This window comes from Ixodes scapularis, unplaced genomic scaffold, assembly GCF_016920785.2.
Source record: "Ixodes scapularis isolate PalLabHiFi unplaced genomic scaffold, ASM1692078v2 PGA_scaffold6__148_contigs__length_123643588, whole genome shotgun sequence".
NCBI classification, from domain to species: domain Eukaryota; kingdom Metazoa; phylum Arthropoda; class Arachnida; order Ixodida; family Ixodidae; genus Ixodes; species Ixodes scapularis.
In genome coordinates, this window is record NW_024609881.1 from 112,250,992 (window position 1) to 112,321,805 (window position 70,814).

General features: G+C 46.6%; 4 protein-coding genes across 4 annotated transcripts in view; 3 read left to right on the top strand and 1 right to left on the bottom strand.

The window, feature by feature from the left end:
• Positions 1-3,549: 3,549 nt before the first annotated feature.
• Positions 3,550-24,865, top strand: LOC121045832. Its single transcript, XM_040499166.2, has 5 exons — positions 3,550-3,602; positions 5,954-6,059; positions 21,528-21,695; positions 23,352-23,453; positions 24,791-24,865. Exons 1-5 carry the CDS (start codon positions 3,550-3,552, stop codon positions 24,863-24,865), a joined length of 504 nt encoding a protein of 167 aa, XP_040355100.2.
• Positions 24,866-27,627: 2,762 nt separating this feature from the next.
• Positions 27,628-32,571, top strand: LOC8029517 (glutathione S-transferase 1-like). Its single transcript, XM_029978184.3, has 5 exons — positions 27,628-27,768; positions 28,977-29,035; positions 29,966-30,107; positions 32,003-32,167; positions 32,440-32,571. The coding sequence occupies exons 1-5, from the start codon at positions 27,628-27,630 to the stop codon at positions 32,569-32,571; spliced, it is 639 nt and encodes a 212-aa protein (XP_029834044.1).
• A 4,598-nt stretch (positions 32,572-37,169) lies between these two features.
• On the top strand, positions 37,170-48,131 carry LOC115318470 (fatty-acid amide hydrolase 2-A). Its single transcript, XM_029978183.3, has 7 exons — positions 37,170-37,237; positions 37,325-37,528; positions 38,341-38,560; positions 39,876-40,085; positions 40,538-40,657; positions 41,454-41,608; positions 47,446-48,131. The coding sequence occupies exons 2-7, from the start codon at positions 37,358-37,360 to the stop codon at positions 48,037-48,039; spliced, it is 1,470 nt and encodes a 489-aa protein (XP_029834043.3). The 5' UTR covers positions 37,170-37,237; positions 37,325-37,357; the 3' UTR covers positions 48,040-48,131.
• Positions 48,132-58,948: 10,817 nt separating this feature from the next.
• Positions 58,949-70,814, bottom strand: part of LOC8031639 (CDP-diacylglycerol--glycerol-3-phosphate 3-phosphatidyltransferase, mitochondrial) — a 12,557-nt gene continuing 691 nt past the window's right edge. Inside the window, exons 3-9 of the mRNA XM_042286097.1 lie at positions 68,282-68,359; positions 66,740-67,050; positions 64,501-64,682; positions 61,446-61,741; positions 60,390-60,609; positions 59,925-60,007; positions 58,949-59,138 (exon numbers count right to left, since the gene is read on the bottom strand). Of these exons, the coding sequence (XP_042142031.1) occupies positions 59,019-59,138; positions 59,925-60,007; positions 60,390-60,609; positions 61,446-61,741; positions 64,501-64,682; positions 66,740-67,050; positions 68,282-68,359 (1,290 nt within the window). The 3' untranslated portion in view covers positions 58,949-59,018. The remainder of the gene's footprint in view (positions 59,139-59,924; positions 60,008-60,389; positions 60,610-61,445; positions 61,742-64,500; positions 64,683-66,739; positions 67,051-68,281; positions 68,360-70,814) is intronic.

Consider the following 70,814-nt stretch of genomic DNA (forward strand, 5'->3'; position numbering starts at 1 on the left):
AACCATAGAAGTTCATAAAGGTCAACAAAAATGAAGCCTTATTTTTCGTTATGATGCTGCTAATAAAATGCTCAAGTGTCCTCCTGCCCCCCCCCCCCTCCCCCCCCCCCCCCCCCCCCGATCTACTCCCGGAAGATTGAAATCGCCGTATGTCTGTACTCTGTACTTTAGGAAATTGATTTGGTTGCTGAAAGACTCGAGATGCTCCGTCCCCCCCAGATGCCCCCCCCCCCCCCCCAATCAAAAGCTCCTTCTCGCTTTTGATTGGGGGGACAAAGTGCTGACTCTTGGTTGTTAATCAGCATCAGGGGCTGCTGTCCTCGAGTCGATGTTTGTACTGAGCATGCACGTGTGTCCTTCGCTCGCGAACTCATCAACGAGTCTGGCTGTCTGATCAACTTCTAGCTCGGCTTCTTTAGTTCGGCTGTTCTGAACATGCAATACCGAACAAAATGTCAAGTCCCCCAAATCGCGGCAAGGAATATTACCAACTTATTGCGGAATGTGTCATGAGCCGAGCCTGCCGTCAAACTTAAGCACAGCAGGTGCCTTGTCCATAATAAGTGAGTTCCGTCTGTTCCTAAAATATTTCAGCACGCCTTATCTTGCATATCTCGAATTGGTTTTGAGAGTCAACTTTAATTGCAGCAGCTAAGGCGGCTCTTGAAAATCATAAAGATCACAGAAAAATGCGACTTTCAGAGAAGTGATCACAAATAGAGCACTTCTTTCTGACTTTTTAATCTTAAATCACCAGCTTGCAAATCTTCTCAAGTATCATCGAATGTAATTAATTTACTTTTTCAAAGTATTTGTACTCTACTCAAGAGACTTCGTACTAAAAGTGACTTGAATACTATTCTAAGTACACATTAAAATGGGTATTTAGTATCTTATCTTAAATGCTTTTGTTGAGTATTTGGCACAATAATGGTTACGATGTAACCGGTTCGCAGAGGTGGTAAAATAGTCTTGTAGTCATCGGCAGATGCAGGGACAGAGAACCCGCTGACAGGCGTGGCCGTTATCGCAGCTCCCACGGAGCTCATGATTACACGACCGTCGCGCTCGGCTGCCGGAAGTGGAATCCTCGGCCACCGATCCCCCGAAGTCTCTGTGGGGAATCGGTGGCCAAGCGGGAGATTGAACAGTCACGCCCCTAGCGGTACGTTTGAGCTGTGGGGACAACGAACCAAATTTTCTCGTTTGTTTTTGATCAGAGATATCGAAGATGACGACCAAAGCGCGGGTCAGAGCGAAGCGCTCGTGCCCAGATCGTGCTAGGCTAGCTTCAATAGACCGATCTCACTAAGCGTTCGACGCATGCGTGACGCCGCCATAACTTTAGTTCACAGGAGGCAGCCCGCAGTGCACCAGAGGGCTCGGACCGTCAGTGCTCTACACGCGCAGAGCTCCAGCGAGGTTGTCGCACGTGCAGAAAGACTGAAGTTCCCTGGATGCATTGCGGCAGCGGTGGCGTAGTCAAACTGGCTGGTGAGATTGGTCTATTTCATCGTTATGCTGTGTTAATAAACACCCGGTTGCCAGTGTACCCCGCTGTGGGAAAAACAAGCCCAATAAAGCGCCCCCTACAGTTCTAGTTCCTGGCCAATAGCACACACCAGCTCGGAGCACGTAGGGCGAAAGCTCGCGCTAACCCAGCGATCCTGGTTTCAATAGACCGATCTCGCCAAGCGTTCGGCGCAAGCGCGAGGCAGCCATAGCTGTTCACAGGAGGCAATCGGCAGTGCGCGCAGAGCTCCAGCGAGGTCGTCCCACGCGCATAGAGACTGAAGTTCCCTCGATGCATTGCGGCAGCGGTGGCGTAGTCAAACTGGCTGGTGAAATTGGTCTATAGACCAATATTACCGGCCTGTTTCGTTACGCCGCCGCTGCCGTATGATGTACCGCAGGAAAGGCTACAGGCGCGAGCTCCTTGCTCTACCTAGGGTACAACTCGTCGGCACATGCTCTCGTGCATAAAGGCAGCCGCCGACGCTATGAGCTCGCGCTTCTAGCCTTCGCTGCGGTACAACATAAGGTGAAATACACTAGTGCCACTAAACAAGCTACGCTTCAGAGTAACGACACTTATACCCGTGCCACACGGGCAACTCGAATGCCCTTTACATCGAATGACATTTCAACGATCGGCCAATCAGCGCGCGACACTCCTAGCGCGGGGCGTTCCACGCGCGACAGATCGCGAGGCGATTCGTCGATCACACGAATGTCATTCGTTGTAAATGGAATTCGAGCCGCCTGTGTGGCACGGGTATTAGTCATCTTGTGGATCTGGATCTGTTGCCTATTCCCTTCTTAACGGGCGGAAACTACAGTACGGACTATCTCCGTATATGTCCTAGCCATATTAATTGCCATTACTAAGCACAATTTGTCATTTGTACTCAGTAATGACAAATTCCCGCTCCCCCGCAGGATTTCCTTAAGATCATGGTTGCCAGTTATCTGAAATCACACGAAACGCTTTTCCGTCCTCGGCAAATGTTTAAACAGTTCGCGACAAAGCAAATTAATATTACATGCGCTTCCTAACACCGAATCTAATGCTGCGGAAGTCGCACTTTTGAATCATGACAATCGGCAGTTGCGTCTGCTCTCCACAAGCACCAAAATGGCGACGCCCACAACAATATCGGGAAATAGGGTTTCGATACTCAAGCGAAGCTCATTTAGTGGCTCTAGTGGAAACTGTAGTCTTTCTGCACGCGCGACAACACCGCTGTGGGTCGTCACGAGTAGAGCACGAGACGAACCAAGCTGTCTCTTGCACAGCCGCTCATTGGTGAACTACAGTTATGGTCGGATATTCACTGGCGGCCATATCTGCGTGCGCGGCTACTGAGCGCGTACTGAAGGCGAGCTTCCGCAGTTCTTTTGCAACGTGCATTCCGCACCATTAAGATTGCCGGTCTTACAGGCTATTAATGTGAACTCGTTCTGAGCATGCGCACTAAACATCGCCTTCAAAGATGGCATCAAGTCAATATTCCCTATTGGTTCAATCGCCATCCCTGCCCGTTTTTATCTGGATGAGCATTGTACCGGCGTGCGGTCGTGTATCATTTCTGCCTGATGCGCGTGCAGTGCAACCGCTAGCCCTAGCCCCCCCCCCCCCCCAGCTAGCGGTTGTACTGCACTGGCTGCATTTACCATCCACAGCTGAGACACCAGACGTCCATAGGGGTTGACTGACTTCCGGCTATATGAACATACACATGACACAGTTACAATCAACTGACTTTCAAGCCAGCACCAACATTGTCACGCAGCCCACTTTTTCCGATCATTTCTAAATATACTGCCTACCAAAATAAGGCATAGGATTAATTGTTTTTTGGTATTCCCATGTTCAGTTTTGCGGCTGCTAAAGCCTCACGCGCATTACAATGACTCGAAAACGGAACATTCAGCTGGCCATATCCAGTAAAAGAAGAAAAGAAAGAAGTAGAAAAGAAAGAAGAAGAAAAGGAGTTCTGCTCTCGACGTGACCGGGACAAGCAGAGCGACAACACGCGAGGAGACAAAATGACGTGTCACAATAACACCTGCGACCTCCGGGGCCATCTTCAGTTCTCAATGTAAGCTCTCGATCCACACGTCCCTCCAGGTCTATGCAGCTAGAGCAGATTGTTCAATGTGCCTCCGAAAGAACTTGCATCGGATGTCGGAGTCACGATAATAAAAGGCGTCCACAGTGAATCACGGCGGTGTAAAATGATCCTGAAAACTCGGCGCCTGCATATGGAACGCTTAATATGTCACCGAATGTTCATTTATGTGATGGATTTTTCCTGAAGAAATTTCAAGCCGTAGCTTTCTTCCTGTAAAAAATAAAACAAACAAAGGTTGTCCCTGGCACCAATCGGCTGCAGGGAGCAGAAAAGAGAGCGCGTCGTCTGCTCGGTGCGCCTATTGTAAGATGGCGGCACAATTAAGTTATAACCATCGCTAAGTCGGTCGTCTGCAAACTTATTCGCAGTTGGGCCTGGCAAATCTGTTATTCTCATTTTTCTCAGAAAATTTCAAGGATACACCTTGAAATTTGACCAGGCAAAATCCGCCGCCTAAATACACATTCCGTGAAAGTTGGAGCTCTATATATGCAGGCCTAAAACTTTCCGGCTCGTTTTACAGCGCCAGGCTCAATGTGAACACACTATACACCAGCCATGGACATAATTAGTGTGACTCAGGACAGTCGCTGCGTGTGCCAAAGGCTAATGACTCCAATCAGCTCGCCCACGCCAGCTCTTATTTCAGTGACGTAGAGCACGACCAAAAGTATGGTTGACTTTTCACGATTGACCCGAAGAGCTCTACTTCACTTCCTTAAATACATGACCCGAGAGGATCTGGAATGAAAACATATGTTCGCGATCTGTTACTTAACGAGCAACCATAACCGGTTGGAAACGAAAGCATCGTGTCTGAGCTCGTGGTTGCGCATGCGCGCATTCCCAATTACCTTAAACCGGTGATTTCGGAAAGAAAGATAATTTCCCTTTTGTGGACAGAAATAATTGTGCAGTCAGAACGTGAACTCTGGCGGTGTTGCTGCTGAACACGCGATGGCTACAAGCTCCCAACAGGCTTATTACGCATACCACTGAGCTGGTCGTTTGCAACTGGTGATGAGTGGTCAGAATTACAATGACTAAGGCAAATCATGGACGTAACGTCAAAAATATAGAAACGATAAGGGGGCGCCACCGAAAAATCTCGCCGCAATTACTTTCTCAGGAGTCCTACGCAGCGTTGATGGCGGCGGAAGAGCGCGAGCGCGTGGATTTTGCGTGGACCCTTAGCACGTGCAATTGCGTAAGTGCTCGTGCGAACAGCGCTTCAAACTTGGAGGGCTGTGATCTCCTGGCAGACCCTATGGACGAACTTTATCCAACTTGTCAGATAGGTCGTATACAATACTTTACTATAAAAGCGAATAGTTTATCTATATTAAGCCCAAATAACCGAATGAAGACCCATTCCTTTTCAAAACAATACATATCGTAGATCACGTAGATCACAATTTGAGCAATTCCGACCAGTTAGTCAACAAAACAACGTACACGGTACTTAAAAAAAAAATTACTTGGGTGTTGGTGACTTATAGGATGACACCACAATGGGCAATGGTAACATCCAGAGGTTATAAAATATTATTTTGTAACTTAAATATTGTTTTTAAGAACTCTCGGAAAGTTTCAAACCTTAAAATACGTTTAAAGCATGAACTAACGTGGACAGAACTACAAGCACGCGTTCTGCTAAACAATACCACTCGCACTAATCTTCGCTCCCTATGGGTGGTTTGTGAACGACACCGGAAACTTCCCTCTTCCTCCCAGCGTCCTCAAAATAGACTGCAGCGACGACAGCCGAGGCTTTGCTGCGCACAATCACGCTGCAGGCTGACCGTGGCGTCCTGTGACGTCACGGTTTCATTTGACGTCATGCATCGTGTGCCGTGACATCACGATGTCACGTCAAGGTGTCAGGTGACGTTCCAGAGTGACGTGACACGCGGTGTCTCGTGAAATGCTGACTTTAGAAAATAAACCTTTCCCCTATATTTGGCGGTAAGATTTTTCCCATACCTTTAGTGAGAACTTTCTAAGCCACGACGACCCTACAGGAAGCATACCCTGGTTATTCGCTCCGAAATCTCGCCAATAACGAACGGCGCAGAAGTTCATTGATCGGGAGTTTTCGCAGACCGGTTTCCCACCTCCGCTACGTTCTGCGGAATAAAGACGCCCCTATTGCGCATGCGCGGCCCCAGTCTCGCCTGCAGAGTCCCGGATATTGCAGCGGGTTGGCGCAGAACGTTGCGGGACAACGGAAACGATCTACCAAAACTCCCTACTGAATTGGAGATAGCGACCGCGTAGCGACTCACGTGTTTTTGTTTTTGTTTTTGTTTTTAATCCAGACTTGGGACAGGCCGCCAGCCTGCTATCGACGACGCCTACCATCAGCTGGGCCTCACCACCGTATACATTCTCTCGATCAACGGGTTCCTCAACATACTCGAAGTGGTCAGTATATGCACGTAGTGACGTCACGAGAGTAGCTGTGCTGCCGCTATCAGCAACGTATATAAGACGTACTATCACGAATATGAGTGTGAACACCGCCCTGCGTGGATGGATGGATGGATGGATGGATGAATACGGCTGAGCCCTTTGGATCGGGCGGTAGCTTACGCCACCTAGCCATTTTGTTTTACCATTTAAGCTTAGAATATTTAAATGTAAAATCTATATTCCCTCCGCAGTGAAACCCCCTTGCCATCAGTGAATAAGAAAATACCTAGTTTTCTCTCGATTTCTGCCACCATTCACTTAATCTTTGTTTGGTAATCTCTACAGTCTTGAAATCCACTCTCCCTTCACTGTCTCTAAAACCCAATGACTTTATTAAATCTATGTTGTCTTCGGTAGGCATAGGGTGAAGCCCTTTACAGTAGAGTATCAAGTGCTCAGCCGTCTCGTCCTCCTCTCCACAAGCAGTGCACACTGTATCAATTTCCTGGTACTTCACTCTGTATGTTCTGGTTCGCAGAACACCCGTCCTCGCCTCAAACAGCAATGAGCTTCCCCTAGAATTGTCATAAATGCTTTCTTTGGCAATAACTCTTTTGTTTAATCTATAGCTTTCCAGAGCCGTCTTTGTCTGCATTCCCTCTAGCCACCAATCTCTTTCTGTGGCCTCAACTTTCTTCTTAACTGAGACTTGCTCTTCCGTATCCAACCCCAAGAATCCGGGACATGCCGCCGCTCGCAACTTACGCCATCTCTCGGCAGTCACGTCAGCGCCCCAGCGTAACTCAATGGGCAAAAAAGTTTTATTTTTGTAATTCAGTTAAAACTCAACAAATTTAATTGCACTCGGGGGGTCATAATATTGATCTAATAGCCCACTTATTTGAAGGATTTCAGTGCCTCACGACCATTACATTTCCTTCCCGAGTCAACAAACCGAATCCCATAGACTCCCATTGAAAACGAGGCCGTGACATTCAGCTCCCAGGAAGAAAAGCTTATCGCCACAGGAGCTTGAAGTCAAATGCGATCGCTTTATTAATCTTAGCTTTAATTGATTCCAGGAGAGCATTTTGAAATTCACTCTCAATTTTGAGTTATCTAGGTCTAAAGCTCTCTAATAACCGAGGGCTGGCAATAGCGGTAAAACATGGTTGGGTCAGCAGAGATCTCACGCCCAAAATATTTCGCAAATCTTTACTATTTTAACGAATGAAATATATATTTCTGATGATTGCACCATGGTTTTTCGACGGACAAATGAATTCATTTTAGCGCCATACATGTCGATAGCAATTATGGACCAATAAGAGATTTTGCGGTTCCTGTACCATGCCCAAATCCTAGTAAAAAAATCGACGACTTTACACAATTTCTGACTCACACACTTCTGGGAGCTCTAGGTGCTTCCTCTGTACTTTTCGGGTGGTGTGGGGGGGGGGGGGGGGGGTTCCGTTGGCCGCCCACCAAGAAGAACCGCACTTGCCCATGATCGGCAAAAAGTTGGCTGTCAGCTTGGACAATTGGACAACTGTGAGGCTTAAATGCGATATCATTTCCCGCGTGGAGACCTGGCGGAAAGGAACCCCCCCCCCCCCCCCCCCCCCCGCCCCGCGCGTTATGTTCCCGTGACTCCACGAACCGTGTTCTTATGACCCCACGGATCATGGTCACATGACCTTGTGGCCTCCATTGGCCCACTCTTTCACTGTGGTTACGTGGTTAATGTGGCGCAACGGACGATGGCCACGTGACCCCCGTAAATAATCCTCACGTGACCATGTCACCAACAATGGTGCAATATTTCTCATACGGGCGCTGTGCTTTTTATCCTTTGGTAGGAGCGCGCTTTACTTGTGCTACGGCACCATTCTTTTTTCAAGGTATTTCTTTGTATTCTCGTTGTGAGCACGTGCTGTCGGCATCGGGTACTACGAAATATGCCATCACCCCGATTAAAGCTGAGATGAAGGCACCCTAGTTCGCATTTATAATCTCAAGGAAGCTTCTTGCTTGTTAAAAGGCAAAGCAGTAGGCAAAAAGTGCGAGTTAGGCTACTTGTCGTCTTTTTGCCGACTAAATTATACAGTGCTTTTTTCATAAGGTCAAGAAATTAGAGGAAATTGCATGAGGAGGTAAAAATTCCACGTGGAATGAAGCTGGGCATGTCTACTATCATTTTCCGGCAAAAAATTTTTAATATTCATAAATATTATTTTTCTGCAATTTTGTATATCTCGCCCCTTTCACAAAAAAATCGCATCTGTCGCTCTGAGAACTATGCCAGAACATTTTCCCGCCCAGTTGCCCCTGGCTGAGGAAGCCACAAAAATTGATAGGAGATTTAATTTACATCTTTCACGTATCTCGGTATGTCTAGTATCATATTCCAGGAGGGTAGTTTGATAATAGTAATAATTATTTTTTAGTTTTTTTTTATCTGACCACTTGCACAAAAAAGCGCGTCTCATCGCTGTGGAGACCAAGTCCCAACGTCTTTTTTGGCAGTTCCGCCCGGCTCAGGAAGCCACAAAAATCGCTTTAGAATATCGAATTTTCGTTTAGAATGTAGCTGGGTATGTCTAATATCATATTCGAGGTGAGCATTTCGATATTTATAAGAATTATTTTTCTGTATTTTTCTAAATTCTCGTCCCTGGCACCGAAAACCGCGTCGTTTCGCTCTGGAGACTAAGTCCCAACGTTTTTTTTGGCAGTTCCGCCCGGCTCAGGAAGCCACAAAAATCGCTTTAGAATATCGAAATTTCTTTTAGAATGTAGCTGGGTATGTCTAATATCATATTCGAGGTGAGCATTTTGATATTTATAATAATTATTTTTCTGTATTTTTCTAAATTCTCGTCCCTGGCACCGAAAACCGCGTCGTTTCGCTCTGGAGACTAAGTCCCAACGTTTATTTTGGCAGTTCCGCCCGGCTCAGGAAGCCACAAAAATCGCTTTCGAATATCGAAATTTCTTTTAGAATTTAGCTGGGTATGTCTAATATTATATTCGAGGAGAGCATTTTGATATTTATAATAATTATTTTTCTGTATTTTTCTAAATTCTCGTCCCTGGCACCGAAAGCCGCGTCTTTCCGCTCTGGAGACTAAGTCCCAACGTTTTTTTTGGCAGTTCCGCCCGGCTCAGGAAGCCACAAAAATCGCTTTAGAATATCGAATTTTCGTTTAGAATGTAGCTGGGTATGTCTAATATCATATTCGAGGAGAGCATTTTGATATTTATAATAATTATTTTTCTGTATTTTTCTAAATTCTCGTCCCTGGCACCGAACGCCGCGTCTTTTCGCTCTAGAGACTAAGTCCCAACGTTTATTTTGGCAGTTCCGCCCGGCTCAGGAAGCCACAAAAATCGCTTTCGAATATCGAAATTTCTTTTAGAATTTAGCTGGGTATGTCTAATATCATATTCGAGGAGAGCATTTTGATATTTATAATAATTATTTTTCTGTATTTTTCTAAATTCTCGTCCCTGGCACCGAACGCCGCGTCTTTTCGCTCTAGAGACTAAGTCCCAACGTTTTTTTTGGCAGTTCCGCCCGGCTCAGGAAGCCACAAAAATCGCTTTCGAATATCGAAATTTCTTTTAGAATTTAGCTGGGTATGTCTAATATCATATTCGAGGAGAGCATTTTGATATTTATAATAATTATTTTTCTGTATTTTTCTAAATTCTCGTCCCTGGCACCGAACGCCGCGTCTTTTCGCTCTAGAGACTAAGTCCCAACGTTTATTTTGGCAGTTCCGCCCGGCTCAGGAAGCCACAAAAATCGCTTTCGAATATCGAAATTTCTTTTAGAATTTAGCTGGGTATGTCTAATATTATATTCGAGGAGAGCATTTTGATATTTATAATAATTATTTTTCTGTATTTTTCTAAATTCTCGTCCCTGGCACCGAAAGCCGCGTCTTTCCGCTCTGGAGACTAAGTCCCAACGTTTTTTTTGGCAGTTCCGCCCGGCTCAGGAAGCCACAAAAATCGCTTTAGAATATCGAATTTTCGTTTAGAATGTAGCTGGGTATGTCTAATATCATATTCGAGGAGAGCATTTTGATATTTATAATAATTATTTTTCTGTATTTTTCTAAATTCTCGTCCCTGGCACCGAACGCCGCGTCTTTCCGCTCTAGAGACTAAGTCCCAACGTTTTTTTTGGCAGTTCCGCCCGGCTCAGGAAGCCACAAAAATCGCTTTAGAATATCGAATTTTCGTTTAGAATGTAGCTGGGTATGTCTAATATCATATTCGAGGAGAGCATTTTGATATTTATAATAATTATTTTTCTGTATTTTTCTAAATTCTCGTCCCTGGCACCGAACGCCGCGTCTTTTCGCTCTAGAGACTAAGTCCCAACGTTTTTTTTGGCAGTTCCGCCCGGCTCAGGAAGCCACAAAAATCGCTTTAGAATATCGAATTTTCGTTTAGAATGTAGCTGGGTATGTCTAATATCATATTCGAGGAGAGCATTTTGATATTTATAATAATTATTTTTCTGTATTTTTCTAAATTCTCGTCCCTGGCACCGAACGCCGCGTCTTTCCGCTCTGGAGACTAAGTCCCAACGTTTTTTTTGGCAGTTCCGCCCGGCTCAGGAAGCCACAAAAATCGCTTTAGAATATCGAATTTTCGTTTAGAATGTAGCTGGGTATGTCTAATATCATATTCGAGGAGAGCATTTTGATATTTATAATAATTATTTTTCTGTATTTTTCTAAATTCTCGTCCCTGGCACCGAAAGCCGCGTCTTTCCGCTCTGGAGACTAAGTCCCAACGTTTTTTTTGGCAGTTCCGCCCGGCTCAGGAAGCCACAAAAATCGCTTTCGAATATCGAAATTTCTTTTAGAATTTAGCTGGGTATGTCTAATATCATATTCGAGGAGAGCATTTCGATATTTATAAGAATTATTTTTCTGTATGTTTCTAAATTCTCGCCCCTACACCGAAAACCGCGTCTTTTCGCTCTGGAGACTAAGTCTCAACATTTTTTTTGGCAGTTCCGCCCGGCTCAGGAAGCCACAAAAATCGCTTTAGAATATCGAATTTTCTTTTAGAATTTAGCTGGGTATGTCTAATATCATATTCGAGGAGAGCATTTCGATATTTATAAGAATTATTTTTCTGTATGTTTCTAAATTCTCGCCCCTACACCGAAAACCGCGTCTTTTCGCTCTGGAGACTAAGTCCCAACGTTTTTTTTGGCAGTTCCGCCCGGCTCAGGAAGCCACAAAAATCGCTTTAGAATATCGAGTTTTCGTTTAGAATGTAGCTGGGTATGTCTAATATCATATTCAAGGAGAGCATTTCGATATTTATAAGAATTATTTTTCTGTATTTTTCTAAATTCTCGCCCCTACACCGAAAACCGCGTCTTTTCGCTCTGGAGACTAAGTCCCAACGTTTTTTTTGGCAGTTCCGCCCGGCTCAGGAAGCCACAAAAATCGCTTTAGAATATCGAGTTTTCTTTTAGAATGTAGCTGGGTATGTCTAATATCATATTCAAGGAGAGCATTTCGATATTTATAAGAATTATTTTTCTGTATTTTTCTAAATTCTCGCCCCTACACCGAAAACCGCGTCTTTTCGCTCTGGAGACTAAGTCCCAACGTTTTTTTTGGCAGTTCCGCCCGGCTCAGGAAGCCACAAAAATCGCTTTAGAATATCGAATTTTCTTTTAGAATTTAGCTGGGTATGTCTAATATCATATTCAAGGAGAGCATTTTGATATTTATAATAATTATTTTTCTGTATTTTTCTAAATTCTCGCCCCTACACCGAAAACCGCGTCTTTTCGCTCTGGAGACTAAGTCCCAACGTTTTTTTTGGCAGTTCCGCCCGGCTCAGGAAGCCACAAAAATCGCTTTAGAATATCGAGTTTTCGTTTAGAATGTAGCTGGGTATGTCTAATATCATATTCAAGGAGAGCATTTCGATATTTATAAGAATTATTTTTCTGTATTTTTCTAAATTCTCGCCCCTACACCGAAAACCGCGTCTTTTCGCTCTGGAGACTAAGTCCCAACGTTTTTTTTGGCAGTTCCGCCCGGCTCAGGAAGCCACAAAAATCGCTTTAGAATATCGAGTTTTCTTTTAGAATGTAGCTGGGTATGTCTAATATCATATTCAAGGAGAGCATTTCGATATTTATAAGAATTATTTTTCTGTATTTTTCTAAATTCTCGCCCCTACACCGAAAACCGCGTCTTTTCGCTCTGGAGACTAAGTCCCAACGTTTTTTTTGGCAGTTCCGCCCGGCTCAGGAAGCCACAAAAATCGCTTTAGAATATCGAGTTTTCTTTTAGAATGTAGCTGGGTATGTCTAATATCATATTCAAGGAGAGCATTTCGATATTTATAAGAATTATTTTTCTGTATTTTTCTAAATTCTCGCCCCTACACCGAAAACCGCGTCTTTTCGCTCTGGAGACTAAGTCCCAACGTTTTTTTTGGCAGTTCCGCCCGGCTCAGGAAGCCACAAAAATCGCTTTAGAATATCGAATTTTCTTTTAGAATTTAGCTGGGTATGTCTAATATCATATTCAAGGAGAGCATTTTGATATTTATAATAATTATTTTTCTGTATTTTTCTAAATTCTCGCCCCTACACCGAAAACCGCGTCTTTTCGCTCTGGAGACTAAGTCCCAACGTTTTTTTTTTTGGCAGTTCCGCCCGGCTCAGGAAGCCACAAAAATCGCTTTAGAATATCGAAATTTCTTTTAGAATGTAGCTGGGTATGTCTAATATCATATTCGAGGAGAGCATTTTGATATTTATAATAATAATTTTTCTGTATTTTTCTCAATTCCCGTCCCCGGCACCGAAAACCGCGTCTTTTCGCTCCGGAGATTTAAGCCCGAATGTCCCTGGGGCAGCTGCGCCTGGTTCAGGAAAGCACAAAATTGCCTGAGGAGGTACAGCCTCCACTATGGATACATGACGCTAGTCTGGGAGAGTATTTTTATATGTCATCTAATGCTGTTTTAGTGAGCTCTTAATTATTTCGCTCATTATAAATCTGACTATCTAGGGTGAACTAACTGCATGAGCTAAAGTAGTTCCATGCCAAATTATGCAATTTTCAGTATCTCTTATTACACAAGGCCCGGGAAATTCGACTCCCATCAAAAATCCCGGGCCCTCAGGCAATGATAGACTTCAGGACACTCGGGAGTTCGCACACATTGTTTTTCTAAGGTTCCACCAAGATTCAGACATTAATATGGACATCTTATTTTATCTATATGAGTTTTTTTTTTTGCATTCGGTGGTGGCTGTGTATCACAATGCCGAATCAATTATCTGTAGAAGGTGAGGAAGAACCCGGGTGGGGAGATGATGTTTCATGTTTTACAAAGTAAAGACTGTGTCACAGGATTGACTGATATATCCACCAGACGACTATACATATGCCGCCAAATGAGCTAGTCCAGACCCCATCGAAGAACCGACGGAGTGCGACATTTCTGATGTCGCGCTGCGCCCTAGGCCGCACACCCGCGCTAAGTGCGTGTACAGTCACTCGCAATATGAAGGACCCATTCGCCGATGCAATTTATGGGGCGGCGCTTATTCCACTCTGGCCAGGCGCACTTTATTTTGAGCGACAAGAAAGATAAAAGTTTATTTCATTCTCTTACGTCAAGAAATATGGTCCAGGCATAGGCAAATCCAAAACAGCCTCAAACTGCCTGGTCAAATGGGTCCTTCATATTGCGGGAGACTGTACATCCAGCTACAAGAACTGTAAGGAGGGAAAGTACGCGAGCGAGCTGGCTAGGAAACATCATTGAAAGAAAACCTGAGACTAGGACAACGCGATAGCGCAAGGCCGGGTCGTCAGCGCAGGGGTGGAGGAGGGCGGAAGGGCAGGGGAGGCGGAGGAAGGAAGGGAAGGGGGGGGGGGGGGGGTGGGAGTTGGGGGAATGGAGGGCTTGGAGGGGGTGGATGAGGGGAGGGGAGCTGGGGCGGGGGCCCTCCCACGGGGTCACGCCGCCGCCGACTGCTACTAAGGGAGGGCAAGGGGTGGAGGGCAGGGGAAAAGAGTGGATGTCAGATAGGAGTAGTGGAGGCGGGGATGGGAGGTGTGGGGGGTAAGGGGAGGGGGATCCCATTCAACACCCGGGTAACGTGACCCGAGCGTTCAGGGAAGGGGAGGGGCCCGCCCACGAGGTAAGCCGGACGCCGTGACCCAGGTAACTCGACACGGGTCACGTGGCCTACGAAGTCACGCCGGACACCGACTACTTCTACGCCGGCTTTTCCGCAGAACGGGAGCCTTAAGCTATCGCGTGAAATAATTCCCAGTCTCAGGTTTTCTTACAAGAACTTGCCTAGACCGATGATACTTCAGTCATTCTACCGCCCAAGCACTAGTATGCTGTGTTTTTTTTTTCGTAGTGCACTTGCGTGGGCTTTTCTCCTGGCTTATGCGCTTGTCGTATATGCCTTTTCTTTTTTTTGCTGGTAACCTACGGAACAAAACAAGTTTCCATCGATCTGTGATAATCCATAATGAAGGGTATACACTTTTCCGACTCTTCGGACAAAGACGAAAACTGCCGAATCACTGGGCTGTGGACGCGAATGCGACGTACACCCGTCGTTGATATAAATCTGAAGGCCGGACCGCCGACTGCTCCGTACACATCAGCGCCATGATGCTGCGGCCCGTGGCGGCTTGCGCACCTTATCGCGCGCTACGTCGAGATTCAGCATGTGAATCAGCTCAGCTCTGCTGCTGCTCCCTGAAGAAAGTGCGATAATTGGGTAGGAGCCTTTCGGACGTTATCAGAAGGCACTGTGGTGACCTGATAAAGTAACTATTTGTTTTTTGTTTGAATGCGGTCGGCATTTCTTTCGGCTCATTCGACCACGCTCATTTTCGAAAAGTCGAAGTGGCTTGTGTCATGAGACGCTCAAAATATTTTCTTTTGTAAAAATATTTATCGCTATTAGCGTTCACTCAATAGTAAAGAAAGAATCTGAGTTTTGATGAACTATACCGAGCAACGTCGGCGTTTTTTCACTGGCAAACTGCAAAGTATTTGCCGTCAATGACATGTGCACAGCGCCCACAAAAAGTCGCAAAATAGAAATCCACCTTCACGCTCCCAGCAGAGCGGAGCAGTAAAACCGAGGACAGTGTTCGATCCAAGCGCTTAATTTCGGTGAAGCGCCAAGCGCCGATAAGGCTCGGTAGTCGCCACGCCCGCCGCGTCATGACGCGGATAGTACGGAGCGGTCGACGGACCGGCCTCTACATTAACGACGGTTGTACGATATTTCGCAGAGGGTTATTTCTCAAACGAAAGAGTTCCACAGCCCAGCAAACAAAGATGGTATCTCCCAGAAGGCTCTAATTAGAATGGCCCTATATACATTGGGGCCAATGTGCATGGTGTAGACCTTCGATCTTCTGTTAGTTGCCACCTTTATTTGGCTGTGGAGTGCATTTTGATCATGCGCAGTAGCTCCTCTCCGTGAAATATCGTGCTCCGCACCCGCCCTTACAGTCCAGTCGCTCGGAATTTTTCGCACCAGAGATAAGCGTTTGGAAGGTGTATAACACGAAACAAGTAGCAGGTTCGAGGAACAATGAAGATGTAGACGATAGGTTCTTTCCTTCTACGGACCTTTTCTTCGTTGTTGCAGATCTAATATACCGAGGTATGATGGCACAGCAGCTGTTAGCTGAGTAAGAAAGAGAGAGAGAGATGTTTATTTCCCCTTTTTTTAGAAAATTGACTTAGTTGCTTGCGCGCTCAGTGCGCACACTGTCGATAGGGAAGGGGATCGGGAGAAAACGATGGAAAATATAGAAAGGTTGGGAGGTTTATAGATTAGGTTGGGAGGGATGTCTCAGCCGTCGTCCGCCCGTCGAGTCGCGTTCGATTCGTGTTCATCCATAAGTTGGCAGTGCGGTGGAAGCTGCGTGCTTGTTGGACTAGTCGTGGGAGAGCGCGTTGTCTTGGTGAATGAACAGTCTGGTACCAACACCTCCTAGATCACAGGGCAGTAGTGCTGATAATTTTTCGTCACAGAAGAAGGCCGATCGCGGGCGGTGATTGGATACGAGCGCTGCGTCTGTCTCTCTGATTAGACACGAGACGCTGACGCAGCCCTCGCGTCCAATCACGGCCCGCGATCGCCCTTCTTCTGTGGCGAAAAATTATCAGCACTACGGCCTTGTTATTTAGGAGGTGGTGCTGGTACCCATCGCGCACACAGCTTTTTGTAGAGGGTTTTGTGCACGGGTTATTTTGAGATGCCTATGGTCTCAGCAGTCTTGTGCACATTCACTCGACTGTCCTCCAATTAATATACTATGAATTTATTCAACAATATCAGTCGTGGTGACCTCAACTCGGCGTCCGGGGCGCGCTTCATCTTCAGGGAACGTTCTGCCACGTTTAATTCAATGAACCCAGAACTAAACAGCCTTCAACGTTGAATAAGGGTCCCTATGAACTTCATGCAACTCGGTTTTGATACGTGGACGTTAACATTTTTAAAACAAACGTGCTTGATCATTGCACAGGGCTGGTTATTTTTTTTTTTTTTTTCATTGTTGTGGCAAGCGTTACAGTGTTCGCTTCAACCGTCTGCCAAACATGAACAGCGCTTCGCTCCCGTCTGGAAGCTAGCCTGGGTTAGTTTGAAGAATGACACTTGCCAGCCATGGCGTCATCCATTGAATTGTTCATCGTATAAATTTACCAAACTTATCAAACGACCCTTGTACTTGCGAGCTGTACAGGAAGCAAAACGACGTGGAACAAAACGGAAAGAAGTTCAGATCCGGAAGCGCGCAGGGGGTTCGCCAATACTGGACTCTATAGGCAGTATTCACTAGACGCCATATTTGTGGGTGCTGTTCAGAGCGCATGCTCAGAACGAGCTCACATCAATTGGCTGATAAGATCGGCACTTTTGATGGTGCAGAATGCACGTTGCATAAAAACTGTGGAAGCTCGCCATCAGCACGCGCTCAGCATTCGCGCACACAGCTATGGCCGACAGTGAATACTCCCTATAGTCTGTGACAGCTCAAGAGTGCAGTGGAAGCTCCGCTTCCAGCACGAGCTTTGTGGCCTTGATAGCACAAGTGTGCACGCGCAGCCAAAGCGCGGCAGAAGGCAAGGAGCGCGCGCTGAAGGCGGAGCTTCCACTGCTCTCTTGAGCTGTCACCCACCATAGTGAGCTTGTTAACAAACAGACAAAGAAATAGCTGACGTGCATATTCCACCCTATCACGGCCAAAGCTATACTTGTATCTTTTTAGCAACCACGCGCAATAACCGCTCATTCAAGCTGGAAGCGGATCCGCGTTCGCAAAGCGGTTGCGAACGCGGTTGTATAAAGATCCAGTACAATTGCACGCGCACTTGATGTCATCGAGTGCGCGTGCAATTGCACTGGATTTTTATACAACCGCGTTCGCAACCGCTTTGCGAACGCGGATCCGCTTCCAGTGTGAATGAGCGGTAAAAGCCCGGGGTAATCGCTTTGGATGACGCCTCGGCAGCTGCGCGAGCACTCGTGCTGCGAGGATGCCAATCTATACGCAGTCAGGGCTGCCGTCTCACGCCAGCGCAGCCTCCGTGGTTAGTCCATGTTAGCGTGAGACTGCGAAGTACTACTGAAAAGGTTGTGCAAGCGCGAGCGGCTAGCCTTGACAAACTCGACTGAAGTACTCCCTGCCCGAGCGCTCGCGCAGCCACCGAGGTGTGATTCAAAGGAAACGGCTCGCGCCTTGAGCATGCATGGCTAACAGTAGTCCATGCTGAGGTGAGACAAAGTTTAGCCTGAGCCAAGGCGCCCTAAGCCAGAAGACCCTCTCTAACAGGCTCCAGTGATAAGAGAAAGCCCAGCCTGAAACAGAGCACTTTTAGCATCGTTTTGCCTTATATCCGATGCACTACCGCCGGTGCGAGGTAGGAAAACGCAGCGGATTCGGCTCGCGCTTCAATATTTCGTCTAACCTTAGCATGGGCTATTGTTGGTCGCGTGCTAAAAGCGCGAACTATTTGCTTTCGACGACACCTCGGCGGCTGCACGAGGGCATCGTGTGGCGCGAACGCCAATCAAGGCTACCGTATCGCGCTAGAGCAGCCTCTGGGGCCAGTCCATGCTAAGGTGAGACGAAGTAGGGTGCCTTCATGTGCGCTTTGCTTAGGGTGGAGACAGGTGGCCATTTTGTCCCACACTTTTATTTTGTTTTTTGTTCAGAAGTGCGTGAAAGAGTGTGTCCCTGCACGCGTTTATGGCGCTGATTAAGATATAGCGACATTTTGTTTTCGTCGATTTCTTCGTATTTTACCCGTGAGCGCGTGCTGTCGGCATCGAGTACTACAAAGGGTCGCATCACCCTAAACAGAAGGACATTGAGGCACCCTAAGACGAAGTATAGCTTTAACTTTGCTCGGTTTAAATTTGGATTTTTAGCGATGGAGCAATAGTCTTGAGCGTTAGCTTATCACTTTAAAATGCACACTGGCTGCGGGAGAAGCAATTACACATTACACGTCTGCGCTAGGCGCGCCCAGCTGTGACCTTGAGAGGTTCCGTGGTTCGGAGCTGTCTTGAGCGTGTTATCAGTGCTATGCCTTTACTGCATTACGATGTCTCCTCTCCGGATTCGAAGATAAGATTGGCGGTGCGGGCGGAAACGGAGGGCACATTGGAAATTGGAAATGTGATTTCGCTCGGGGCTGAGGCGCCACATGTCGTCGCGGAATGGAACTAAACCGAATGTCTCGGATTCTTGGCCATGTTCGCTATAGCCCAAAAACTTTCCTCTTAATTTCCTAGTGCGCTGTCTCCACTTTGTGTCTACACTCCTCATGTATAAATAGCTGAAAACATTTCGTGCCCATTGCTCCACATCCATTCGCCTCAACCTATCCTCCAATTCTATCTTGCTCACCGCTTCCCTGCTCTCAAATGACGCCCATCCCATGTCTCCTTGTACTCCCTGGTTTGGCGTTTTGCAATGTGCCCCCAAAGCCAGTCTACCTACTCCGCGCTGTTTTATTTCTAGTCTCGCATGCACTTCGGATTTCATGGATAGCACCGCGTTTCCAAAAGTCAAGCCAGGCACCATGACCCCTTTCCAAATCTCTTTCACCACCTCATACCTGTTGTAATTCCAAAGTGCTCTATTTTTCATTACAGCTGCATTTCTGTTGCCCTTACCTATTATATACTTTTCATGCTCTCTGAGATATTCTGCACCATCACATAACCTAGATCACATATCCTAGATACTTGTATTTACTAGCTCTCTCAACTGTAATATTCTGTATCTTCAGCCTCTCAACTTCAACCCAACGGTACTATCAGTGCCCCCTGGCGATTTTTCTTTGAAGCATCAGTGCACCTTGCGGTCGAGACATATCGCCTCTAGCGGTCGCCGCACTTCTCTGCACTTCCGAGTCGTCTGCTGGCGAAAAACAGTCGGCAAAACTGCGCAACTGTTCACCAATGTCGAAGCGCATTTTTCTCTAGCAATGTGCGCCAGAACGAATTACTTGTATAAATATTTCTAGCGTAATATTTTTTCTTAGGAAGTTTTAGTAGATTATTCTCATGACTCCGATAACAATACTCGATACTTCGTCGGCGCCTTTAAGCATGCATCATATTATTATCCACGGTGTCAAAACAATTAACTAAGACCGCTTATTACTTACTTCACGAGAGTTTCGCGAGAGCAAAGGGTCACCAATGCGCACAGGCAAGAAGTTAGCGTGGTGCGAGCGTGGGTGATACCCTTCATCATACAAAACAGCACGATAAAAACGACGAGGACGAAGACACACGCTGGATGTCCTAGTCGCTTTTTTCGCGCTTTTTTCTTTTTGCATGCAGACGATGTGGAAGTGCAGAGTGGTGAGCCGACCGCTAGACACGATATGTCTGGAGGTGCACTGATGCTTCAAAGGGCAATCGCCAGGGGGCATTGATAGGACCAGGTGTTCGCGCTCATATGAATCGTGATAGTACACTACCGTCCTTATTCTAAGATGACCCGGACGAATAGCATCCAAAGTTATTACATGAACTCAGTGTTGGAACTCCCGCGGAGAGCGGTATACTCCACGAGCAGTGGGAAACACGCAACGCTAACGCAAACGCACAGCGCTTGCCGTAGACTCCTATACGCAATAAAAAAAACCTCACTAATGAAACTCCTTCACCGAAAAATATACTATGCTCTCGATTGCTGCACAGACTTGTATGGGTAGTCATCACAAGCAATCAAATTACTCGTAATCGATTACTATTTGGATTAATCTTGTAATCAGTTGAATATATTTATTAGGGGGTAATCAGAAGTCATCTTATTACTTTTTGAAGTACTAAAATTACTTGTAACATTTACTATTTGTTCCTCCGCTTCCTGATGGCATCCTTTGTGTGTCCATGTTTGCTACCAAGGAATCCTCGAATGAAGCCTTTGACAGAAGCATCGTGTGTCAATATCGGTGGATGACGAAGAGAAATAGTTTATAGTTTACGACATTTTATTCCAATATTGGCAACCGGCTGAAAAATTTGTCTCCCTGAAATTCTGAAGTAATCGGAAAAGTAACGGTTACTTTTTCAAGTAACGGCTAATTACTTTTCCTCTCAAGCAATCGGGGAATCTAATTGAATACTTTTTAACCAAGAGTAATTGTAATTGAAATCGAATAATTTCTTTTCCAAATATGGTGTACCTTAAGGCTCTTGCTGCATAAGGATTGCCGAAAATATAGTCTCCAGCAACAAAAGAGGACGCCCCTTTAAATGTGTAATATGTACCGAGACGCAGCGGGCGTTAGACGGAGCATTGTTTTTGTGGGTACTATATATATATTTTTTTTAACAAACCTCTCCGGTAGTTTTTTTTTTTTTTTCTCATGACGTCAGAAAGATAGTGCGGTTGTTAAAAGCAGAGCAGTATAGTGTCGTTTCCGCCAGCATTCGGAAGCTTAGATTCGATTAGAGAGCGAGAAAGGCTGTCATCGAGATTGCCAATGTTATGAGAGGGCGAATTTATATGCCTCATAAAGACAATACAACAATGACTTGTTACTAAAATACATCAACATCAAGGGTATGAGGACCAGGGGTAGCAAAGAGAGCAAAGAGAACTAACCACATACACCAAATCAACTGTATGGTGCCACGCTATATACTACGATGGTGCTGCTGTCGGATCTGCACGTGCACACGCAGGCTTGTTTGAAACCGCATGTTGATGTATAACTCAACCAATGTCATGTGATGTGCTCATGTGAGGTACGAACGCTGGTAGTTAACTCGCATGTAAATGTTAGATGCGATCGGTCTTCGGCGTCGTGCTTGTATGCTGTGTCCCATCTATATGAAAGCATGTGTGCTTCCAAATCCCCTGATGTGGCGGTCAATGGCGCGCGCGCTCTTCCTGGCGCACGCAGGCCACAGGTCTAGGCAACTTCATGACTTACATGATACTCGGCGTCGCATCCATGTCGCAACATTTCCTGTACGCCTGCTGCTTCGGCTACTCCGTGAATGGCGGACACTTCCTCCTCTCTGGGCTGCTCTCCCAGGCAGTGGCAGAAGTGCTGCCTCTGACAATCTACGTAAGCGCTTTGGTCGGGTCGAACGGCTCCAACTTCAACTGCCTGAAACGCGCTTCCGACGGTTATGTTCGGCACCTGATTCCGCCCAAGCATTCCAAGTGGTCCCAAAGTGACAACAAGTGATGTTACAGAAGCCGACATGGCGGCATCCCATCACGTGGCTGCTGAGGCTTCCGTGAACTATCAAGCTTGAGAGCGGCCTACTGTAGAACAGACTGCCGCATTCAACACCGTTGCTGTGAAAACGACAGGGTCACGACCGGCGAAAACACGAAACTTCGATGACGCCATGAGGCGGAAACCGAGGGACCACTTTTAACGACGCGGCAAACACACCGTTCGGAGGCGGGTTCCAGGCCCCATAGTTCAACTGCCCGCTTTCCGCGTGGATGGATGGCTGGGTCCATTGCGGCTGTTCACTTTGGATGGGGCGGCAGCTTGCGCCACCTATCCAAATAGCATCATCAGCAATAGATGAATGGATGTATGAATTCGGCTGAGTCATCTTAATTGGGCGGCGGTTGGCGCCCTCTTGACAATGCTTTTAATTTTCAACAGTTAACTGATTCCTGATTTGCAAAATGTTTAGGATATGCCTTTTGATAGTATATTTCTAATAATTAAAATGCGTGTGATGGAAGCCCCCCTTGACCACTTGGTGCTCACCTTCCGGCCTGCAGGTCGCAAAGAAAAGAATAACAAAACTTTATGCTTATGATTCTTAGTAACCAGACTGCCATTGTATTCTTTCACACTAAAGGTATTTTTATTCGTTATTCTTCTCTCGAATTACGTCGCCAGCACGATAACCTCCGCTTGGTGTTCGCTTTCCCAACGTACAGCTAAACAGTCGCCACTTAGCGCTCAAAATGCGAAGCTGCTCATTGCAGGTACCTCACTACATAAGTGCAATTTAACCAAATATTACGCCGCCTGGTTGCCAAAGTTGTACACCAAGTAATAAGGGTCTTTAAAACTTCTTGGATGCGCGATGTGAACGATAACTGTCCGACCCATGAACTTGTGCAGGCGTTCTCGTCCAGTAAATGTTTTGTACATGACCCGTACATGACCCCATGACACCATGCTGGGTGGTCATTTCTATTTCGTGCTTCAAAAGAAGAATGAATTTGACGATACGAAATGTAGGATGCAAAAGGTACGCGCCCGGCAGTGAGACCTTCACAATGACAGTTGGTGTGTCAATGCAAGCAATGTGTAGGCTGTTCTAGTATAATTACTTCGAATGATGCATTTTCTGGTTCATGCAACCTAACATAAGGCTAGTTAAATTATGTGATCATATAAGCGAAGGCGGTAACACGTACGCGTTTAATTTGTAAAGAGTTAATCCACTAATGTCCCTGGTTATGAAGTTGGAAATATTTTTTCCGCTATTTGAATCGCGTACCAGTTACCTTCTCGTAATGAAGGCAGAATATCAGTAAAAAATTAATCGACCACCCAAACAGAGATTAGTCATACCGTCTATATGGTTTGCAGGAAATTCCATGCAGTACTTTAATATGAATCGACCTAGGGATCCCAAAAAATGAGTGCTTAAACCTGTGGTTATAAAACGCTACATAGGCTATCTCTTAATGATGCTCAGCGAGTCGCTTGTTTATACCACTTCTATCTGTGTTCATGTTTCAGTACAGACTGTACCAGGTGAGTGCCATGTGTCTGTACTTCATGGGCTCCGTGGCCATCATGACCTACGACCTGCCGACCAACCCTGATGCCTTTTGTGGCATGGTGAGCGAAACGCGGAAGTCGGTGGCTTTGAGGAGTCACGACCACATTTCTTACTTCATTGTTTACGAGAAGCAAGTCAGGGGAATCGTTTGCCGAGCGCATTAACACCCCGCAGCTCGTATAACACGGGAGGCGAATTAGGCTCGCTTTGCAGAACGCAGACATTCATAGTTGAATCCCAATCCCTGCCTGTTTCGATCTGGATGAGCATCGTATCGGTGCACGTATTATTATTGTGTGGTGCAGGTTAAAGACCTCAGGCTGGCAGTAGTATAGTGCACTTCCTAGATTCCTCATCAACAGCGGATACGTTTTGCGGATGCCCACGGGGGCTGATTAACTTTCCGCGGTCTAAACATACACATGCATATAAACTTTTAGTTTTTAATTCGAGTATCGCGTGCGAGATCCGAGATCTTGCGGGCTCGGTAGTCGCATGGGCGACCGGAATATTCGCGTGCAAAACAAACAAACAGCGCAATGATCGAGCGGTGATGCTTTTAAGAAATGTCTCGAACTTTCTAATATCTACAAATCCACATTGCATTCCGATTCGTTGGGCAGGACATAAAATACGGTCGGACACAAGGTTGTCCTTATTGTAATGCAGCGAAGAAATAAGAGGAATAGCCCCAGGGTAGTGAACAGGGAGCGCCTCGGTCGGCTGGTCACAGTTCGGCGGGAAACTGACGTTTCAGCTCGAGATCGGGTACAATGATTGCGGACGCGGCACGTCTCGGAGTTGCAAAATTTCACATAAGATGGCGCTACCCGTCACACAATGTGAACCGCCATTGGAACCACAGTGCAGTCCACTTATAACAATAATGAGAAAACACCCATAAACTGCAATTGTTATAACCGATTATCGTCTTATCTTAACTCGATTCCCGACGCAAAAACGCGTGGTCCTCCAGAAACATTATTATATATAAGCTCTACATCATTATATGTGGTATCGTTATAAGTGGATTACACTGTATAGGGACGGTTAAAACACCTGTAAACGAAAAAGTAACGCGACCCCCCCCCCCCCCCCCCCCCCCCGCTGCTTCTTTCTTCCTGGTTGCCCGACGCCATTCTTGAGCAAAGGGATCGGCGAGGAGGAACATATCCTTATAATAACTTGCGCCACTTTTTTTAGGATTGAGGGCAGAAAGACAGATGGTTGAAAAAAATGGAGAAAATTTTTTTTAGCGGTTCGAATCGTATGATTAACGATTTAGGACGATTGATTTCATCGTGACGCTGTGTTTTGCTTTTTGTTGTGATGATCCTCTTCAAAGACGTCGGTCCAACCCAGACACTCCTAAAGAAAACACGTGTTTCTTTTTCAGGCGGCTGGCATGTTCGTCGGACTTGTACACTTGGTCCATCTGGTCTACATTCTGCTCTTCACGACGTCATTCTAGCACGAAGGAGGTCCATGACCCAGTTTTCGGCTAAGGATCTCGTTTATTTTATGATTGATGTTCTATTGAATGTTTACGCTTATTTGTCCATTCATGCATTTACTCGACTGCATCAAGACGAAATAAATCATATCGAGATTGTACGTCGCATAAAAGTTTCCTTCAGGACCTCAAAGCAGACTCGGCAGAGAATGATACTACCTTGTAATGTTGGATGTTTCAATAATTAAAACATATTTACAGGTATCAAAGCGTTGTGAGACGTTATGTTTGAGTACAGTAATTGTAAATTAATTTCAGTTCTTTAAATAATTGTTATTTTTGATGCTTAAAAAAAATATGTGATCACAGACGACAAGACGCGACTGGATGCCTTGTGATCTCAGAAGTGTGACAGATACTTGCTCGCTTGGCGTTGTCTCAACCTCGAGCCAGATTCTAGCCTTCGCAATTGGTTCTGAGGATTTCCCTCGCAGCATCTGGGGCGCAGTTTGAGACGGTTTTATTGAAACAAATATCGTGTTGTTGTTTTTACGGATTTAGCTGTTTTTAGGAAACAAGGTCGTTAGACTTGATTTTCCACGTCGCGGAGAGCAGCGGAAGGCGAAGACAGGACACGACTGTCGCTCCTTACGCAATTCTTGTAAAAAAGGGTTCCATATTTTGTTTTAGGCCAGGCAAGATCACCGCTGTCTGAACACCACCACAGATATGACCGCGCTAGTGAAGTGAAAGTCGCAGTATTCGAGCAGTGATTATGCCCTGTTTCACTTTAAGTACAAGTAGGCAGAAGTTACAGGAACGTCTATGCCGAGGGGTGTGTACGCCCAGCATGCACGCTCGAGCAGTAAAATCATCGTTCAGGGCAGCAGGCTCTTGCTTGTATTTTCGGCTTCGCTCGCACGGATGCATTTATGATGAGGTCATTCCGGTTCCCAAATGTAGCGATGCGCACTCCCCTCTAAATTACCGGCCAATATCATTAACTTCTGTATGCTGTAAGTTCACGGAACATGTCATTCATTCTCAAGTTATGCAATTCCTGGAACAGAATAAGTTCTTTTTTTTTTCAATCAACACGGCTTCAGGAAACACCGTTCATGCAACACAGCTTGCCACTTTCTGTCACGATATTCATTTTTCTCTAGAAACTGTTCAAGTTGATGCCATTTTTTTTATTTTTTCTAAAGCTTTTGATCGAGTTTCTCATAAACTGCTACTAGCAAAGCTGTCCACACTGTCTTTGACTCTTTCATTCTAGCCTGGATTGAAGGTTTTCTCACCTCTCAAAGCCAGCATCTGCAAATTAACAACGTTTCCGAAGCGCTCCTGTATCCTCCGGTATACCGCAAGGATCTATTCTTGCGCCCTTACTTTTTCTCGTGTATATTAATGATCTCCCTCTGTCATTCTCTTCTAATGTTCGCCTATTTGGTGATAACTGTGTAGTCTACAGATCCATAGCTAACACAGATGACTTGCTTAACCTACAGGCTGATCTAGACCGAATTAACGATTGGTGTTCAAAGTGGCAGATGCTACTAAATATAGCAAAATCCAAATGTCTCTCCTTCTATCGAACTCGTCAACATTTTCACTCTTCCTTCTCTGTTGGCAATCTTAATATTGATTTTGTGTCGACTTACAAGTATCTTGGCGTTTACTTCACTCACAACCTTTCTTGAAAAACCCATAGTAATACTATAATTTCCGACTCAAAGCGCGCTCTAGGTGTTTTGCGCTGTTATTTTCATCTCGCGTTCCCATCTGTGTAGTGACTTGCAAATGTCACATTAGTACGTTCGAAACTAGTATATGCATCGTCAGCCTGGGACCCCCCCCCCCCCCCCCCCCCATCTTAAATACCTAGAATCAGTTAAAAATTATACCGCTCGCTTTATAACGTCTCAATAGTCTAGGTTTGTTAGTGTTACTGAACTTAAACAAAATGTATCACTAACCCCTTTGTGTTGACGCAAACGCGTCGGTTAATTATGTCTTTTCCACGGGTTTTACTTCAATGATCATCCATACAATTCATTCATCTTGCTTCCTCATCGCATATCACTCTGCGTTGATCACCATGCAAAAGTTGGATTTCCTTTCACTCGAATTCCTGCATTCCTTAAATTGTTTTCCCGGATAAATATGTGGACTGGAACGGCTTGGACAAAGCCATCGTCTCGGTTCAAGACATAGATTCGTTCTAACAAAGGTTAACCTCGCTATTTTATTAACCCACTCCATTATGTAATACCCTGACTCAGGGTTCCTAAGGTATTTAAATAAATAAATAAACTGAGAATCAATGCGTAACTGAGGGCTGCAAACCAATCCCTTGCCTCATATATGCGCAGACCCAGTAAGCTGTACCCAGCACTGCCAGGCTGTCGTAGAATGCTTTGCCGGCTCAGTAATTCACATAAGAAAGTAATTTTGTAAAGTCACGCCATCACGCCGGTACATCCCAGAACATTGACCTCTTGAGACGAAGCGAAATCTATTGATAAGCAAGGGGCAAAATCAAGAACAGGCTCGCTACTAAAAATAATCGAATCTTCCGGAACTAATTCAGCACTGTCATTCAAAAGAAACATCACGTGGTTTAATCAATCGGAGAAAGGCGAGATTCCCTCGCGAAGCAAGGAAGGCAGAGGAATGCAGTCTTCAGCCTGCCTTCTACTCGGAAAGGATAGGCCACCAGCTCTTCAGCCTGCCTTCTACTCGGAAAGGATAGGCCACCAGCTTCTCTCAGGGACAACATGCCCGTCGAACTGTACCACTTCGAGTCGAGTGTTCCAAGTCGCGTGGTGCGAATGGTCGCCCGACATATTAACCTGGATCTCACGCTGAAAGAACTGGACATCTTCAAGGGCGAGCAGAGGAAGCCGGAATTCCTAAAGGTGGGTGGTTCGCTTATGGTTTGGGTTCCGTGATTTCGGTGTCTTCCGAGAAACCACGAAAAATACACCAACAGCACGGTTTTATCGACACTGGGGAAAAGTGAAAACCACCGACTAGGAGCCGCCCCCGGACAAGAAACCTTCCTGCCTTTCCACTCTGGTGAAGGAGGAGGTCCAGCGGAACTGTACAATGAAAAGTAATGGCCGGCCGCAAGTCAGCCAGCCAGAGTGGAAAGGCTGCCGCCATCTATGAGCGACGGCGGCGACCAGATACGTGGCTTGCCGCCGTCGCTCATAGATGGCGGTAGGCGTCCAGAGTTCGGTGTCTTCATTTCTTTGCGGGGGACACGATCCTGGGGAAACTAGCCCTTAACAGCTCCGCTGTAAAAAACCCAAACTTTAGGGAAGAAATTTTTAACCACGCTTTATAAAGGATTAGCAGCCCGCAGTGAACTGTCCGCTGGGCTGCTTCCCCATTAGGGAACAACACCCTTATCGCTTTCATGTATCTGCTATCGGCACCGAAACGTTTTCCCACGTCTTTGGGCCAAACGCCCGTTTCCTCGTGGTCGTGTTCTGTTTCTTTCAAATTAAGTCCTCGAAAAGCTACGGTACTGGTACGACGAAGAACAGCGCGAAGCGGGAAACTGTGTCAAACGGTAAATAGCCGCGCGCTCTTTTTTTCTTTTTTTTCACCTTGGTGCCCCAGCGATAAGAATCTCGTATAATAACCTCAAACACAGGCTATTGTGAAGTAAGGGGCTGCGCATAAAATAAGATTTTTGCTTTTTACAGCACTTTTAGCATAGGTGTTGCTGGAGCTTCATGACTGCACCTCTGACGTAATTGCAGTACGATATGCTCAAAAATAAAAAAATAAGAAACAGTTTTGCAAGAAGCGCAGCCCCCCTACTGTGTCGTGGCGTCAGCATAAGCAAACATGGCGGCGCCCATGGAACAGAGCAGACAGGTCTAAGTGTCTCGTTCCCGGAGTTATGGTGTTGGGGTTGACGCGACGCCAGATACGGCGGCGCTGCGATCGAATCTAGCTCAACGCTGCACCGCATTATTTGCTACCACCGCCTTTGCCACAATAGTAAAGGAAAGTGGCGTTTTTTTTATCACTTATTGTTATCGCATCATGTTCATCGCTTGTGTGTGTGTGTGTGTGTTTTGTGTGTGTGTGTGTGTGTTTTTTTTGTTTTCAGATTAATCCGGAGCAAACGGTTCCTACCATCGTGGACGACGGATTTGTCCTCTCCGAAAGGTATATACAGTTCATCCTTTTGAACCAAACTAATACCCTGGTTACACCGGCAGTCTTAACCATAGTTAAGTGTGACTGAGGTCATACTTAACTGCGGTTCAGGCTTCCCGCGCAGCTAAGGTGTAGTTGCCAGTAACCGTTAATCATACTCACGCCTCATTGAGGTTCAGGATGCCGGTTACACTTCACTGCAGTTAAGGGTGCCCGCGTAACTAGGGTATAGTGGCAATAACTGCTAATCATACTTAAGCGTAACTGCGGTTTAGGATGTCGGTTACACTTAACCGCGGTTAGAGGTGCCCGCGTAACTACGGTGTAATGGGCAGTAACTGCTAGTCATACTTAAGCGTAATTGCGGTTTAGGGTGTCGGTTACACTTAACCGCCGTTGAAGGTGCCCGCGTAACTACGGCAGTAACTGCTAATTATAATTAAGCGTAACTGCGGTTAAGCGTGCCAGCGTAAGTAGGTTATAGTCGGCAGTAACTGCAAATATGCATACGTAACTACGGTGTAGCGGGTAGTAACTGCTAATCATACTTAAGCGTAATTACGGTTTAGGATGGCGGTTGCACTTAACCGCGGTTAAAGGTGCCCGCGTAACTAAGCTGGCAGTAACTGCTAATCATAATTAAGCGTAACTACGGTTAAGCGTGCCAGCGTAAGTAGGGTATAGTTGGCAGTAACTGCTAATATGCATACTCAAGAGTAACTACGGTTAAGGGTACCTGCATAACTATAATGTACAGTTGGCAGTAGCTGCTAATTATATACAAGCGTAACTGCGGTCTAGGACGCCCGTCGGGCGCCCTTGAGCGCACTTAAGTCTGACCCCTGTCACACTTAACTGCGGTGATGAATGCCCGTGTAATTAAATTATAAAACTCCGGCGTATTTTTATAAAATTTTGCCGATTCATTATCCCCTTTAACCGCGCCATCATCACGTACCTGGTGAGGAAGTACGCACCGGACAGCCCGGTTTACCCGAAAGGAGCCCGTGAGCGGGCCCTGGTCGACAAGATCCTCATGTACGACATCGGGACCTTCTACAAGAAAGTCGGGGACTACTTCGTACGTCACGCTAAGTGCTCGCGTTAACCCCACCCCTCCCTCTGGCAAAAAGAATTACGCTAAAACTACACAAATATTTCACTTCGGAAAGTACATATCATTCTACGCTCTAAACACGTTGGCAGTTTGCCAACATATCTTACAGATACTTTTAGCTTGTAAACCGTATCAGACCCCTAAAGCAAAAAGTACCATCCAGTACGAATGAAATGCGAACAGAGTGCATGGGCTACGATTCATGATGGGGAGGCAACTAAGAACTGATAAAACTACGGGATGGAAAGGGGGCTGCGAGGGTGGGCGCATACTTCGATGTGCATACCCTCGCAACCCCTCTCTCTACTCCGCAGTTTTATCAGTTCTTTGTGACAGGTTAAGAGTTGAGGGGAAGCTCCTCCCACCCCTTTCCACTTCAGCAAAGCGAACGCTGGAGTGGAGACGACCTTCTCTCCAGCGTTCGACCGCTAAAGTGGAAAGGAGCGGTGGGACCTTACCCCGAACTCTTCACCTCTGGGCTCCGCAGCATGTACCGAAGGCCACGCGCCCCAATGTTTCATTCGTACTCGATAGTGCATTAAATGTATAGTTAAAACATGCTTCCCAGGTTGAAAATATATACCGTTAATACTGTACTCAACGCTATCCGGCGCTTTGACAGCAGTTCTTACGATGCGACATAGTGAAGTTTTCTGTGGGTGGATCGATGGACAACAATATTGTATAGTTCAGCTGGCTTAGAGAAGGCACGTCAGGTCATGCAGCCAGTATGATTCAAACTAATGACCGCAAAGAAAACCTTGGTTTATGGCGCCATCTATCGGCATGGCTTGAGAGCTCTCGCAGCCTAATGCAGAACACTCGTAGCGCCGACGCATATGGCTTGCAGAATTCGACCAAAGGGGTAAAGTCTTGTTCAGGCTACCAACGCTTTTCCTTCATTGAGGGAGAAGTGGATACGCAAGAACGCGGTCATTGTTTGTTTTTAAATCATCCGATTACGTTATCTGACTGATCAGGGCTTTTTCGTAGACGCTTTTTTCCCACTTCGGTACGCTCTCGGAAACAAGGACACCACCACTGCGCATGGGCGCCAGTATCCTTGGAAAGTTCCGGATCATGTATCGGTTTACGGAGGGCATTGCGTGATGACTGAAACATTCCACAAAAACTCCTTACTAAGAAATTTTAGTAGGTCGTTCAGATGCCTCCGATAACAAGACTATGCATTCGCAAAGGCATCAGCGGAGTATCTGATATTGTTAGGAGTTATCAGAACGATCTACTAAAGCACCCTATTATCGCACTTCGATGGCACGTTCTTCAGTCGATTGCTTCATTCTGCACAAATAGCTCTGCTGTTGCGAACCAAATTCAGCACATACCCTCTAAAAAAAAGGGTGTCGTCTGATACACCCTTTTGTCCCATATAATGCACCCACAAATTTCAATTCGACGTACAGCGCACTACAGTCGAACCCAAAATTTACGAGGGGCATGGTAACGGTGCGATATAACTTAGTAAACAGCTAAAGTACGTAACAAAGACCACAGAAAAAAAAAACACTGAGGTTCTGCAGTAGGGCCAAAAAAAACCCGATTATTTATTTATTTTTGTTTTGTTTTGTAGTCCGTAACATGGTACCGTCGGTTCGACCTCAGAACGCTGTAAGTTGAACTGAAGTTTTGGGGTGTCTTATATGGTACAAATGGTGTAAGAATACTCCCTTTTTTTTCTGAGAGTGTAGGGTAGACGCAGGGAGGGCCACGGTTCATTTCAAGCTTCAATAACTTGCGCTCAAAGAAACCCCTTGACTGCTCAATTTTGCAGTACTGAGCGTACCAATTGCCATGGTGTTCGCAGTTATTTTTAAATGATCTCTTTATGTGCATTCCAGTACCCCGTGCTGATGCACAAGCAGCCGTACAATCCAGAGCGGGAAGCTGCCATGGCCAAGGAGCTCACGTTCGTACAGACTTTCCTGGTCGGTCGAAAGTACATGGCCAGTGACGAGCTTTCGCTCGCCGACTTCGCCCTTCTCGGCACCCTCACACTCACTGAAGTACGCTCCACATATCTTACGCCCGCTCCTAGAAATAAATCGGTTCGTGGATTGCTCGCACGATTAAATATATTTTAGATAAAGCCTCGCTCACCTGATTTGCCACCGCGGCACGGCTATATACAATAAGAATACAAAGACTTGCTGTATTTTGTGCAAGTAGAGTAGAATAAAAAGTGCATGGCTCCCGCGTGGCGTCATTTCTTTGTCTCTATTTATATCACCGGTTTTATCTAGTTTGTAACATGCCACTGCGAATTTTCTGTTCCCAGATTGCAGATTACAGCCTTGATGGCTACCCTCAGCTGAAGGATTACTACGAGAACCTCAAGGCCGAGCTCCCATACTTCGAAGAGATCAACCGGAAGGGGATCGATTTCTTCAAGGCCTACGCCAAGCGCTGATTTCAGCAGTGCACTTTGTGAACAAGATTGAATAAACTATGTGTCGATGGTTCTTCCATCTTTATTTCATTTTCTAGGCAATAATTCTGCGGTTTTTCGCGTGAACCGCAGTTGGATCTTCGCGCTCGTTTTGGAAACACATAAAGTGGACCTCCAAAAGCCACATGGCGTTCTTTCACGTGCAAGGGGGTACTTTTAACCAGGCTATCCAATATGATCACAACTGGTCCTTCAGACGACTTGCCTAAAACTTCATCATTATTGAACTTGACAATCTGAGCTGTTAATATCTGCATTTTTATATCGGGATATTCCTACCGCAGGCTCAGCAGCACTGCTCAAGTTGCGATCCCAAGCATCGATAAATGTATACGTTCAGTGCATACCTTTGATAAATGTAGGGCAGGGAGTTATCCATGAAGTTATAAGTTTTTTGTTTTTGAGAAAACCTAGCCGTGCTGGAGCTTCCATCTGGTAAATAGGCAAATCACGAAAGCTCGGAAATTGAATTATTCTCAAGCACTTTGGATCCCGGAGAGAACTGGAAGGGAGCTTCAGTCGCTATCGCAAAGACAACCGCAGCAGTTATTAATGTTCTGCTGAGGATAGCCGAGTTTACCTAACGTAAAGTTACTTGAGATGTATCAAGCTCCACTCAACCATCCATAGTTGTCAACCGCGTGCCATGTCAGCTTTCGTACGCATCTTTCCCGTACTAAAGTGCTACCGATTGGGACGACTCCGTAGTAATAGACATCGACTAGCACCTGGAACTCCATAGGCAGCTAAGTTAACCAAGGTGCTTCAAGAATCGCAGGATCCGACAATTCAACTTCTAGACTGGGCACGAATGCAGCAACTTTTTTTTTTCTTTTTTGTTTTGCGCGTAGCAGAAGCAATCAGAATTAACTCTCCTCGCACGTCCGTGTCGCATCTCACAACAGCGCTGAAATAAGGTAAACACTCTCCACTATACCCTAAAAAAAGCATCGAGAGCGTAATTTTGACGGCACAATCATTGCGGGCTTTCAAATGCAACGTCGTCAGCGATTAAAAGCACCTAATTTCTGACGGTGTTCACCCGGCTGTGGATGCTCCGCTAGAACCTCAGTGCAAACGCTGACAAGATATGTCGAGTCGCCGATGAACTCGTCACTGCTAACGGAACGATTCGGAGACTCGTTAAACATTTTTCAAAAGATGGGTACAAACTAAATTTCTTTTTTCCCGCGTTTTTCAGCAGCTCCCTTTTCCTTTCTTTCTTTTTCTTTTCCTCTCATTCCCTTTACGTCTTTCGAAGTTTGCTGTGTGTAGAGTTCGGAGGAGCCAAACACTGGAGCTAGAGCCAAGCTGGCACTTTCCCTGCTCTCTGATCGCAAACACCACCACTTCTTATTCAAATCACTGAAGACCCCTGTTAATGGTGGTACCGCACCGGTCAAATAGACTCTTCAGAGTGTAGGAACGTCTTCTAAAGGCACGCCGCATCCGTACAATGAATTCGCAACAAATTCGCCAACGCGCTCAATGAGCCTGTACGGCGTGCAAGCTCGGATGCTCCTTGCACTCGATCGTGCCTTTGTTGGCCCTCCCGATGTGCCTACGACGCGTATATTTCAAATTTCGCTGGTATCCCTTTAACCTACCTGGCCCAACCGTGCACGCCGGTTCACAGCGACATTCTGTGGCGGCTCATTACAGAAATGTTAACCCTCCTAGCCCAACCGTACTCGCCGCTGCGCGGCGACAGTTTGGGGCGGCTCATTACAGAAAAAAGCTAAACTGAGCTGTCGATGGGCCAATGGGAGGAGATTGCCGGTAGAATTTCGGGGACATTATTCTCCCGCCGCCGGGGAAATAGACCCTACATTTTAACATTTCTGTGGAAAACCGTTTCACGTGGTTTCATATGACGCTTAGAGATATCTGTCAACGATGATTTTAAGAAATGACAGTTGAAGTGTCATCACTCTGAAGTGTAGCGGATTTGGTGGCTCTATTGGCGACGAGATGTTTCGGTGACTCCCTCTTGCGGTTCGTATCTGTGACGTCACAACTATGATTATCGATCGCCAGCGACAATTTCGATGGAGTGTAAAAAGCACAGTGGAAGCTTGTAGTCACGGCTTCCTAAACAAACACCGTCAAGGTTCATGGTCCGGAATTCTTATTTCCATTAAGGAAACTAGAATTCACCCTATTAAAAACGTCATAGAGAGCGTTTGACCAATCGTGGGAGGCTGACCAAACCGACGCTCTTGGTGGCACTCGACGCCATTAATGCAGCTTTTGGAAGGACGCGGAAGCATAGCTCTGAACGCTATCAAGGTGCATCACTTTGCTCGGAACTCTTTCGTTCCACGTGTCTGGTGAGTTGTAAAAAACGATAGCCGGTATCTCAGTGATAGCCAAAATGTGCAAGGGGAGTCAATATGTTCCCGTCCCTATCGGTCACCGAACTATTTTATCGGCATGAAAGGTACCACACCTGCATCAGCAACAAAGGAAACTGCGGGGCGAGCGCCCCAGACAAAAAAAAGTGGGGGACGTTCGCTAACACAGCGTGTCCCACAAGGATATTCCTCGTGCAGAGATTAAAGGTGCAATGCAGCAGTTTTTCTACTTTTAGTAAATAGTGCCTAGAATTATACATTCCTAAGATGTTAAACACGCGCTAGATCTTTTCTTATGTTCTCTGCGCGATGACATTTGCAGAACTAAAGTCGAGAAAAACGAGCAGCGTCCACTCCATCAACTCGCAGCCTGAACAAGCGCCCATGTGATCTGGAGCCGATTACAAGCCGCCGACGGATGGACGAATGAGGCTAAACACTTTGAATAGGGCGGCGGTTTGCGCCACCTGCCAGTGTTTACCGTAGCCACGCGGAAGGGTTTGGCAAAGCATATGGCACACGCGGTAAGCTACACACATTAGCTGCGCTTGGAAGCGACAGTAGCGGGTCCACCTTTTTCCAGATGTGTGCTGCAGCCTAGACGCGCGACTGGATTTGAAGCCGTTCAACACCCAAAGCGCCAGCTACGTGTGACCGAGATACGGCTCCCCCAAACTTCGCCTTTGTACCCATCGTGGGTTATCTTCAGCCCAGAAGGTGATGCAATGAAACCATCTCCCATCTCTGCTCGGCCAGATGGAAGGGAGAAAGTGTGTGTACCCGATCCATTTAATCTAGAACCAATATCTCTGGAAAAGAACCATAGAATCGAGTAAGCATATCAAATCGGCTCATATAAACACTTTGATTCGCTAATCAAGTGCATCAAATCGAACCCGATCCGACCCGCAGGAAGGCGATGGTTTAAAATTTCAAGCCGGATCTAGATCCCCATGTTAGAGAATTAATCAAACGCCTCCCCCCCTTTTTCTCGAGCCCTTGGGCCGTGCAAACATCTTTATCTTCTACAAGCCGACACGTCGCATAACTCGTCGCAATATATCGGTTGGGTGTCGTTTGCCACGAGACAGATCGGAAGACGACCAGAAGAGATATGATGGAAAAATAATATCATTGTTCATGATAACGGAGAGGTGAAACGCTTTTGAAACGACAATTTTATGTGTGAACCGTGTCTTGCTTGCTCGTGTTGGTGCTGGTCACACCATATCGAAAACATGGGAGAAAGCGTCCGCAGCGGAATGCTGCTGTTGGTTTGACGTCATAGCGCGTACAACCAATGGAGTTGCGCCACGCGAGTGTGTGTGTGTGTGTGGGGGGGGGGGGGGGGGGGGTTGCTAGCATTCACCTCTATTTCCCTTCCCTTCCGCTGTGTAAAAACGGAAACAACGTAGTAGGGTAGTAACTCCGTATTAGTAAACCAATCAGTAGGCGTAAAAGCATTTCAAAGTTCAAGTCGTTAAAAAGCCTACCAGTGCTATCGCACCTTGCTTGCATTCGATAAAATATTTAAGCAGCGATTGTGTCAAAGGCTGTCCCGTTGCGCTGCATCTTCTATATACAGCAGCGCGAGCGAGTGAAGACATACATTTATTAGTATCAAAGGATCGCCTGCCGTGGGTAATGTAGGGACTAGATGAAGTGATGGGTCCCAGATCTTCTTATGTAATTCACCAGTGAGTAGTGGATGTCTTTTTGAAACTAAAGCAAGAGGGTAGGCGAGCTGGTTCAATACTGACATGATAACACAGGAACGGGGTAAAACGGGACAAACACACAAAGTTTGGAGGTTTGAGTTGTACGTCCCTTTTTTCCCCCGCTTCCGGGTTGCCACTTCAGGATGTCGTTTGCGTGCTCTCGCTAGTCCTTGGGTCGGATCCACCCGTCTAGCGTCCTTAGTCTGCCCCCTTTCTTGGGAGGCTTCGATCGCTTTCCTTTTCTGTCTGTCTTCTCCTTTGTAGCCCCTGATTATGTGCCGCAGGGTTGCCATGTTCTCGGTGCACGTTTTGTTTTTGGCCTCTTCACCTGGGGGAATGCCACCGATAGTTGAATCGCAACCTACTCGCGAAGATATCTCTCTGCTGCGACAGCAGATAGAACCTGCATGCATCAGGGCAGCGATAATTTTGCGTTTGCTCGACAGTTCGCGATAAAGGGATTGCATCGATTAAAGATACGAACGTCAACACGCTGCGCAATAGAGTTAAAAACGTGGCGCTCCATATCACTGACGAAGAAGAGCTTCCAACTCGGTAAGTCTGCTGCTTTGAAGTGAACTATTTACCAGGAGCCTTCCGGCGTGCAACGTCCTAGACTGATACTTTATTTTGCTTTTGCAGATAAAAAAAAAATAAAAACAATCTGCCGCAGAAATGTTGGTAGTTTTCCTTTTGGAGCTGCTGTTGTACGCCTGGAGAACGGTTGTCCATGCGCTGTTCCGGCTATGGTTCGGCTTCACCAAGTCGCAGCAGCTTCCCCCGGTCCGTAACAGGCTCCTCCTCGAGACGGCCACTCAGCTCGCCGACAAGATACGGAGAGGAGAGGTCAGGCAAGCCGAGCACGTTGAGCGGACAAAATTCGCAAGTGTTAAAAGAGCGTTTCGCGCCAAGGCGTCCTCCAGAGCTAAATAAATTTGGTGGGGTGGAGGAATTCTGAGGGCATTGCGACCCGAAGCAGGAGTTTCGTGTCGATTATTGGAAGTTCTGAAAACGCACCGTTCAATGGCGGAACAGCCGACATCGCTGAACAAGCAGCTGGCCACAAATACCACAACATGGCGAAGAAGCGGGATGAACCTACAACGGGACCCATTGGCAAATGCGCGACATTGCTTTGGGAGCCTTCCGAGCGAAATAGAATTAGTATTCGGATCACGTAATGCTATCAAACAACGAAGGATAGCTCTTCGCATCTGAGACTGTGGTGAGCGGTAAAAAAAGAGATGTTCCCGCTGTTGAAGAAAATATTCTGCAATCAATATATGTGTGAAAGACAGCGCGCAGAATTAGTTTAAGGAAAGGTCAACTCCCAGCATCGCAAACTCTGACGCGTGTCTTTTGGTGTCCGCTATGGCGCTTGAAGCCTTTAGAAGGGTGTCACCGACACCACTCCACTGGAAGAGAAAAGAAGGTCCGTTCCTTCCCCTACTCAAAGGTCTTGGACTGTCTTAAAATTATGTCCTGAGATTTGATAAAAAAGAAACGAAAATTGACAACGACCTTTATCTTCAGAGTCCATACTAATTCATGAAGTGCAGTACCTGAGGAGCGATCACTTACGGCAGTAGATGCGCCGGAACGCAAGTCGCCTATTGCCATGTGTGAACGGCCCGGGAACCTTGCAATCTCGAGCGCAGGTGAGGAGCTCGGACGTGGTTCAGGCGTACATCGAGCGCATCTCTCAAGTGCAGCCCTTGCTGAACGCTGTCGTGGCCGACAGGTTCGACGATGCGCTCCGCGAGGCTGCTCTGTGCGACCAGCTTGTTCGCTCGGGAACCCGAACGCCGGAACAGTTGGCACGGGAGAAGCCGCTTCTGGGCGTCCCGTTCACGGCGAAGAACAGCGTCGCTATCAAAGGTGAGTGTAGCGCCAAATATTTTACTATGCGGAAATGCATTGTACTCCGTTCATTTGCATTAGACAGTGAGCACACGGCTCAAAAACTTCACCTACTCCGCGTCAGAAAGAACGCACGCGCGCATCGCGCTGTCCACGCTATCAAGCCAAAAGCATGTGGAAGCGGACACCGCCCGTCGGTGTAGTCCCTGAGAATAATCCAAGGTCAACTCTGAGAGCTGGCATACGTGGGGAAACAATAGGAGTGTCGCACCTCCCGGTGGTTCGATGTCCGCTATTTTAAGACAACTAAACAATTAATGCTAAACTAAAAAACATTTTAAAATAAACGTGCTTGCAGGTTTTCGTATATCACGTGAAGCCACGTGTTACTGCGCTATCAGACACGGGAAACTCTACCAAGTCATGTGGCATTGGAACACATATGTTAAATGCTTGGTCATTTCTAATAGACAGACGCGCACATTTAGCCTCTGCATTGGTGGACAACGCAAGCCTTTTTCTTTTTCTTCTCAATTTTCATAAGCACTGTGTTCTTCGCAGATAAATTCACCTAAAAAGAAGAAGAAAGTTGGTAATTATGAAGTTGTAATTTTACCGACCTGCTAAAAACGAAAAATAAATGTTTGGCTAAAACACTTTCGAATATAGTTCAGGCGCTTTATTACAACGTAATTCTACAGTTATATATATATATATATATATATATATATATATATATATATATATATGATACGTTTCTGTAACTATACGGAGGGCAACTTCGTCTCCTTGCGCACCTCGTGTGTTTGTTTACTCGCCAAGTGGGCCCACGTTCTTTTGTGTTTTGTGGACTTTGTGTTCCCTCTGTGTACCTTACTAATCCAGTGCCACCTAGAAGACAAGGCCTGCCGTGACGTCATCGCTATAGTGGATCCACGCAGTGTTCTGGCTATCTCACTAATCGAATGCCACCTAGAAGACAAGGCCTGCCGTGACATCATCACTATAGCAAACCCACGCAGTATTCTGGGAATCTCCCTAATCCAATGCCACGTATAAGACAAGGCCTGCAGTGACGTCATCACTATAATGGATTCACGCAGCGTCTCGCACCGTTAGCACAAGGCGGCGCCAAGTCGGACGCCTCTAGCGCTTTGCCTCGGCTCTCGTTAAGTTTAGGCGTGTTTGCTGCTCGGGGCGGATCGGGAGCAATCCAGTAAGGACGACTTAATGTACAGGCCTTGCCGAGTGATATTGGCAGATCGCCTTTTCAGTAATCCGCTGAGGTACATCTACGTACCTCAGCCCATCGAGGTACATCTACGTCGTGCAGGCATGCGGCAAGATGCCGGGTCCCTGTACTACCGGGAACAGCTGGCCCAGAGGGACGCCGCTGTCGTCAGGCTCCTGCGAGACGCCGGGGCCATTCCGCTAGCACTCACCAACGTTCCCGAGTTGTGCATGTGGGGGGACACGTACAACAGAATGCAGGGGGTGACGAGCAACCCGTACGACACCCGACGCACTCCCGGAGGGAGCAGCGGTACGTTCTATAGAATACGGCCAAAGTTGGATTTCTCATAACGCGAGTAATGTTTGAAAACAAGTCTCTCAAGCAGACGACACAATGAGTCTCCCTTCGTCGCATAATTCCTGGGCGGGACGCCAAATCTGCCCTCTTCGCGTAGCACGACCGACGGGAAGTCCCGACTTCCCTCTCGTTGCGGCAAGAGGGGAGAGAAAAAAAAAAGGTTTTTCCATTCTTCGCACGCGTGGCGACGACAACCTACGAGGAGAAAATCTCTGCAAAAAGTCGCCCGTAACGGTATCATTTAAAAAAAAAAAACTGTCTCCTATTACAGTTACAGCTCACCGGAAATAGTGTGGACCCCGGGTTTCTTTGCGTGTCGTCAGCATGTAGAGTTGCATACAAAAGGAAAGCCAAGACCTGACAGAGCGCTCCAATGGTATACCACTGGGTTTCTTCCGGGTCAGGAGGTGAGGCAAGCCTGATCGCTGCCGCGGGATCCTTGCAGGGCATAGGCACAGACATCGCTGGAAGTATTCGATTGCCGTCTACCTATTGCGGTCTCTTCGGACACAAGCCCACCGCAGGTAAGTGATTGATGCTGTTGAAACGGGCACTGTTCGAAATAGCAGGAATGGATGCCACTATTGTCAGGCAGCAGAAAAAGGATACTGAGACAATTTAAAGGATCAAGACCCGGGCAGTAAAAGGTTTTATGGACATAAACTTTGTACGTCCCGCAGGTTTCGATAAGAACGGCCCTTGTACATCACAATTGCATGTAAAAATGGTAAATAGTCGTAGCTTGTAAGCCCCTTTACAGCAATAACACAAGTTGCTGTATTTCACGGCAGGCTAACTTTGCGCTCTAATGAAACACTCAAGTACATGTTGGGGAGCCCACGTGCCAGACTAACGAAGGATATTATCTGGCATGACCCAGAGAGCAACTGGCGATTGGGTGAAGTGAATTAAGTTCCGCTCTTAACCACAGCACGCGCTGTCAAACCCAGGAGCCATTAGGAACCATCCAAGAAATCAAATGTCAATCCACCAACCTGTTGGACACGTTTTCCGTATAGAATGTATATAAAAAAACGTACTCATCGACACAAGCTGGCGGTAAGGAAATATGAGCAGCATGCGGCTTTGGCGGTGTGTCATGAATCTGGTGAATGCTCGCCTTTAACGTAATGGACATCATCGCACAAAGCTATGGAGGTCAACGTTGTGTACAGGAAAGTTGAGGATCATAAATGCAAGTTTGCTCTCGACATGCACTTATCAGCAGAAGCCAACAGTCTGGTGGACTGAATAGGGTCACCGGATTCTGTGGAACCTGTGAATGATGCACATATGCTTATAGGGCTGGTTCTCGTGCAGGCATTGTGTCCAACGATGGACTCTTCCCAAAGTGGGGGGGCACTCTCTCCGATTACAACTGCACGGGCCCCATATGTAGATACGCCGAAGACCTTCCTACCATGCTCAAGATCATGGCAGGTCCTAATGCATCAAGACTACTCCTGGACAAAGACGTAAGTCAATGTCAGACTCTAAAACGACAGTTGGGCTCCAAACAGCAACGCTCTTGTATCTTTTCTGTGGTACTTTTTCACCGCAAGGACGAGGATTAAGTCGCAAAAAATAAACAAAGCATAAAAATGACAATATATTAAACGTAACAAAGGCCCTGGCTGTCAGGCGGAGGACGATCTGCCTACTGACAGTGGAATGTCGCCCCGTGTGCGCTATATTTGACGGTTCATCTCTGGAGTTGATAGCAATGATCTGTTATCGACCATAGCAGAATCAAATTTTCAACAATCATCTAAAACTATAATTTAAAAGAACCTAGCTATATGAATCGTTACTTGACTCTTGCCAACATCTGTCAAGAGTATTTGTTTATTGATTTACTTACTACTTATATTATCAGCTCATCCGGGCTACCAAAAAGGTGAAAATCAAAGTACATACATGTAGATAACGTTTAGGGTTAAAGTTACTGGTCAGATGATGGCACATACTCTCCACTTGTTAGAAACCACAAAAAGACTTCTAGCTGGTGGATTCTCTGAAAAAAAAAAGCTTTTTGCGTTATTTTAACAAGAATCTGTAAATCTCCGTGAAGGAGATTAAAATACACATTGTCAATAGGTCTAGTCGTTAACGACTCAAAAATTAAATATTGCAGTAAGACCACATACCTCAAGGGTGTGTTGACAGTTAAAGATAGGTCATTAATCACGCAATTAGAGCTCGGCTTATTTACAATGTCCTTTATGACTGGAAAGGATAAGAATACTTGTAATCGCGGCAAGAATATGCGTAAAATGACTTATAGCATTTCTGGTTCGTCAATCAGTCAATCAATCAATCATTTCATTTTTATTTCACCAGGAAATATGGTAGCTGGGGCAAAAAGCTGCAACACGTGCAGCTTGACAAGGCCCCAGCTCTTAGACAGCAGCGTGCGTACATGGGCTTTGTTTACAGAGTTAAGTCCCATTTCCTATTTGTTTGGTCTTACGCTTTAGGTTGACGTTGGCAAGCTGACTATCTACTACATGGTAAACGACGGAAGCAGGTACATAAGCTGCGTGAGCAACGACGCCCAAATGGCGGTCCGGAAGGTACGTATATGGGGCCCGCGGAAGGCGACTACGCAAAGTGTACGGACTCGGCACAGTACGACCTAGGACACGTGAACTCGCGTATGCCGACCGGCGCCCAGCGGCAAACAGGCCGAAACTCGGCGAGGGACGCGTCCGCCTTGGCGCCGCCCCGTGCGTCGCACTTGTGAGAGGCTGCAAGATGAGCTGGGGCGGCGATGTAGCGATGACGTTTTGGAAATGGGGGAGGGGGGGGGGGGGGGGGGGAGGTTGGCGCTGTCCTTGTCTTTTAACTGGTTTGGCGGCGAGATGTTTCGGTGGCGCCCAGTGATTTCCGTATACACACCCTCTAGGGGGGGGCGGGGGGGGGGGGGGGTTCTGAAGGCACCTCCTTAAAGGCGCGTTCACACTCTTGCAACCGAGTACGACCGAGAAAGACTTCTTGGGACCGGATGCGCTGAGCGGAGCTGGTCCTAAGAGATCGCAAGAGGCTTAAAAACCGGTTTGGTCTCTCTCGGTCGTACTCGGTTGCAAGAGTGTGAACGGACCTTAATTCGCAAGGACTCCTCTATTCTCGATGCCCTTCTCTAACCTCTCTAACCCCCGCCCCCCCCCCTAAAAAAAAAAAAAAAAATTAAACAGCTTCCCTAATTTCAATTTGTGGGGAAACCCCTGGTGGCGCCACCGCGCAGGAGCTCTGATGTGACGTAGCGAGTGGGATTCGAGCAGACGACGCGTCAAGTAATCGCACAGACTGGTTATGTTAGTTCGCGTCTATGTCAATTGATGACTCGCAACTCATTTTTAAAGAACGTGTATGACGTGTTTACGAGCGTTTCTACCGGATTACAGTGTCTTTAAAGACACCCTTTCAAATGTTCAAAGCCATGTCTGAAACTTGACAGTTCTCGCGGCGCGTGTCACGGCGTGTGTGACGCTTGTTCCGTTCCACCTGTAAAAACCCCTGCAAAAAAAAAAAAATCTTTTGCATTTACAAGAGCGTAAGACGTGCTGTTATCTCAGCCGTGCACTCACGCTGCTGTGCTGCGTGGCACAGTACCAGCTTCGGCTGGAGCTTGCTGGTGAGTGCTCGCACGATACCGTGCTAACCAAATCTAAGTGTTTTTTTTTTTCTTTTTTTTTGCTGGGCGGGGCAAAGGAGGTTGCGACATCGCGACTGCTGCTCGAAGGAAAAGCAGCAGTTCCCATAACTTTAAAAACTTTCCGTGCTTCAACCGACAAATTAGGGTTAAATGATTGATTGCTTTTTTTTTCCAATTTTCATTAAGGATTTATTGTAAATTTATAATGCTTGCTGAGAAGCTCTCCGCAGATTTTGCACAAATACTGTTTGGGTCCACAAAAACAAACACAAAAACGGTCGTAGTCTATAACAGATGTACCGTGGACAGCTCATTTCGTGGGATGCCTAGCGAAGTGTCAGTGACTCATCAGATCTATACAGGCGTCGATCGCGGAAGAGGTCTCGCACGTTTTACTCCAAACGGACGACTTATCATGCATTTAATTGAAACGACTCCATCAGTTCAGCCACCGCCTCTTCCAACCAGTTGTTTCGGGGAAACATGTTTATTGGTTTGCAAAATGCAGCGAGAAATCAAATTTAAACTAATAAGAGACCAGTATTCGCAGAAAACAGCGCAACAGGGAACACGAAGACGCCTTCATTCAAGTATTTACTGCATATATGCCATAGGTTTTCGAGTTTGGCCCGCCTTTTTACAGCTATTCCCACCTCCGTTTCCTCGTGTTCCGATAAAATAAGAACTCCACCGTTAACCGTGGTGCCCGTTCAACGGTGGTAAAGCCAGCGCTTTCTTATAGAGCGTATCGCTATCCGAGAGCTTCTATGCACCTCTAGCACGAAAAGTGCTTGCTCACGACTCTGCGCGCCACGTTTTCAATATATATATACAAAATATTATCACAAGTATCACTCCTCCAAAATAAAACACACAGCGCGTGAAACAGGTTCCGTCGCGCTACCCAAACAACATATGAAGTGAGCTGACGAGTCGAAGCATGGAGGTAGGCATAAGGAGAGGCGACATAACGGCTCAAGCCAACACCACCTAGACAGAAGGCCTCCGCATGGTTTCCTCTTCTTCTATGAAACGTCATCACAGTCGGATCGCGCTCGGTCGGCTATTGGACCCGAGCCCGACCTTCGACGCGCTGATTGGCCACGAGCCGCAGCCGAACACTGACGCAGCACTCGTGCCCAATCTCTCGCCTCGATCGATCTGACTATGATGACGCGTGTGGCCTTCTGTCTAGGTGGTGTTGCTCAAGCCCATGGCCGGGTTTCTGGGACACGCTGTTTTAGTTCCCGATTCTCACCACACGTGGCGTATCAACCTTGAGCAACCTAGAGTGCCTTCATACACACGCGCGCCTTTGCTTGAGTGGAGACATCTCAGCCATTTTTCCGCTCAATTGTTTTTCATGCCTTTTGAAGTGCGCGCAATCCGGTGTCACTCAGCTCGAGCGCGTAGCTTTGGCTAATGCATAGACGCCATTTTAGCGCCCAAGTCATGCACCGAGTGCGCGAGAGCGTCACGCGCTGGCACATTCAGTGCAACAATGGATGTCTTCACCCTGAGACAGACAGACATGCAGGCACCCTAGAGCAACCTAGGGTGCCTACATGTCTGTCTATCTAATGGTGAAGACATCCATTGTTGCCCTGAATGTGCCAGCGCGTGCCGCTCTCGCGCACTCGGTGCGTGACTTGAGCGGTAAAATGGCGTCTATGCATTAGCCAAAGTTACGCGCTCGAGCTAAGTTACACCAGCGGTCGGTGCGCCAGTGCAAATTAAGCCAGTGTCTCGAGGTGTGAAACAACGCCAAATGTGTCGCGTGGTGTTTTCGTTTGATACTTTTTTGAAACTATGCACACGATGTACCCCGAGTGTCAGCAAACATTTGTGTTTTTTTGGTTTCTGAATTTGGCTCTTAGAAACAAAAAATTCTCCCCAATTATGTGTATTTTGCCATTTTGCGTTCAAGAGACAATCTTTTATTTTATGTATTGCGTATGTTATTTCAGTGATGTGCGCCACTAGTATGGTGTAGTTTTGGAATGTGTATCCTCTAAACAAGGAAACACTATTGTTATTACTTACCACCGGCTGTTGGTCAGCAAAGCATTTTGTCTTTACTCCTTAGTTTTTAGTCTTTATTTATTTGACTCTGAGGAGCCGCGGCACAGCGGAATGGCAGCAGCCCGTACCATGGAGGCCCGCGGTGCCGCGTCTAGTGAACATGATTATGTGATGAGTATATACATGCATGATGACGACGACATGGATTGTTGGTATTGGGGAGGATGGCAGTCCGATTCGCAGAAGTTCAGATTTCGTGGAGGTGGGTTAGGCGGGTCTGCAGCAAGCCATGGGGATCTGGCACGCCGTTCGATCGGAGCGTGAAGGATCCCCAGCAACATGATGGCGCTGTTGCTCACTAGGGGGTCCACTGGGGTCGAAGCATCAGGCACCAAGGAGGTACCCCAGTCAAAGTAGAAGCTTCCAAGGAACCAGGGCTCAAATTAAGGCAGCGCCGTCGCCCGGTGTGTCATCCTCTTTACGTCGTTGTCGTTGTGTTCTTTATTTATACGCGTATATATGTATAAATAAAATAGGACAGCTAAAAGACACACAATCGAACGGCCAGCGGCGCGCCGTTCTAGTTATATTTCTAGTTATTTCTAGTTATACACGCCTGAAAAAATTTTGTTCAGTTTGTGTCTGTAACCGAGCTAAAACTTTGCGTACAGAGGCAAATTCAAAGCAAGATATATGCAATGCAAGTGTTTCTGGACCTACATAGCAAATTGCTTATATTTGAAATCCAGGGCACAAATTTTGATTGTAAACATCTAATATAGTCATATTATAACCGCCACATTCTTAGTCAATAAACTGTCACAAACGCATCGTAAAAATCCTTCTTTCGATAAGCCTATGTAAAGGTAGCTTGGCCGCAAGCTACTTGGTGCACGGCGGAGTGCTGACTTTACAGGGGCAAAAAGCGGGCCGAATTTGAAAGTTTCGAGGAATAAAAAGTATTACTTAAAATACCAAAACTTTAACTGCGGTGTGTGCTATGAGTCGGCAGCTATTATGTTCCTCGGGAACCTTACGATTCTTCATTTCAGTGAGAAGAAATTCAAAAATTTGTCAGAGTGGCCCATAGGACCCAGTGCAACAATATTAGATCGGGCCCAGGAACAAAAAGTATAGAATCCTGAGGTTCAAGTAGGTATTAAATAAGAGTGTGTTAGTGCCCTCTATAGATATCCCGGGGAACTTAATATTTCTGCAGTAGTTTGGCTGAAATTATCATTTTACTGCGTTTTGCTGAGAATAGCCAAGAGGGGGCGCAAGGAGACCGTGTTTAGGAATGTTGGGAATGAACCGAACCAGAAGATCCCATGTGAAGCCGGAAGTAGAGGTCGCGCTCGGTGGGAACGCCCCCAAGGGTGCCAAAGTCCGTCCAATAGCGTTCAAAAGTGCCAAAGTCTGTCTAATAGCGTATTTTGGTCTTGGTCGTCGTTTGGCAAGAGTCCCTCCAAACCGGAAACCTCCCCCGGCTTTCCCTCTGGAGACGTCATGTCGCTCCCAGAAGTCTTTTACCTCCATGAGCCGAAGGATCTGCTAGGATGTTGATAGCTAGAGAAGCGCCCTCTGTAGGTCGCGCACGCCGCCAATCGCTTAGCGTGTTCTTTTCTCGTGTTCTAGGCCGTAGACTACCTTTCACGAGGACCAAATCTTCGACACTTTGAACTCAACTTCGAGGAATTCAAGAACGCTTACAACATCTGGCTCGCGGCGTACATCAAGTCCGAGGCACCTCCTTTCGGCGACGTTTTCAAGCGGGAAGATGAGAAGATGCAGCACATGAAAGAGCTGTTGCGCACCCTAACGGGCGCCTGCAAACACACCCCAGCCGCCATCATGCTGTCTAAGGTCTCCAGCATGCGTCGAGTTCACCAGCAGGCCTTCATCGACAAGGCATGGAGTATGGCTTCGAGACTTCAGCATCGCATCGAAAACCTGCTCGGAGACAATGCCGTCTTCTTGCTTCCCGGAACCACGAGCGCCGCCCTGTTTCACCACCAGGACATCCTATTTCCCGAATCGCTGAGCATGACCAGTCTGCTTAGCATCCTTAAGCTTCCGGTGACCGCGTGTCCTGTCGTGCTGAACGACAAGGGCCTGCCATTGGGCGTCCAGGTTGTCGCGTCAAGAGGTCAGGACCGCCTCTCGTTGGCTGTCGCTCGGGAGCTTCAACGAGGCTTTGGTGGATGGAAAGATCCCTCGGCGCAAAGTTGAAAACGCCGTCGTAACGGTCGCTGCCTCGAGGAGCATGAACCGAAACTCTCTACATTAATAAAGACACGCTGTGCCATATGGTAACAAACAGACCCGTAGCCAGGAAGTTTTTTTTAGAGGGGGGGGGGGGGGGGAATCTTATTTTCTGAAGCCACGACTTCCAAGCATTGGATGAGGCCGGGGGGGGGGGGGGGGGGGGGGGGGGCTTATTGTGGGATAAATATCATCAGTCAAGCCGCCGGGTCCCCGAGGTCTTTCTGAACAAAAGAGACGACGAGCCTACGATTTGCGGGCTCGTCACCATTCGAAAAGTTTCTAAAATCACCCTTCCGACGCATTCAAGATTTACCAGCGTCGTCGTGAGTCAGGAGCACAGCCGCGACATTCCCGTCTTTCCGTGTCCATCAGGTGCTGATTGATGGGTGCAGCGTCCTCTACTTCTTTGTGGTGTTCCCGGATCTGGTCGTTTACGCAGCGATCGGTATGGCCAATGTATTCAGTGTCCGCAGGACATGGGCCCAAAAGGTTCTGCTCAGTCTTGCACGTGGTGAGCCTGTTAGCATGTTTCTTGGTCCAGCGGGGCGGCGGGATCGAGTCACTTTCTGTTTACCGTCTTGCGCCGGTCTCCCAGCTTTGAATTGCACGTGAAAACTACATCTGTGTCAAACCTGGAAGGGTATGGACTAAATCCGGCGGGCCTATACGTGTGAATGTCTCGAACCGATATGTTTGTAAAATGCAAGAAAAAAAAAAAAAAAAAGAGCCGGCTAGAGCTTCCCCCTTCCCCTCTCTGGCCACAAACCTAATCACAAAAAAAAAAAAAAAAGTAGGCACACGTGAAAATTGAAAATAATTCATTATTCCGGGGGACTTCGGGCCTCTACCTAAACTAGATAAACTGAAAACGATGGCATCAAGGTCGCCATCAAGCTATGGCCTCTTCTCAGAAGACGTCGGTACGACCTAATGAAGCCGTACCAAAAGTGCATTAGCACGATGCTCCTCTTTTGTGTATTTCCTGCGCCCGGTTAAACAAACGGCGCACATTAAACGCCTCGCGATCCTGCGCTTCATTCTGTGCGCGATTGGTTGTGCTGGTGGTGACGGCAAACGCCCAAAGACGAGCGCCGTGACGGTGCACTTTTGCCGCTGCTTGAATTGGCTCAATGGGATAGTAGCTCGCCTGCGGTTGTTCTCAGAGCCGTATATGTAGAGGGTTTAACCATTCATTGGGAAGTATATATAGGAGACAAATAAGGAGGCGCCATAGGCCGAAAGCGGGCTGGGCGTGTTCCAGGGCATCTTCACAAATTCGAATGTGGCCAACCAGAAGCCTGAAATAATACCCTGGCGGTGGTCGCGAGAGACAAACTTAATAAGTGCGTCGGAGTAACTCTCGGTGACTGAAAATGTGGTGCACGTGATACTTCAATCACGGTCATCCAAAATCATGGTGGAAGAGTGCGACTAGCGGAAGGATCGACATAATCCATACGCCAGGCGCCGAGGGCCGGGAATCTGCCGTCCGAGCGGTCACACCTTGTCCGAGCAAAACAGGGTTCGAGCGGCACATTCGTTTGATTCTTACATCTTTCTGGATGATCGTGATCGAAACATCACGTGCAGTCTACTTTCAACCATGAAGGGTTAGTACATTGAACTCTTACGCGCTTATTAAACGATTAAAATCTGTTTCTCGCTGCCACCGCTAGCGGAATCTTTTAGACTATAATGGTTGGCCAAGAGACCATGCCAAGCCCTCTTTTTGAGTCTGGTGCATGCCCTGGCTCTGCCCGCGCCTCCCATTGGCCAAACTCTCTCTATACACGGCTCTGGTTGTTCTTAATGCGAAACCGAGTACCGCATCCAAAACATATTCGGGATCAGAACACGCGACAAGTTTCCAGGTTGTATATACGGTAAAACATTCCGGTATCGGCTAACGACAAGACAAGCAAAAACTGTGATCGTTTTTGCTTTGCGATAAGGACGTCCCGCACTCCATTGAAGCATTCGCGCGTGCATTATATCGTTGTCTGATATCGTTATCGGAACCCAAACACGACCAACTGAAATTCCATAGTAACGGAAGGAGGACGGACGGCTGAGGGGATTGAACCCAGTGCCTCAGCCGCGTAGGAGTCGAGTGTAGTGCCGACTGAGAATTGCACCACACGGAACTGTCTGGAGGCCGATGGCCTGTCCTTTTCTGGAGCTGATATCGGCACATTTTAAATGTCGCAAAAGCCAGCCTCGCGTCTCCTGTATTCGCAATGCTTCGCAGGGACTCGTTTAACTTCATAACTATACGTTGCGGCTCAAAGCGGTCGCGTGGTGGTTAGAGCTGTAGCCTACCTGCGAGTTGTAAGTCATATTCAAAAAAACAGAGCAACCAACCAGCCCAGCTAGCAAGCTATCCTTCTATAGTTGTAAGCCGCGAAGGGGCCAGGCAGAGCGGGGTGGAGAACAAAAATGTTAAATCGTAATATAAATCGCACCTCTTTTACTGGCATAAAATAAATCAAACCTTTCCCATATATATGTTAAAATGTTTTATTTGCCGTTTCTATCATTTAATGTTTTCTACGTGCATTTGTTTTGTATCAAAATCAAATATTCATCCAGCAAAAAATATATATATAGCAGGCTAAAGAACGCGCCCAACTGACCAGCCTATAATGTCCCTTTTCAAGGAAATCCGAACGCGAAAGAAAAACAATATAAGCAACGCCCTATTGCAAGCAAATCAAAATACGAAAAACAAATAGAGCTTTTTCAATAACTAAACATTAGACTGCTTTGCTTTTGTTCTATTATGGCGGAATTTACACCAAAAAGAGTTTGTAATCAAACTACTACTATAACTTAAAAGTTGAAATATACAGTAATTTATCTTCCGTTTAATTTTTAATGCTCCGGGAAATTCACCGATCTGTAATGTTTAAAGCTCTGGATGGAGAATAAAAATCAAGATAATTTATATTCTGATTTAAATCACACATGTTGTACTACGACGAATGAAATCAGACCTTTCCTGAAAAAGAACTAATCCACAAAATATATTTATTTACCGTTTAACTATCATTTCATATTTTCTATGTGCCTTTGTTTTGTACCTAAATAAGAGATACACCAAGAAAGGAATAGCAATAGCAAGTTAAACACGAGCAAAAAGGCGAAGTCTTTTGGGCACAACAGATGCTGAGCTTTCTTTCTACTTTGCACTTCGTTCGCCAGTTATGCAATGTCTCTTAGCAAACAAAACCGAGTGAAAAAAAAAGCAAAAAAAAAGTGGACTATTGCAAGCAAATATTTTTTCACTAAAAAGATCAAGCTGCTTTTCTTATAGTATGGAGGGTTTACACCAATAAAAAGTTACAATTAAAATATACTTTAAAAATGTTAAAATATAATAATTCTTTCTTCCGGATTTTCCCAGTTATAACGAAACACTTTTATAGCTACAGCGATTTAATTCGAGCAAGTTTGATTTAAATCAAACTCGATTTAAATCAAATAATACTGATTTACTTCAGTTTGTGAAAAAAAAGTTTTTTTCCTCTGTTAAAATTAATTTACCGATAATCACAGTTTCCAGCTACAGTGATTTAAAGGGATACTTCAACAATATTTGAAATATTCCCGTCGTGTTCAAAAACAGGTTGAATATGATCCACAATATCCGTAAATGACAATCGCACGTTTGTATTTTGATCCTGGTGGCTGTATTTTTCGTTATAAACGGCCCACTCTGGCAAGCGCTCGGAGAAGGCCCAGCTTAGAGCACGTGACATCCAACGCAATCGTGACGTAGGTCGTCTCAGGACGAGCAAAGCTCCGGCGAGGCTGACGTCGAGAGGATGGCCTAGTCGTTCCAGCCACCGAAGCGGCTGCTTTTGTACGAATTTTGAGTGACGGGTTAATCTTCTATAATCTTCTAGGGGGACAATAGCGACTTCTGCGACACACAAAAGGAATTCTCGGGAAGAAAGGAGTTCCTCCTTCCCCCCCTTCTCTCGTCGTGGCCGGAGGCGAGACAACCTCCGTCACTAGCTGTCAAGGTTCCTAGACGAGCATTACAAACGAGGCGTTAGCGACATCCACCAGGTGCTCTTTGCTAATCGTTTAATTGGTTTTAAAATTCCTTTTCGAGACTTTTTTTAGCAAGATATTGGTATGTTCGATGTGATGCTACTCCTCTGAACACATACAGACAAAAAAATGAGCGCCGAAATTTCGTCGTAGTATCCCTTTAAGTCAAATTAATCTAGAGTATATCAAATAAAGCCGATTCAAATTAAATCAATCTTATGTTTGTTTTTAAATAATGATTTTTTTATCGACGCGCTCAAATAGATTTGCTGAGAGGATGTGCTACACCTCCTTTCTTTATCATATACATACTGCGATAAATGCCTATGTGCAAAAAACTAAAAAAAATTTAGAATTTCTTTTAAAAGTTAGTTTTTGTTTTCTTTTTAAATGGCGTAAGGCACTTTATAGTCTTTCGTTATTGATCGTGTGTTTCTGTGGCAATAGCTCAACAACCGTTTCATACAAATTCTCAATATTTGCATAATTTTATATTTCTGTAGACGTTGAAATTAACGCAATGTGACTTAAATATCTCGCAAGACGCAGGCCTGCGAAGTTTGCAGACAATCACCTAACGTTCTATGTCTAGATGTTTCCCTTTTAAATACAAATAATGAAAGTAGCATAATGAAAAAAAAAAAAGACTTGCCTATACCCTTAGTTTGTAAGAGTCCAGAACCCGGGGGAGGGTGCGACGGGGGCTTGAGCACACTCTGACATTTTCCATGGGGTGCTTGCTGGGCAATATGATCAGCCTCCGTGCGTTTGACTCAAGGCCTACTGAACCATGCCTGCATCCCCCCCCCCCCCTCCCCCCCTTTCCGAGTTCCCGTTAATTGTTGCTGTGCTCCGCCAGCCACGTACTTGGCTAAGGGCAAACACGTGGCTCTGTTTTTGTTACGGCTGGGTACCCACCAAATCAGGGCCCAATCTTCGTCCACGAAGTTCCAGAAAAATATTACGAAGTAAAGCAAAGTGTCAGTAAATTGCGGACGACGCGGCAACTCCCCCATATTAATAATAATAATAAAAAAAAGCCCACGTTTGGAGTTTGCATAGCGGTCAGGAAGATCTCCTCTATTCCCTGTTTGGTCGTTTTGCTGGGGCCTTTCCATACTGCACCCGCGTATTGCCCATGCGAGGGAACGCGCAGCGCAGTATTTTTCTTTCTAAAACGAAGAAGCCAGCCGGCTTATTTCTTCGTTTTGCTTCTGTTTTGAGCAGTGACGTTTCCCAAAGAACACAAAAAACTTCTTCCAGCATTTTTTTTTTACAGCTGCTTTTTTTTTTTTTTTTTTTTTTTTTTTTGGGCGGTTTGAGCAATTACGAGGGTCGGGTAATGGCTTTTGTGGGGAGACCCGAAGCGCCAGGCAGGGAGATGGTCTCCGCGAGAAGAAAGCCCTTCTCAACGAGGGACTGCCTACAGATGTAGCACGTTGAGGGAACAAAGCATCCCAACTCCCAAGGCAAGAGGAGGCCTTAGCAGGCAACACAGATTTTCAAAGGAGAGATCGCACTGCAGTCTTTGTGGAAGCACCGCTATCACGGTGGTCGTTAGAGGCATCAAAGAATCGCGGCATTCTCGCCTGTATTTCTGTGTGAAGCTTTCGAAACACCATTTGGTGCTTGGCCACGCATGGGCCCTATTATACACCCAGACTGCTTTACCCTCTTTTAAAACACGACCATAAAAACAGAAAACATCCTAAAATAAAAAAGGGCATTGCCAGTGAATGTTTACCACCGAAGGATGACCGCGTCCACCAATAGTAAGATTTTTTTTTTTTTTTTAAGAATGTTTTGTTAAAACTTTTCACAGGAACGGAGCTGCGCCGAGAAATTTCATAGGAATGCGCCTACGATTAAAATACAGCTTCGTTGAAAATGTGAACTTAATACGAGCAGGCGCCAGATTTTCCAGTGCATTTTACATCGACACAGGAATTTTGAATGAATGTATGGACACACGGTAGTGATAATAAACCTTCTATAAACAGTAAAATCTTGTAATGCTTTTTTTTTCATTTCAAGTTTTAGAGCGCAGCTCTTAGGGGCCCGTTCCCGGCTTGAGCGGCGTCGGCGTCGCCGTCGGCGTAACCAAGGTCATCCCAAGGTCACTTACCCCCAAGGTCATCCCAAGGTCACCCCAAGGTCACGTGACCCCTCCCCAAGGGTCATCGGGGGTCACGTGACTCCCCAAGGTCACCCCAAGGTCACGTGACACCCCAAGTCACGTGACCCCCGGGGTCACGTGACCCCCGATGACGTCATCAGTGACGTCACTAATAACGTCACCGGCATCCGCATCGTCATCATCACTGATGACGTCACCGGCATCCGCATCGTCATCATCACTGATGACGTCATCAGTGACGTCACTGATGACGTCACCGGCATCCGCATCGTCATCGTCATCATCACTGATGACGTCACCGGCATCCGCATCGTCATCATCGCTGATGACGTCATCAGTGACGTCACTGATGACGTCAGCGGCATCCGCATCGTCATCATCACTGATGACGTCACCGGCATCCGCATCGTCATCATCACTGATGACGTTATCAGTGACGTCACTGAGGACGTCACCGGCATCCGCATCGTCATCATCGCTGGTGACGTCATCAGTGACGTCACTGATGACGTCGGCATCCGCATCGTCATCATCACTGATGACGTCACCGGCATCCACATCGTCATTGTCATCATCACTGATGACGTCATCGGTATCCGCATCGTCATCGTTACTGATGACGTCATCGGCATCGTCATCGTCACGTGACCCCCTATGTCAGGTGACCCCCACCCAAGGTCACTTGACCCCCCCCCCCCCAGTACCCTTCCCTCCTCCTTCTCAAGAGCTGCGCTCTAATTCGACGTTATAGGGAGTTGTAAACGGCTTTCACTTTTTTTTCATGCCCCGCTTCCCGGCCCCCCCCCCCTCGCCCCCCACACACGTAAAACACACTTCCGGGGTCGCACTCTAGAACTTCTAATCATATTATTGATTTACTGGCACATACCCACGTCGGCTGTGCGGGGAAATGCGAATGATCTGATCAACCATCTTTTGTGTCCCGAGATTTTTTTTTTATATTTAAATATTTACAGGTTTGTTTCTACCATACATTAGGACATCTAAAATTATGAACTAATTAAAAGAATTTTCTGTACACATATGAGAGCCCAACTACAGAACAGGATTTGCGGCTCGAAATTAGGTTTCTTTCCGCCCGAAAACCGCCGATCGAGAACTGGCCGGTTCGAGTCTGGCTCACTCTCGTTTTCCGTGGTCACGGGCCGTTTTCTAAGGTTTAGAAACGACCAGCAAATTTAATCGAAGTCGTGGGTCATTGAAGGCACAACTTAATATTAAAAATAGAAAGAAAAAAAAACATGAAACACATTTTGGTGGCTTCTAAGAAGTTGCAAATACGTTGATTGAAACAAAAAAAAAGTTGCACAGAGAACCGTAAGCATTCTGTGCGTTCAGTGCGCAATTATCAAAACGGCGTCGTATCGCGTATCATGGGACTCGCGGGCTGGACGGCGATGGCAGCAGACGACGGGCGTCGGACCTCTACTTCAGAACTGTCGGTCAGGTACCGGCGAATGTGCCTTCCTTCGAAAGAGAAATTTTGGTCCGATAAAAATAATTGGAATTCAGCCCGTACGACGACACGCCCGACCACCAAGCCGATTTGCACGAAGACGTAGACGAGCCGTTGCCCATTCTCGTGGCTGAAGACATCGCTCGCGCAAACGGCAAGCACGAGGTGCGTACTTCGAGTTAAATGTGCACACGTACGATTTCTTTACTGGGTGCGAATGTGGCCAATGCGTGGTGCTGCCCGATCTCGAATTTCCCAATAGCCGAGTGGAAAGGTGTTCGTGTCGCACGCAGCGAACACAGGTTCAATCCAAAGTGTAAACGTCGTTTCTTTTTTTTTTTTTTTTTTTTTAGAGCGCAGCTTTTAGGCGCCCGTTTCCGGCTTGAGCGGCGTCACGAGGGTCCCGCGCGGTGCATTATGGGGCATTACCCATGATGCAACGCGCGGGGAGGGGGAGGAGGACGAGGGGGAGAAGGAGGATGGGGGAGTGGAGGGGGAGGAGAGAGAAGGGAAGGGGGGAAGGAGAGAGAAAAGAAGAGGGGGGATGAGGAGAGGGAGAAGATGAGGGGAGGAGCTTGAAGGATGAGGGGAGGAGGTGAAGGGGGAGGGAGAGAGGAGCAGGCAGGATGAGGAGTATACTCTCCCCTCAGTACCCTTCCCTCCTCTTCCTCCTCAAGAGCTGCGCTCTAATTCGCCGTTACAGGGTGTTGTAAACGTTTTTTTTCTTTTTTTGTCATATATTTCGCGATATTTTATATTTCTTTTTTTACAATTATCACCGAAAAAAAATTATGCGAACGTTATGTTGCTGAACTAAATGACACCTGTGAACTCACTTTCCACAAAATGCAAAGAGCATATAAATCGGGTAGCGTCCGCTCTCCGAGGTGCCCGCAACTGTTCCGCAGGATTAGACCAATTGCTATATTACCCAAGCATCAAGGAGAATGCAGGGATCGGTGTTGCACGCGCCGCACGTGCTGGCCTCAGCAGTAGTAAACTTTCGAAAGCAAAAACCTAAAACAAATCGTGTCTTGCACGCGCGTTCGTCAATGCTTTATTTTGGTTATTTACTTCGAATCTTTTTAACGGGGAAGGCGTGCGCGTGCGGCGCGTGGAACACCAATCCCTGCATTCTCCTTGATGCTTGGGTAATATAGCAAATGGTCTATTGCAGCGACGTTGATCTTTCGGAAACTTGTGCAGACGCTGCCGCACAATGTCACTGGGATGCAAAACCTTTGAGGCAGCTCTTCACGCAACATCTTGGAGGTATTCTTTTCGGAGCCAATCACGGGCATTGACCACGGGCACTCACTACTCATTTCAAACTCTTCAATGTACAAAACAACTCATCTTAAAGTGCAGAACAGCAAGCGGAACAAACATAAATGCAAAGCAATCGCACGGCAAACGGTACCCGAAACGCTGTCAAAGACGTCGACTGCTGCGCAAAGTCCCCCCCCCCCCCTTTCCAAAAAAAAACAAAACAAAAAAAGAAACGAAAAAAAAAAAAGCACGGTTGGGTGTAGCCACGTGACTTCCGGCACTCTCCTGCTCTAGTTCTCCGACCTCCATGCGCAGGTTTCGGTTTCGGTTTTGAGCAGTTACGTTTCTTGGCTTTATTAAAAGTACATGAGACTGTGACACCATGTTTAATCTCTTAGCAAAAAAATGAAAATCATTTTTGGGGGTGTCAGTGTCCTTTTAAACCTTACCGCTAGGAGGACCCGAATGAGCCGTTTCCGCGCACTGCTAATTTTTATGCAATTTTTATAATCTAAAAGAAGGAACAGAAAAATCGCCAATTTTTAGTCCTGTTGTGGCACGCTCTCTACAGCAGCTAACTATAGTCAAACCCGTTTATATCGAACTCCCAAAAAGACGTCTACCAGTTCGATATAGCGGGTAATTCGATATAAAAGTTTTAATGAATTTGACTAAAGAATTTACTTTCTGCTGACGTTTTACACAATGAAATAGTCTTGCATCTTCTGCTGCTATTTCTTCATTGCATCGGCGATAACCATATTTTTCTACGCTATCGACGGACTCCAAAATGACGAGGCCGCTGCCTTCTATATTCGCGCATTAGCGTCGAACCATGTCGAGAGCACGGAGCACGTCCGAGCAGGAGCACCTTCTCCTGCAGAGCGCCGGTTTGCTCTGCAGGTTGGCTTTCCCCTAAGGCAAGAGGCTGCATTGGGGGAAAGCCAGCTAGCAGAGCAAGCTGGCTTTTTTTTTTTTCTCGCGTTATTTTTTCGCCAATCTCCATTGACGGCCACCTAGCAAGATCAGCATACCCACCTGTAACTCTAGCCGACCCAATAAATGTTTTCCAATCCAATCTTTTGCGGAAGGAGTGGGGAGAGGGAACACTAAGCACCCTCTCCCCGCTCCCTCCGCCCAAGATTTTTTTTTTCCCTTGCAAACAATCGACGCAACCGCCCGAAGGCGAAAAAAAAGAAAGCCAGCGTGTTCTGCAAATTGGCTTTCCCCCAACGCGGCCTCTCTCGTTGGGGGAAAGCCAGCTTGCAGAGCAAACAACGCTATTGGCAATTCGATATCTCGGTAGCGGCTGCTATTTTTGTTCGATGTAACCGTAGTTTTTGCTATATATTATCACTGTAACATTACTGTGCACAAAACTGTTCGATATAAGGGATAATTCGATGTAAACGGGTTCGATATAGTCGAGTTTGACCGTATGTATCTATATATACTATACCCATGCAAAAATAAACCGCATCGCTAATCGGTCATACTCCAACGAAATGTAGTGCTAGCGGTCCGGAGCAGATGATAAATGTTTCATCATTAGCCGTTATCTTCGTCAAAATTTATAAATTCATAAGTGTACTTTCAATGATAAAATGGCAGACTGTTGCCGACTAGCTGACACCATTCATCTTTCTTGGGCTGCTTTGGATGCCACATCCCCATTGAAAATTTCTGAAAATCGCTTGTAACTTTTGATTTAGATAATGGTAAGCTCTGAAAGCTTGGCATCTGGTCTGAAGCTCTAGTGCATTTGGGCGGAAACTGAACGTTCGGCGATGCATACTTTATTTTTGCGGTAAAAAGAAAACAACAATAAAACCTGCATTTTTTTTAGAGGGGGGGGGGCACACTGTGAACTTGATTTATATTTAGAGAAGGCTATGGCACAATACATCCGTCACAAACTGAGGCACCAGAGAAAGAACTGTAAACGCATGTTTATATACACCTACATATAATTATTTCATCGCATAAAATCGTCGCTCTGATGTGTCAAAAGAGGGAGCGCAGCCACGGAGTGACCAGGCGAACCCAGAGAGGCACGTGGCGGCTGGGAGCCTGAAAGGTCGCCCAGGTGACGGGCGTCGAGAGGTCGTACAGCCTCTGCTGCTCCTGCAACGAGACATACGCACACCAGGTCGTCCATTTAGTGACACCTAGTTTGTATGTTTACGGACGTTGTACGCTCCCAGTTTATGCGGTTTCCCGCACGTTACGTTCACAGACTTTAGACCCGTTCAACTTTCACTGAAATAGCCGAATACATCAACAGGCGGCTCCGACGTCGTGCACTTCAGTGGCGCTGCGGGTTGGCACGGTGGACGCGCGGATGCTCCACTTTACGCGAAAAGTGGTAAGACATCGCCAGGAAGACGTAGAATCAACAACTCGAACGCGAAAAAGGGCAGGGGGACTCACACCGACGCCGACAACATCGCATTCCAATGGTTTGTTTATGGGCTACGGCGAGGTTCTTGCCCACACTCCATCGCGCATACACGGCGCCATTGGCACCCGCTAGGGACACTCCAGTTTGTTTGCAAACATGAGTTGGTCTATTAGAAACTTGTATGTATCAGCTAACAATTTGAGAAGATAAACAGTATAAGACTTGAACAGCTCAGATTCAAATGCACTTTTTCGCTTCATGTAGCATGTGGACAAAGTAGCAATACGAAATGTATTTATATACGCTCAGATTGAGGCAAGAAAAATAAGGTGTCCATTCGAGGTTGGCCTTATCTGAGGATAGCGAAAGAAGTCGGGGTAAGTGCTACAGTTTGCTGACAAAATGAGAAGAATAACCATATTTTCTGCATGTTGAATGCGCGAGCATCAGTCACACAGTGTGCAAATATTGCAAAACAATTAATAGATTGAATAAGCTAGTTTACTTACATGATGTAGCTGTTTCTGGAGGCTCTTGTTGCTTGTCACAATTGCAACTTGTGCCTCCAAGTCTTGGTGAACAGACCGAAAGCCTGGGGAGCAGACAACAATTGCAGAACAAACAATATGCGCATGTCGTGCGCGACAAAATAGAGGAGCTCGATCTATGACAACCCCTTCCACAAATCTGCAAATTATTAATTGTCATTCTCTGTCCCAATCATGGAAAGTTGAAACAACAACAGTACATGTGCGTTCCTTTTTTTCCCAGAACAACTGTCGACTGCAACAAACCTCCCTCAAATTGTAAGGGATATTGAAAGTATTGAATGCTTCATGAACAGTTGGCTCGACGTGTCGACCAAATCGTAACACACGTCAGTTAGGTCGTATTTTGCGCAATACTTTATTTTAAACAAGCATCAGACATCATACAAGCATAACTGGGCATCGAACCAGCATTAGGTAACGCACCGAAGTTCGGAGAGCCGACAAGGGAGACGCACGGCCACGGCTGCGAACCCCTCCATAGCCAGAGGCCCTTTGCATGGAAGGTCCAGTTTGCACGCTCGTACTCTCCGACCGTCACGTGACTCTCCGATTTGCCGATCCGGGAGAAGAACTGACGCAGGAGCAGCGTGTAAACGGTGGGAATGACGCCGCTCAATCCTTCCGCACCGTAGAACCCATTAACCTGCAGTTGATAGATGAACAATGGGTATTCCACACAGGAATCCTTAGTTCACAAAACAAAGCACACCACAATAGCCCGAAAGACAGCCACACCCTGTTTGCGATCAAATTTTCTCTTCTCGAAGAAAACACCTAAAGATGGCCCACCCCCTAAAAATCGCATTACCTGGTTTCAGACGACCCGTGGGAAGGGGATAGGGAGGAAATATAATTTTCGACAGAAACAGTCACCTTTCCTTGGGCAGTTTAGATGGCAACAGAATAATCAATGTTTGTACTTCTGTCTTCTAACCACTAGTATGACACTCATGGCCTGGACTTTTTGCAATCACAAGTGGACACGGAACCAAGTCAAACAAGACAGACATTAGATAACAAAAGTGTCAGCACTCTGACCATAACTGCAACTCTGATTACGTCGGGCACCCCAGCTACAGTGCCTCGATCACGTCTCCAACTTCTCCGTTTGGCTTCCTGTTCTGCTCATACATCAAAAGCAATCCTTAAGTGGCAAAAAACTATGTCTCGGAGGCCGTCGTGCTACGCCGCCAAATGTCGCAATCCAGACGGTTGTTACTCCAAGTCCCGGTAAAAAGTATGAGTAAACGCGACTGCCGTTCTCGCCACGGCGTCCCAACTCCCGGCTGTCGTAGCGTCCGTAGACCGTCGAGCCGGAGAGCAACACCCGCTGCAGAACACGAGCCTGCTGTCCCGCCTCCGTCGAAAAGACACCACCAAAATAACGGCCGGCGAAACCGTGACACTTCCGCGACGTCATCACAATGCACAATGCCGCGGCGACCCCTACGGCAATCGCTACGCCCCGATCGCCCGCACCTTGGGAGAGGCGACGAGCAGGTCAAACTTGGAAGCGGGGTTCCCGAGAATGAGGTCCGCGTAGCGCTGCGTCAGGTTGAAGTAGCCCGTGGCCAGCCGCATGGTGCAGTCGGGGGGCGGCCTGGCGAGGATCCTCTCCGTGACGTCCTGGTCCTGTCTGATCCCCAGTGGCATCATCTGGAGTAGTGGGAACACCCAGGTGTCCCCAAAGCTCTTCTGTGGCGGCTCCAGTCCGTTGGGACGGACCAGGGGTGCCAGACGCTCGTTGGCAGCCGCCACAAACTCCGTGCTGTCACCTGCGTGACGGAGACCGAGGGTCGGCCAATTCTGTCAGGAGTCTTTCGGGGCACGAAAGATCTGCTAGAAAGCGCGAGGCAGCTTAGAGGGGGACTTTTTCTTTTTAGGTTTTGGATAGGATATGTAAGTCATGAAACACATTTTCCCTAAAAGAATGCATATTATAATTTTTTCTTTCTTTTTATGTTTTAAAGGAAGCACGTTTCTAAAACGCTCTTAACTTCATATCTGTCTCGCAATGTAAATGTTGCGCTAAAAGGATTTTTAATATTTAGTACGGAGGTGTATGTGTAAACATTGAAATTTGTTTTCTCGAAAGAAAATGAATATTTTGATGAGATATTTGGTAGACATACTCAGAGGTGGATATTTAGTGCATGGTGAAAATTTTATAAAAATCAATTGCCATCAATGTTTTGCCAGAGCTCCCATTTAAAAGATAAGGCAGCTTAAAAACCTCCGATAAAAAAAAAAAACTAATTTGTTTGTGCAAAGCACTAGATCATGGTGTCAAGGTGACCACCAAATCTAGTTCCACTGAAGAGTCGTGTCAGCTAAGAAAAACAATTAACAAAACAAAAGAAAATGCGGAAGGCCAGCACGGAGGAATGCCAGGTGAGAGACTTCGGGAGTTCCGTAACCACATGTTCAAAGTTTCTTTGAATTCATGTTTTTTTAGGCTTTCAGTAATCGTCCGAAAGAATTTGTGCATTCTAGAATTTTCATTAAAAAGATGTGCCACATCCTTAAAGGGGTTATGACACGCCAAAAATAAAATATTACATAACTATACTGCTAGGACCCATTGTATGTTCCCATAATCCTGCTAAAATTGTTTTGAAAAAGGCGCGATAATTTCGTGGATAAATCGATTTATATGCGGGCCCCTCGGAGGGGCAGATCCGGGCGGTCCTGGAGGCTGATGACGTAGCCAGCCTCCAGCGCAGTGTCTCCTTGCACGCACTCACAGTCTTGGCTCTCTTGGCGTATCGAGCCTCAGCTTCCTCGTTTACCTTCCACGTTTCCAGCATCCGGTCTCTGACGATTACGTCTACAACATCGATCGCCTTGTCGAAGTGTTCGACATTGATCGCAGCAGCGATGAGAGTGATTGCTATCAAGGGACGTTGGAAGCTGTTCATTTTGACTGCGACCCGCTGGCGACGAGCTCCAGCGACGACGAGTTCGCCGGGGTCACCGTCGTCCGGGAATGTCTCGCTGGCGCATGCAGGCTGGAAGGCCAACTGGCCGGGGGGCGAGAGCGAGAATAGTTTTCAGTTTACCGAGCTGTTTGAGCGGTTTTGTTCGTACCGCGACGAGAAGAGCTTGGGCGATCATGGGGGCGCCTAGAATGAAAGAGGGGTCATGGTCACGTGGTTTATGGACACCATGGTGTGACTAACTTGAGCAGTGTTGCCTGGTCGCCAGATGAAAATTATAAAAATTCGTAAATTGAATTTTGCAATTATCAGAGCTCTAAAAATTGCGTCACTTGGTGTACATACTAAGTAGCCTATGAGCATTCCATTTCAAGAATAATCTATCCGTTTAATTTTCGTGTCATAACCCCTTTAATGCATGCCTAACTAGTACCTTGTGGCTGGCCCTTAAAAGGGTGCTCTGGCCACATTTTGAGCTACTCAAACGAATTTCATGTTCTGCATACCCAGACTTTAATGTTTGAGGCATGCTCTTTACAGTCTCGAAATTCAAAACAACTTCTGAGAAAACCGTAAATGAAGACGAGGCCAAAACCAACATCCAAATTTCCGCGCGCTCTCCAGTGGTGTGACGTCACTAATGGTACAAACTTTCAGGTCGTGCAGGATGAATTAAACAAAGTATGGCGAGCGTTTTTTTTTTGTGCTTCTCAATGAACGATTGAGCTTCTAAGCATTCTTTTCCCACCATCAAAAGTCTTGTAATCAGTTGGGAACGTGGTTTACAGCCCACTTCGTACCATTTCTGTCGTCGCATTTCAGTGTTGCCAGTGAGGGCTCTCAATTTGAGAAACAAGACTGGATTGAAATTAAAAAATTCACTAACTTTGCGAAAAGATTTTCTTTTTACACGATACTTGGGGGACTGCTATGACCATGTCTATCAATGCGTTGAGCCAATTTTAAGTAAAATCAGCGACCATAAAAAAAATTGCTGGAGTTGCACCCCTTTAGAAAAGCTATGAAGAATCATTTAGCAACTTTGACAAAATATATGATAAGTACAATTTGACATTTGAACAGTACAGCCCAACTTCTAGCTTGAGATCTCAGGTTAGAATTGTCAGGTAAGCGAGGGCATTCACTCGCTTTCACGATGCTGGCAGAAATAGACCCTCTCCGAAATTATGAAACGATGCATAGCCTATGCGTAGCTGCCATTAGTTGGTCTCATCGTTCCGGCGTGAAGCCCGTGATTGGTTCCGAGTTCGCTCCAACCACCAACACAGCACTCGTGTGGAATGCATTTCGAGCCGAGCACACTTCGAATGCTGACAAAGTGCTCGTGTCCAACGAGTTCTCATAGTGCACGACCAACAAATGGTGGCTGCACATCATCTACGTATTGTTTCGAAATTTTGAAAAGGGTCTATTTCGTGCTTTACCTCTACCGAGACATCAAGAACTGAAAGTGTGCGACTATTCGATGGACAGGCTGCACTCACTCTTGCGGCGCAAAGACTACCGAGGATACGTGGCACCACAAGAACCGAATACAACAGGAAAGGCAAAGGATCGAGGATCGCGGGAACACTCGCCTTTGTACGGGTGCACGGGGAAATCCCGTCCCAGTGCCACCGAGTCGTCGGGGTGCAGCTGGAGCGAGAAGGAGGACACGGCCGCCACGAGGCCGGCAAAATAGTCGGCCAGCTGAGAGCAGTCGCGGAAGACCACGTACCGGTCCTGCCGGTTGCGAAAGTACTGGTCGCTCAGGTTGGCCCTGTAGGGAGAAGGAGGCCACCGCGTCGAGCGACATCGCATCTATGGTGTCTGGAACATGTCCACAACCGGCGCGTTTAGCGTGCCGAAATAAGTGTCAACAAATGGTGTCGCGGAGCCGACGTGCATATGCCGTTGGACGCCGCGATCCAGGCGTCGGTCGTAAGAGTTGGATCCGTGCCAAAGCTTGCGCAGACCGTAAAATCGAAGAGCGAGCTGCAGCAGAAGAGCCATCTGTTGTGTCTGCCTCTGCTGTCGTGCCAAAGCCAGGACTGGGACAAGCAAGAGCGCAACACTTGTTTGACGAAAAAACAGTTAGGGCGCAGGCGAGCTCGTGTAAGTTTACCATTTTCGAGAAAAGGGAAAGGCGGAGGAAAAATCGAGTAACAGGTTCGCAGTAATGCCGTATTTTCACACCGTGTCACACAATATAAAAGCGTGTGCAAAAAAATTTGGCGTTAATGTAGTGTTCAGCGCGGACTTTAAGTTGGGCAACGTCACCCCGTTCCAAAGAGAAAAAAAAGGATGCCAAAAGGACCACAAGGAAAAATCTGTGCCTTGTGAAACCGGTGCATGTAGTTTACGACATACCGATGAATTGTGGTTTTAGGTACATAGGGCAGACCTCAAGATGCTTGAACGATCGTCTGACTAAGCACAAAAGAAATGTAAATATAAAAGCGACTAATTCCGAAATTGCGACACATGCACAAGAATGCAGAAACTGCTCGGCCGAGTGGTCCGGTACAACGGTAGTATGCAAAGACGTCAACGACGTCAAAAGGGTTGTAAAAGAGACAGTGAAAATTAGGTCGATTGGCAACTGAATAAGCCAGGCGTCTATGCTTTTTAGTGATAGGGCGAAAGCTTTTCTCCGAATATGATTTGAACAGGTCTTGTGTTTTTCTAAGAGGTATCTCCTTTGTCATGTTCTTGTTCCGGGTGTATGCGTACATAGAAAAAAAAAAGAAAAAAAAAGGAGGTGTAACAGGTTGATGGGTTCGTACTGCAGTCGGTTCTGTGTGGATCGCTTGTTCGTTTGTTGTAAAGTTAAGAGTGACTGCGAGGTCGAGAATGTCCCCTTCGGCCAATGTTTTGTTGTATGTTTACCGTTTGTTAACTCAAAGTGGTTCGTAATTTTTTTTTTTTTTTTAAGAACCTTGTGGCTGCGAAGTCAAGGCGTGTACCATTGGTGCCATTGTTTGAAATGTTTTTTGGTGGCGGTGTTGAGTCAGGATGTATAAAAGGAGGGAGAACTGAATAAAGTGGTTAGCTGTGTTTGAGACGTCGTCGTGTTTCTTCCACCCAGTCTCAGGTGGTACAAAATGGTAAACTTGTTTGACGTCGTCGGGCGGAGCTAGGTAGAGAGACCACTTTTGAGGATGCCGTAAACGCACCGGTCGGAGAAGCGTTCGAGACACCATAGTCGAGTTGAATGAGGCCTCCCCTGTGACGGTTGGTCGACGCATCCCCTTTTTTTCGAGATGCATCTCGGTAAAGGAGCATGCTGTTGTGTTTAGTCACGCTTCTAAAGTGTAAAAAAAAAGACACGCAGGATCGTAATTTGGGCTTTCTAGGACTCTTAGGGGTGCATGAAGATTGAGCTATGCGGAGCACAAGTTCTTCTGCTTCTTTTACAGGGGTTGTGTTGATGCCAGAACACTCAGCTCCGATTGGCTCGATTGGAAGGATAGTGGGTAGACCTCGAGGCAGCTAGCCTTGAGGTCTACCTACTATCCTTCCAATTAAAGCCAATCAGAGCTCGTCGTTCTGACGTCACCACAACTTCTGCGTAAGCAGCAGACGAACTTGTGCTCCGCATTGCTATGAAAAGACGAATGCAAAATTTAGAGGGCCTCGAAGAATTTTGAAATCCGTAAAACAATGCTCTTAGCAAAAAGCGATTGGAATTGTCCTGGGTGTCTACTTCGAGCGAAACGAGCAAATGAAAGTCTTCCAAACAACAGAAATGCCAGCTAGGTGGCGCAAGCTGCCGCCTGATTAACGGGGCTCATTCGTACGAGTCCCTCCACCGACCCGGCAGATCTATCTTCTCACCCGCTGAGCACGAGGGTGTCGTCGAACAGGTAGACCTTGAGGTGCGTGAGACCCAGGGTCTCGTTCCAGCGCTGTGGCAGGAGCCACCGCAGCAGGCCCCGCAGCTTGGGGCTGTGGTACAGTGCCACCTGCACCTGGTTTCCCGGCGGTTCGCCCGAGTCCGAACTGGACGCCGGAGTGGGGCGGGAGAACTCGCGGAGCATGGGGGTGAGCATGGTCCGCGAGTTGGACTCCCCGCGGGAGCCCCGGGTGTAGTCCAGCAGGATGCGGACTTGCACGTCGCGGCGAGCGGCGGCATGGATGTGGGACACCTGGAAGTCCCCCGGATGGTCACGTCACCCTTAGGACAGTTTCTGGTCATACTGACCATACAGTCAAGTCCCGTTTAATATAACCCGTTATAGAGGCAATATTTTAAGGGGATGTGATTTGTGTAAATAAATGCATTTTAAATGCATGTGCATTTCTTCCTCTGGTGCGTTCAGCCGTGTTTGGTTTGGACTAAATGGATTGGACTGGTTTCATCAAGCCACGGTGGGGTTCTTGCCATGATCTTTTGCACTGTTCGTTTGCTCGCTACGGCCGCTTTTCCTCTTACGTAAAAGGGAAAGTGTCTTCTCGCAAGCTTTCAATCACGTGCAGTTGTTGATGTGCACTCCTCTTACGACGGCACCGGGGCATAGGTGCATGTTTTCGTTTCCCCAGTGTGTATATTGTAAGTGACAACGTAAAACCAAGGCGCAGCGACGACACCGTTTGCGCAAAACCGCCGACGCCCTAAAGGGATTGGCTCTCTGCCGAGTCAGAACCTTGGCGCTAAGTGCCAACGTATTTATTCGAGAATCAGCGTAGCCACAGCCGCGATTTCGGCATCATTGTTTTGTTTCGTGAACAGGGATGACTTACATTAGGGATAATTTTGGGGGGACCGGATAAATCGAAGTCACTTCGACGAATTCCTTTTTTATCAGCAGGACCGTTATATCTTGTTTTTATAAATGTTTATGTGGCATCCAGGACTATTGGAAATGTTTGGGAGATAAGGGAGACTTCTCTCTCCTTTCCTTGAATTGTTTATAGAAATCTCTGAAATGTCTGGGGAATCGGATGCAAATGGTGACATCTGATATGACATTTTTTTACATTACGAGTTCCTTGTCAGTTGCGGTGATCAAACAATGCTTTCCATGAGAATCATAATTTTTTTTAATGGATCCTACGTCTCGTAGGCATCACATATATAATTATATGTTACTTCATACATGACTTCTATCAATTTAGTAGTTTAAATGGCCCTCCCGCTGCTGACTAACCAGGATGTGTGCACCAATGCAATTGCTCTGCTAGTTCTTGGACACATTCAAATCAACCGATCAATCACTGCAGTGAATCAACGCAGAGAGAGGGACGCTAACGGTAGATTTTAATATGACTAGACCTTTACTCTAGAGTGAGATTCAGTTCATTTTGAAAACCAGCCGAAAAGTTTCCCAACTAAGAAGTTGTTTCATCTAGAATGTTACTGAACTTCTATGCACTCACCAAATTTTTTTCAAGTTCGCCATCACCCAAGTAAAGCGAAGCAAGCACAATACGCTTGTGGGCAGCATCGGAAAGGTCCTGAGGAATACACACTCACTGTAAACATTGCATAATCACAGTAGAGGATCATTAATTTTATCTAAAACGTAACTACGTAAACATGGTGCATGTTCTCACAATTTCAAAGGGAGTTAAAATAATAATATTAGTTTCCTAATAAATAATTGCTATTTTTCGTTAACAAAAAAAAAGAAAGAAAGAAAGGGCGTTTTAAAAAAAAGTGTATGGGCTCACTTTTTCTGCAGAACATGTTCTGATTGCCGTGATTGGCTGCAGCTAATCATGGCTAACGACAGAATGGTCCCAGCGGAGTATGAAGCTAGAAATACGAGTATATTTGAAAAGTGTGATGTGCGTAAGGACAACTCGATCAAAGGAAACGTTATAACCAGTGTCCCTGTGCACATCACATTTATTTTTATTTTTTTTTATCTTGTTGTGTTTTGAGATTTGTAATTCGCTGGGGTCCTTCTATCGTTCGCCATGATTGGCTACCTTCGTGTTCTGCAAGAAAGTACACTCGTGTGGTTGGTGTTCTGCATATTGTCAAAATAACTTGCTTCAGCACATAAGCTTTCTCTTTAGTTTCGCGTAAAATAAAATTACTGTATTAAAAAAGTTGTTTTTTTTTTCCTTTCGAACAATTTTTATTACAAAAGTGCAGGATCGAGAAACGTGCGTTACAACAAGTATCTGTCGCAACAAAATAAGTATCCCAGCAATGTATTTTCTTCCCATTTTACTTTGGCAACAGGACCAGGGACGGCGCCAGGCTTTTCATAGTGAGGGGGCAGTGGGGAGGCGCACGGCATTTTTGGGGAGGCATGGGCCTTCGATCCGACTAAAAGAACAAATATTCAGGGACGATGACTTTGCGCTTCGGGAGTTTTTAATAGAAATCAGCTCAGTTTATTTAATTATTTTACAACCTATGTACAACGCTGGTTAATGTAGAATTTCACGTGCAAATTATTCAGGCATGTTTACATTTCGCAATACTAAATAAGCACGCTCACGCTTGTCGTGACTCATTATCTGCTCTTTAGGCAGTCCCCTGCACCGCGGAAAACCGGAGCACGTCAGCGATCATGTAGATGTAATGACGATACTCCCTTCTCTGCTGAATACGCCTGGCAGAGGTACACGGCGACTGATTTAAGGCCCGTTCACACTCTTGCGACCGAGTACGACTGAGAGAGACGAGATCTCTTACAACTTCATAAATGTTTTTAGAATGAGGGAATTCACTGACATTGTGGCGCCATCTATGCGGTGACCCTGGAACTGCATTTCACAAGAGCGAAGGTTTTGCGGGATTTTCGAGGTCAAATGTGCGTAATACCCATAGAAAGGCTCGTTTATAACATTGTCAAAAGTTTTTCGAGCCAAGAAAGAAAGGATAATGCTCGAGAAATAAAAAAAAAATATGCCGGACCGCCGAGTTTACACTGCTTCCCAATAGATGGCGCCAGTGTTTTTTTTGGTTTAACAAGTTTTAAGGAACCCAGGTTTAAGAGGTCGCAAGCAGTCGCAAGAGTGTGAACGGGCCTTTAGCCGTGCCACTGTTCTTCATCTGCTTGAAGGAAGCCGATGATGTTTGGGACGCCCTGCGTGCCGCACTGTTTTAGTGGCGTCGTAGACCGCCTTCCTTTTAAACAACTTTCTTCTAGTTTCGACAGCCCTCTGTCAAAATACAACACTTCCACTGTTTTCTCCACCCCCCCCCCCCCCCCCCCCCCCCCCCCCCCAAATACACAAACACTTTCAGCTTACCTCCAACTTCCTGGGATAGTCCCTCGAAGGGACTTCGTGCCCCAGGGTCACTAATGATGGGAGCATGGCAGTTCTCGAACCGCCAGGCTCCGACCTATACCCTTTCCCGAGCACACACAGTCGCCGTCAACAAAGTTGCTTCAAGGACCCCGTAGAGATTCGAAATAAGCAGGATGACTTAGGGAGCCTTCATGCCTTCATGTGCGCTTGAAGGCACCCTAGGATGACCTAGACACGTCAAAGCCTCCCCTTGGGAACTCGCCAGTCGGCCCAAGCGCCTCAGGACTTTGGGAGATTTCCTCGGTCAGAACATGAACAGTGCCCTTGAGTTCCTTTGTCTGGCAGGTACGAAGCGACGGCACAGTGCGGATGGGATTCCAAGTCTCTCCGAGTAATCACTTGGGTGAAGCTACTTTCAGGAAGTCTTTTATGGGTGGCGACAGAGGAATTGAGTGGTAGACGACGCTTCTTAGCTTCGGCAAGCCGTACCGATATTCATGCATCGTTCTTCACGGGGTACGTAAAGAAAATAAAGCGGATGGCACGAAAAAGTTGAAAACGTCCGGTATGAGGCCTCTTTAGGCTGGCTATCCTACAAGCCAATGCCTTTTTCATGGGACGAGGAAATTAGGAAAATGACAAGCCATGTAGCGTATACGGGTCTGCGCGCGAAAATTAGGGTGGGGGGGGGGGGGGGGGG

Bases quoted from the DNA above. Each gene is read 5' to 3' on its own strand.
- LOC121045832 (XM_040499166.2), top strand. From the start codon at position 3,550: ATGACGTGTCACAATAACACCTGCGACCTCCGGGGCCATCTTCAGTTC. The intron at 21,696-23,351 runs GTAAGCGCTTTG...TTCATGTTTCAG, and splicing joins TGCTGCCTCTGACAATCTAC to TACAGACTGTACCAGGTGAG. The intron at 23,454-24,790 runs GTGAGCGAAACG...TTTCTTTTTCAG, and splicing joins CTGATGCCTTTTGTGGCATG to GCGGCTGGCATGTTCGTCGG.
- LOC8029517 (XM_029978184.3), top strand. From the start codon at position 27,628: ATGCCCGTCGAACTGTACCACTTCGAGTCGAGTGTTCCAAGTCGCGTG. The intron at 27,769-28,976 runs GTGGGTGGTTCG...TTTTGTTTTCAG, and splicing joins GGAAGCCGGAATTCCTAAAG to ATTAATCCGGAGCAAACGGT. The intron at 32,168-32,439 runs GTACGCTCCACA...TTCTGTTCCCAG, and splicing joins GCACCCTCACACTCACTGAA to ATTGCAGATTACAGCCTTGA.
- LOC115318470 (XM_029978183.3), top strand. From the start codon at position 37,358: ATGTTGGTAGTTTTCCTTTTGGAGCTGCTGTTGTACGCCTGGAGAACG. The intron at 40,086-40,537 runs GTACGTTCTATA...CTTCCGGGTCAG, and splicing joins CACTCCCGGAGGGAGCAGCG to GAGGTGAGGCAAGCCTGATC. The intron at 40,658-41,453 runs GTAAGTGATTGA...GTTCTCGTGCAG, and splicing joins CGGACACAAGCCCACCGCAG to GCATTGTGTCCAACGATGGA.